General features: G+C 48.6%; 2 protein-coding genes across 2 annotated transcripts; one reads left to right on the top strand and one right to left on the bottom strand.

Moving 5' to 3' along the window:
* Nucleotides 1-15,248: 15,248 nt before the first annotated feature.
* Rtc1 (RNA terminal phosphate cyclase 1) lies at nucleotides 15,249-33,011 on the bottom strand. The gene is made up of 7 exons (XM_077682110.1): nucleotides 32,664-33,011; nucleotides 28,387-28,458; nucleotides 27,146-27,324; nucleotides 26,100-26,431; nucleotides 23,486-23,645; nucleotides 18,357-18,460; nucleotides 15,249-16,716 (listed from the first exon to the last, which is right to left on the bottom strand). The coding sequence occupies exons 1-7, from the start codon at nucleotides 32,797-32,799 to the stop codon at nucleotides 16,575-16,577; spliced, it is 1,125 nt and encodes a 374-aa protein (XP_077538236.1). The 5' UTR covers nucleotides 32,800-33,011; the 3' UTR covers nucleotides 15,249-16,574.
* Nucleotides 33,012-47,831: 14,820 nt separating this feature from the next.
* On the top strand, nucleotides 47,832-71,144 carry LOC144150199 (2-acylglycerol O-acyltransferase 2-like). Its single transcript, XM_077682048.1, has 5 exons — nucleotides 47,832-48,171; nucleotides 61,067-61,374; nucleotides 61,985-62,165; nucleotides 63,892-64,091; nucleotides 70,598-71,144. Exons 1-5 carry the CDS (start codon nucleotides 47,990-47,992, stop codon nucleotides 70,747-70,749), a joined length of 1,023 nt encoding a protein of 340 aa, XP_077538174.1. The 5' UTR covers nucleotides 47,832-47,989; the 3' UTR covers nucleotides 70,750-71,144.
* The last annotated feature ends 416 nt before the right edge of the window (nucleotides 71,145-71,560 follow it).

Below are 71,560 nucleotides of genomic sequence, written 5' to 3'. Positions count from 1 at the left end.
TTTCTAAGTTGCTCCATAACGGTTTCTTTCAGTCAAAGCAAAGTGGTGAGCCATGGCAGAAGCTTCTGTTTTCGTGAAATACACCTTGCGGTATTTTCGGTAAAGAAGACCCTTACGGGCCGCTTCGTCGGCTTTTTGGTTACCTTTGATGCCGCTGTGTCCAGGTATCCACTGCATTTTAATGTTGTGTCCAGCCGACCAGGCAAGATGGTGAAGGTATGATATATCACACGCTGCGATTTGGTGGGGCGAGTGAGTGAGTGAAAAAGACTTCATTAAATGCCGGCAACAGACGTAGTGTTGCCACTACTCCTACGCAGAATTTGCAGAGCTGCCTTAAAGTCCGTGAACATACTCCATTGGTGCGGCTCATGGCGCAGGATGTAAAGGATTGCTTCCTTCAAAGCGTATACAGAGCTCAGCTGCTGTCGAAGATGTTTGTCGCTCCAGACGAAATGAAAGCTTTTCACCAGTTTGTGCACTATGTACCTGAGGAAACCTCTTGCTGGCATTTCGTTGTCGATAGCGCGGCACTGTGTGGTTGTTGTTCGTGCACGCTTCGATCGGCAACGCCGTTCGCAAGCCGCTGGTCTCAGCGTGTAGAAACGATAAAGCACAAAAAAGAAAAGCATCCCGCGTAACTACTTATCAGGACGCGAGGAACACTTGCGCCAAATCCGGCGCAATCGTCATATTAGGTTGCAAATGTTCCTTTGGGATGAACGGAATGCTACAAAGGCTTCGCTCTGCGGTGCTTCAGTTACCATCGCCGCACCGCTGCAGGAAGCGAGGAAATCAGCGTGTCTGCGAGTAAAAAAGGACGCGCATGCGCGCCGCGCCGGTCTCGACAACAGGCGCCAGGCCTCCAGAGTGCGCGTCAGTGGCTTTTGCCACGCGCTCGCGTGGTCTGCAAAATTAAGTCCCGGACTGTACGTGCGGCACATTCGTATATTATGGCGGTGAAGCAAGCAAATGTGCGTCTTCGTCCTTAAGTAACCGCCGTTTTGTTAATAGTAAACTTACCCTTAGCGGAACACCTTATTGCACTGCTGTTGAATGTTGAGCTTGATGCACGTTTCTTAAATTTCATTCTATTTCTATCCGTTAAATCGAGCAGACATGGCTTGAGTGAAATTCCGGTTAGGCAAATACACAATGCTTATTCTAACTAAGAAGGAGGTCAAGAAAACAATAGAATAGTGCCAAAAAGACAAAGCTCCGCAATAAAGAGAATAGTACAGTTTTGTTGATGTGGAGGAAATACAAGATTGGCAGAGCAATGCTTCATACAGCAGAAATTATGGAACTGCAGTAGTCAATGAAATGCGATGTCGGTAAAAAAATAAACATACCAAGGATTGATAGTTCACTGAACAAAATACAGTGACATGTTCTGTCGCGTGATTATACTTTGTACCAGTAACCAGTGTAAAGACAAGGAATGACACGCTAAAGTCCAGACCACATGTATGCCTATGAGGCTTTTCCTGCTGTTCCGCCATTTCCCGGACGTGCTGTTCCGCCAGCAAGCAGCGGGACTGCCTCGATCGGCTCGCGGCAGGTTCCCGGCGCTGCTCGGTGTATCCGGCGCGAAATGCAGCCGGGCTGTGTATGTTGACATGTACAGCATCTGGAGCGGGCACAGGGATCAGACGTTGACGTAGCCCTTGTTCTCAGCTTTATATGAGCAAGAATGTCCTTAAAACTGCAGGTTCCGCGCCTGCAGGCGACTTAAAGTGGTTCTTCAGGCTACTTGAACCGCACCCCAGCCTGGCACGAAACATTTCGGAGGGGGGGAAGGGCACGCGGGCCCAGTGTGCTCCCCTCCTGGCTACGCGCCTGGCGGTTTGCACGACCTGGTGACGGCGAACGCGGCCGAAGCCTGGCAGTTGATCTCGTCGCAAGATAATCTTCGATTTTTGGGGGTCGTTCACCAAAGCGGGGGCGAGGAGCAGATGGCGAAAAACCGGGAAGTCCAATTTCTCGGTACGGGCAGCGACGGTAGACGTGATCTGCTTCACAGCACTGATAACACGGCGGCCGGTTGTCAACAGTACGCCACACGTCCGTCTTGCGTACCTGAGGATGGGTTGTGGGCTTGGGCCGAGGCTTTGGTCCAGCAACTGGCTGTCGACGAGGTGCCGTTGACCTGTGGAACTGTGGGTGAGCCCAGACATTCGCGTAGTTCACTTGTGGCTTTTCCGGGTGATGTTCGGGTAGTGCAAGTGCCTGGCGAATTTCCTCACGTACATACGACCTCTGCAACAGAAACTCGAACTGGCTGGTTGGGACGGACATTATGTTTGTGGAGTATCCGCGTACAATCCAGCGGACGACGCCACGCAGGGAGCTCTCGTTGACTGCAGACAGAACAGCAGTATTTACCAACGATGCGTTGCTTCAGCGATCGTACTGGCGGCATCGTTCCTGGAGTGCTCGTTCGATGGCCGTAGCCTCCTTTACAAATTCGCGTACAGTCCGCGGAGGGTTCCGTACAAGCCCGGCGAATAGCTGCTCCTTAACGCTATGTATTAGGTAGCGCAACTTCTTGGGTTCAGACATGTCGGGGTCCGCCTTCCGAAACAGGCGCGTCATGTGCTCGGAGAACATGATTACACTCTCATTCGGTTTCTGAATGCGCGATTCAAGAAGCCCTTGTGCGTGCTCTCGCCGGTCCGTGCTAGAGAATGCTTCCCGTAGCTCCTGGCAAAATTCTTCCTATGTTCGCAAAGACACTCCTCGATTTTCAAGCCATGTTCTCGCATCGTGATCCAAAGAAAAGTACACCTGTTGCAGTTATTGAACCTCGTTCCACTAATTGAACGAAGGCACGCGCTCAAACTGATTGAGCCAGTCCTCCACGTCTTCGAACAAGTCACCATGAAAGATTTCAGGCTCTCGAGGATGTTTGAAAGTCACTTGTGGTTGGAAAGCCACCTGTGGAGCTTGTGCTTGTTCCGTTGGTGGTTCTTGACGAACGTGACGAGCCGACGCGTTCTTCTCGGGAAGAGGGGAGAACTCAGGCTTTGCAGTCGACGGCTGCTGCGATGAACCGGGGTGTGTGTCGGCATCTTGGGGGTTGATGCACGGGAAGCCGGAGGAGTCGCAAGCATAGGGTTGATGATATCTCGCACCTCTACCAGTGTAGCGAGGCACAAACTCAAGAAGATGATGCTGGCGGTAAAAGGACAAACAGATTTATTAGAAGGCGAACTTGTGCCTCACTAACACGAACGCCCTAGTCCGCTGCCACCGAGCTCTCTCTCGCGCCGCCGCGTGTCCCCCTTCTCCTTCAGCACGTGGCGTAGTTGGTTGGGCGCTGCTGGTTGGCTGGTTGCTCCACAAAGCATCCTTTCATTATTTTGTTCTTTGTGGCCGGGCGCGTCCTACAGGCCATGCCGTGACATTAGCCCCCCCGCCCTTCTAAGGCGCACCGTCCCGATGCGTAAAAGGGAGTATTTGTGTCAGGTATACCTTGGGAGTACCTATGGGAGGCGGGAGTAACTATGACTCTCTTGTTGGCTCTTGCTGGCGGCAGGTTTTCTGCCGTGGTCGGGCAAGAGTGGTCGAACAAGAGGCTCTGGTGGTCGTGCCTGCAGTGGTCGCTTCGGCGACCGCCGTTTTCTGTTCCGCCCCGGTGGACGGATTAAAGGCTGGCCAGAGCTGTCGTTACTCGTGGCATGGCTCTCCTGTCCTTCGGGACCGGCTGGGGTTGCCCAGATAACGCAAAACGTCCTGAGGACGTCGTCAAATGGTCCAAACGTCCTGGATCCGATTCTGGGCTTCCGGGGGACATCCACAGAATTAGATATTGCAAATGATCCCTAAATGATCCGTTGTATTACTTCTTTTGGATCACAATCCATATGGACGTGTGACGCTGCTGTTACCGTGGAGAAGGCTATTACAGTAATAAATTATGCTAATTTATTGCCAGTGAGGTACAAACCCCCCCCCGCTTGTAGAAAATGTTCAGTCCACCCGTGTGAACAGGTACAAAATGTCTCCAAAGTTGGAGGTCTCTTCATCTTTTGTCTTAGTTGGCGGTCTTTTCTTACACCCTTTTTCTTTACGCCGTTTTCCTTAGTTTCAAACACCCGAATTCGTAGCTTTATATCCTTCCGGGAAAAAAAGGTGTTGAAATATATAATGAACACCCTTTTTGAAAGGTGTTGAGGTGGCCGTGAATATTTGTTGGATGTTAATAAAAATTAATAATAAAATTTAATAAAACAAAATAACACAAAAACTACCTCATGATCAAGACGTTTTTGCAAATCCGCGTGTTAATTTGTATATTCTCTTAGTAAAATCCATAGTTCCAAAATTAGCACTAAAATGTCTGTATTTCGCGACAAGCCAACCGACTCGATCGGGGGGTTTCCTCTGCTGGATATAAAAGCAAGAAGAGCACATGTACGTATTACTAAGTAAGCACTCCCTGTTCAGCTTGCATCCCCGTGTTTTTCTTGCTCAATTCATTTGTGTTCCAAGTGTAACTTGTGCGTACTGACTGTTTGTGTTCACATTGCCACGCGTAGCTGCTGCCCTGTCGACACCCTTATTTTAGGGTGTTAAAGGAGCCATGAAGAGAAAACACAAGTTTGGTTCATTCAAAAGATTGTCTCGTTAGAATCATACTGACACCACTTTTAACGTAAACTTCGCTCAAATAAGCTACATAATTAGGAAAAACGGGAATGGTCATGCGACCCACCAGCTCATTTCCCGCAACAGAACCTATGATGTCACATGAGCAAGCTCTGCGATTGGCGGAGGCTGGCAGAAGCAGACGAAAATTAGGTAGAGCTTACAAACTAGACGAACGAGCGATTTGCGCTTAAATTTAGGGCACATTCTTTACAAAGCAATAAGAATGATGGGACAAACAGTGGAAGTTACGAAAGCACATGTAAACATAGAAGTACTGATGCGTTCTGCTGTTCGTACTGCGCACAGCATGCTTGGTTTAGCTGCACAGCACTACGGGGCTTGGGGTTGTCTCAGACGACACTGGCCGATTGACGCAAGCAACGGTGTCTTACGTGACCCCATTTGTCGAGCGAGCGGTGTTTCAGGGAACGAATATTTTCTCCCAGAACAAAAACAAGCCAGGTTTAAATGCGGGCAAAAACAAACCAAACGCTTGCCACAGTATGGTGGCGCCATCTAGGTTACGGAACGTAAAGAAACGCGGGAACAAACCAACGTACACCGCTGTACAGGGTGGAGACAACCTTTGAACGGTCCCGTGCCGCCGCAATTGGGCCAACGGGCTCAACGCGTTATTCTTTTCGTTTCCCACGAGACCTAGGAACGCGAAAGAGACAATATGATTCAAACTTCTTCAGTAAACCGCGTTGCATGCGGCGATAATTTTAGCGCGGTTTTGACACAGTGACTTGCTTCGGCGGCGAGCGAGCAACCGAAAATGGCGGCGCCAGCGTATACGTGTCTCTACCCTGTACGGCGGATGCGTGAATGAAGGTACTCTAGGCTGCAGAGCGGTCGGTTCCTGTGATGTCATTTGGGACCACGAAAACGCACGATTGAGCGGGAAAATCAAAATTTTAACCTAAATTGTTTAATTTCTCAGTGAATAAAGCACCGTTTGTATCCGGACAAGCGCTGGGGGCACTATAAAACACGAAATCTTTCGAATAAAACCAACTTGCATTTTCTCTTCATGGCTCCTTAAGCAACCTTACACCTTTTTTGGGGTGTTTACACTAACACCCTTCTTTCGTCCATACCCCTTTTTTCGCCAAAACACGTTTTAAAGGTGTTCGCCGTAGGACAAGATTCTTACACCCTTTTCGGCCAAAAAGAGTGTAAGAAAGTTTAGTGTGTAGTGAGGCCTGTTGCCTTAGCTTGTAGGTAACTTCACACTAAGAAAAAAGAACATTAGTGTATGAAAATTGTCCAGCGGCATCATTTTGATGACGTTCTAAGGATGTACGCTGGACGGACAAACGGACCCCGATTGGACTGGCTGAGGATAAGATCTAGACAACCTGAGGATGCTGAAATATCCAGAGTCGGACATTCTGAGGTATTACGCAGGTTTGTTTTGCGTTATTTAGGTGGTTACGCACCCCGGTAATCAAGGTAATAGGAAGCCGGAGAGCCAGACCACTCGGGCACTACCTCCTCGTGGTACCGCCGGGAAACGTTGGGTGCCTTGTGCGTCCCCGTAGGCTAAGAGTGTCCGTACTTCAGCGGGTTACCTCCTTTGGCCCATTGTCGTATTGGAGGCCGCCGGAGCCCTTCTCCCGGTTCAAGAACATAGGGTCCAGGCTGCCGGTGCTGTGTCCGTCGCCGGTGCTGTGTCCCATGATGGCCGCCGGTGCTGTGTCCCATGCCCGGTGCAAGACTCTCGGGGACAACCGAGAGGGTGAAACCTGCCCACCACCTGAAAAGGTGCCCTCAATTGCAACGGTGGCGGTAAAAGGTCTTGGGGGTTGCCATCCCCCTGATCTCAATCGTTTAGCCCGACAATGAATGGAACCAGAAAGCAATTACAGAATGTTACCTTGTGTAGTAAGGCTTCATGCGAACTACATGAACCGCTTCTGGTCGAGGCTGGCGACGTGCCGGGAAAACATGGTTGGATGGTACGACCTCGTAAGTAACGTCGCTTAGTCGTCTCAACCCTTTGTAAGGTCCGCAGTATCTTCTCAACAACTTTTCGGAGAGCCCGCGGCGTCTGAGGGGTGTCCATACCCAAACTTCACCTTGCTGGAATTCCGTGTGCCTGCAACGCAGATTCTAGTGGCTTGCGTCGCGGTGCTGTTGGTTCCTGATGCCGACACGGGCTAGCTGTCTTGCCTCTTCATCGCACTGCGTGATCTCTTGGGCACAACAGTCATCATCATTTTCAACGTGGGGCAGCATCGCGTCTAGCATTGTGGCTACGTCACGACCGTAGAGAACACAAAATGGAGTCATTCGCGTCGTTTCCTGTGGTGCCGTAGCGTATGCGAACGTTACATACTGCAAGATGGCGTCCCACGTCTTGTGCTCGACGTCTACATACATGAACAGCATGTCGGCGATTGTTTTGTTCATCCACTCGGTCAGTCCATTCGTTTGCGGATGGTAAGCATGTAGTTCTCCTGTGAGAAGTACAGTAAAGCTAGCTTATATCGAACAGCGTGAGGATTGCAAAATAGTTCGATATGGCAAAAATTCGATATAGAAAGTGAAGCAAAAAAAATCTTACATGAGAGCAATCCTGCCGACGGAGTCGCGAGCTAACGCTGAGCTCTTACCACCCTGCAGTTCACTATTGATACGACACTTTCTCGGAAAGAAAACAATCATTTATTGGGTGGAAGAAATGCGTAAGTGTAGCCTGCATCTTGGAGCGCAACGTGTTGCTGGTGACCGCTTGCTCCACGGTATCTAAACAGTCTACAAGCACAAGCACAGTGCCCTTAATGGCACTGCAGTATCGCCGTAGCAGGGCCACGGCAGCGACGGCTTTGCTCGTGCTCTGAAGCTGTACGGAGACCTCGGCGTCTTCGAAAGAGCGGGGACAACTATGGATACAAGCAATACGGGCGAATAACGGCGAACCCAGCGAACCGGGCAAGTTCGGGCAGCGAGTGGCGCGGACTTGAAGATCGGTGACACCTCAGCCCGCAGCGCCCAATGTGGCGCTTTCGGCGCCAACGGCATGCATGCGTGGAGCTGGTCCGCTCTTCCACGCATAGAGGTAATCTTCCACGGCCGCTTTGGACGCGCTCCAGCTCGCGCGCCACCGCGGCGCGCCGATGTATAACGGGAACGCCTGCCGCATGCCTAAGGAGAGCGAAAATCCAGTGCGCGAGAGTTCGATTTTTCCATTGTGAGCGAAATCACTCGGAATTGTACAAGGTTTCGATATAAGCAATAATTCGATATATCCGTGTTCGATATAAGCGGGCTTTGCTGTACCGCTGAGCGTCATAACTGTTCAGACAAGTTGGGCCATGAATGCCGTTCCGTATCCGTGATGACGATGAATGGAGCACCATGACGAAGGACTACATTCTCCAGGAAGAAGTGTCTCCCTTCTCCGTCAGTACGTGGCGTAGTTGGTTGCTCCACGAGGCACTCTTTTATTCTTTGTGGCCAGGCGCGGGCAACAGGCCATGCCATGACAATATGAATGCCACATTTCTTTTAACATTAGGCTGGAGGCCCAGAGTAACAGAACATACCATTGTGCATAACGTGGTTGTTGTACATCACTGAACTTTAAACCTGTTTCCTTAACCACATTTCTTCCCTCGCCCAATCGTCCGTTTTAGTATCTAACCACATGCGTGTTGAGAAACTGTGGAAACCAACTGTGCGGACTCTACATGACTTCTACGGTCATAACGTGGGCTATGGTTCCCGTGAAAGCATGTTAACGATAGTTCATTTCACAAGCTGCATGAGCACAGTTGACGCCACGCGGCTCTCAACAAAGTCGGCCAAATAATGCTTCTAACTCACCGTACATTCAATCGTGGCCAGCTAAAGATAAGTAACTGTAGGTCTCAAGGCCTTGGAAGAACATTTCTGTACCCCTGCTGGCTAGGTGATATCTACTTTGGCCAAAACTGCCTCACCTGTACTTTTATATATTTTTAATGTGACAGAAGTCTTTCGCTGCGTGTTACAGATATTTTTCGTCTGCGCAGAAAATACAGGAGAATAAAGTAGAGGTGTAGAAATTTTTGAAATGTTGAATACTTTGCCAATACTGTTTGCTATTCTTTTGCAGCACATTTTTATCGTATTCAAAGTGTTCAATGTCTTTTATTGTTAAAAATTTGGGAATAATAGAGCAGTAAAAGTTGGCTCTGCCGCATGACATTCAAACTTTCTAGCTTCACAGCATGGCATGCCCTCTTTGGTTGACTTTTTGCAGCAGAAGCTGTACAAAAAAGCTCAACACGTTGTCATACTATCGCACATAAAAAGAAATGAACAAGTGTATAACAGCTGTAGTAGAGGTTTCAGAAGTGCCAAAGGCAGTGGGGCTCAAGACAATATAATGGCATCGACGTTTTCCAGGCTTTAGCATGCAATTTGCTCAATTCTCATTGTTCTTCCACTGAGGTTTTATTAGTGCCAACTGTCAGCCTTTCGTCCACGTGCTTGAGGCTCTAGCTTCAAAACATCTCACCACCAATGGCAAAGCGGGCACGCCCCATCCGTTTCACTATTATTCACTAGAAACCTGTGCACGCATAAACCAGCAGCCGGTCATATGCGCATGCTTGGTAGTGACAGACGCCGTCGAAAATATTCCCTGAAAGCCCTCTCAAGAAGTCATATTGGCTCACGCCGGCGTCCCAGCGGGCAAATTGCTGTTCATCTGGCAGGGATTTCCGCTACTCTACGAGCTGAACTTGAGGCGGTAATGGCGGTGCCAGCAGCTTTCCGTTGTATTTGCACCCATTCGCGCTTGTGTTTGGACCAACACTTCGATTCTTGCTGTTCTTCTTCCAAACGAACGGCATGCATCCGTCCCATAACGATTTAAAATCTGGAAGCATTTGAGCTCTATTCTCGCGTACAAGCATGTGGCTGTCCATTTTCATTCACCCTCGTATGCATCTTACTGTGTGTGTAAGGTGTAACACATCAACCCACATCCGAACCACTCGATCAAGGAGGACAGCCGACTAACCGCATTGAGCCATGTATTTTCGACATCTAAATAACAGCACAACCGGCGTTTCATCGGTAGTGCCATGAAGTCTATAGTTCATATCACAAGCTAGGTGCAGCACTGTGGAGGCTACATTGTTGTCCCCCTCAGGGCGCCTCTCACCGCAAAGGAAGCGACAAAAGGCGCCGGGGCCTTGCGGTGCCACTTGCCGAGAGGGGAGAAGGGAATGTCCTTTCAGGACCCCCTTCACGGCGGATTAGGCGCCCTCAGTGGGCGCACTATTGATAACAATGTAGCGTCCACAGTGCTGCAGCTAGCTTGTGATATGAACTATAGCTGTGCTTGCCCACCCCCCTTTTTCTATCCGCAAACCGTGCACCCATAAACCGGCAACCTGTGATGGCGCATACTTAGGCATGAAATACACCGGCGAAAAGATCCCTCAAAAGGCGTTCCAAGCTGAAAAAGAAATATGCGCTCAAGCCGGCATTGCAACTGGGGAAGTTTCTCTTCCGCCGGGAGGGATTCGCAGCTACTTGGCGAAGTGAATTTGAGTGGAAACGGCGGCGGCGGGTTTCTGTCGTTTTAGGGGACAGCCCTTTCGCAGCCGTTACGTGGGCATTGCGGGAGTGGAGTGTGTTTGTCCGCGTAACCGAGAGAGCGAATGCAGCAGCAGCGAAAGAAACAAAACGGAGAGGAGCGTCTTGAAAAAGGTGAGGTGGACTACGACACGTGCGGCTACGGCGTCATCTCTCTCACTGCCTTTCCGTAACACGTTTCATGTGTCGCCAACAAGGAGCGCCCTTCCCTTGACACTTTCCCCATACGCTGTTCCATTCTCCGCTAATTCAAACCACGTGACGTTTGTGCGGGAGGTTCAAACCAACCTCCTTGGTTCAAACACATATGCAACATCATGCTCGCTGCTCCCTTGTGCGGGGCTAATCCGAACCACGCGACATTTGCGCGGGAGCTTCAAACACGATTTGCAACATGCTGGCCGCCGGCAGCGGCACACAGCGAGGTAGCAGCAGAGTTGCGCACGCCGCCGTACGTTCGCTGATGACGCGAACACTCCTTGAGAGGCAGCAGAAATGCGCCATGACCGAGAAGACTGCAGCTCACACTGCACACAAATTTCATATTAGGGAGTGTAGTAATGATCAGTGCATTTTTTACGCCCATCCATGCTTCTGTTTATTTGTCGCAATCGTCTGATAACCGCACTACCGCCGTTTGCTGCTGACGGCGCAACTTGCCAAAGGGGCATCGGTGGAGGCGAGGGGGAAAATAGTTGCGATAGAGGTGTCAGCGGGGTGAGGAGGAGCCCCGGAGCGGCGCCAAGTAAATCAATGATACTGGAATGAAAACAGGGGGGGTGTAGACATACCGCTTTGCAGTAAAAGGAAGAGCAGCAAGGGTATTTTTCCACCCAGTTATGGGAAAAACAACTTTACGAGAAGCACATGCCAGTATTACCCTGCAGCGGACATTAACTGCCCTGCGGTTGCTGCCTTTCGCTGTTTTCGCTTCCTTCATGATGGCAGTGCACAGTGTTGCTGGGTGCCGAATGGCTTAGTGCTCGGGCTATTCTGTGGGCGGCGCCATTGCCGCTAGCGACGTTCCTCACCTGCATGGCTTAGCTCGCCATATGGCTTCTTTGTTGTCTCGAAGCCAAAATCAACAAAAAAGGGTAACATTCTTTTTTTGTTCATCGTGCAAGAAGCTTGTACATACAGTGGAATCTCGGTCATACGAATCTCAAGGGGCGGCAAAAATATTCGTATCACCCGAAAATTCGTATCATCAGAAAACGAGAAAAAATGGAATAGTGCCGCGCATGTGACATGCGGCGGCAACATGGCGTCGGCTGTTGCCCTGAAGAGGTGCAAGTAGTTCAGCGACCGCTTGTAACCTTCTGTTAAAACACAGCTCAAGGTGTAACCTCAATTGCTCATGCGGGGAAGAGCCCATAAAGTGGGAGAAAACTGCGCTATAAAATATCATCCGCGCCAAATATGCGCCGCGGAGGTGGCCCAGCAAGCGGCTGCGAGCGCTTCGAAATTGCCGCCATGAGGCACACGTCTCCCCATTGGCGCAAGTCATGACTCATGAGGCTCCTCTCACTGCCGTTGGCGGCAACCAAGGCTGAGCACGGCGGGGGGTAGGGCGGCGACGCACCGCTGTGTCGATAACAACGTGCGCACGCGGCCGCTCTAGCCATCGCCACCTTTAACTAGTTAAAGGAGGCGATGCTCTAGCCCGGCCGTGGGCAGAGGTACCACCCCAGCAGAGGCTGGCGCCGCGGTGCCGGCCCGAATCGTCAACGCGAGAGTCAAAAGAACGCGTGCTCACCTTCGACGCGACGTGCGCACGCGAACCGCATGCGATTCGTGCACGTCGGCGTTGCGCGCGCATTATTTTCGCCCCCGCGACAAATGCTACCTCGCTCGGAAAATGACGCCCGACGCGCGCGGCAGTGGGAGGAGCCTGCCGACTTGCGCCAATGGCGAGGTGCGCTCTTCATGGCGGCAGTTTGAAAACGCTCCGGACAGCCCGGTGGCCCCGCCGGAGATGTTTAGGCCTAACACCCCAGCAGATATTGAATGGGCGCTTTCACTACCGGCGCGGATGATGTTTTATAGTACCGTTTTCACCTACATTATAAGCTCCTTTACCGCTCAAGCAATTTCGTTCGTGCCTTGAGCGATATTTTAGAGAGCGCTTAGAAGCGGTCGCTCGAGCTCCCGACACCACTTCGCGGCCGAAGCTGCCGCCATGTTGCCGCCGCCGGCCGCGGCGCGTGCAGGTGCTTACGCGGCAGGGTCAGCGCGCCTGTGGCGTGCGCGGCGCGTTTTCGCGAGCAGAAAACGCTCCATGCGGTTCACGCTCCATGCTTTTGTGCCCGCGCGCAACCAAGGGCGCACGGCCACACCAACACTCCCGCCTCCCGTCCACGCCGCAGTCGTCTGCTCGCGGCTCCCGTGTTCGTATCACCCGCACCGGGTGATAAATGCGTACGGATCAACCGAATTTTTTTACATTGCATACAATGCATTTTCGCCGGGGAATTTTAAAAATTCGTATCACAACGAAATTCGTATCAACCGAATTCGTATCACCGAGATTCCACTGTAATCACAGACAAGTTAATCGTTTTGGAGGTTCAATTTTATAACAACAAAACAAATTTGATGAACTTTCTACAGTAGTACTGTTGCGTTTTTGCAGCCAGAGCCACCTTCTCAGCCTGTTCATGAGCCATGCCAAGGACAAGTGGAATGTGGCTACCCGGTACATGACGGAACTATGGTGGCTAGAACCACTATAACGGAATGCTCGCTGTAGCGTAGCTCCCCTAGACAGTGGCGCCAGATTTCCCTCTAGCGAGCGGCCAAACCATCAGCTTAACACCGCCACCTTGTGGCACGCTGCGGAGTGAGCCGCATTACATGTTTTTTGCTGGGGGACGGCCGGAGTAACGGTGCGCTGCCGGCAGCCTATTGCGGAGGCCATGGTGCAGCAATGCCATATTCTGCTGATTGGTTGCACAGCGACCTGGCACCAGCACCTCCACGCGACGTGGTGACCGGCGGCAGCCGCATCACTAGCTGCTGAACACCGCAAAACCCGCCGACATTGCCCCGAGAATGGGCCTCTTAAGCAGATAGTCAACTTGCCGTCAAAGACAACAATGGCACCAAAAAAACATGACTCCAGCAACAATCAAGAAAAAAGCCTTCCAACGTGAAAAGTAGCTCAGCCAGAGGTTGGGTATCTTTTAGATGCGACTGCATCTCATTCACTCGCCTTGTCCCTCCATACGGCGTTGTTGTCCGTCCACACCCCTCCCCCTACACTATATAAAAAAAAAATAATAGTTAGCGGCGCCCGGTTTCGATCCCACGACCCTGTGGGCAGAACGCGAGGTACATGGTGCTCTTCCCACTGCACCACAAAACCGAGACAGAATGAAATGCTACGAACGCGCCTTATATCCTTGACTTATTCTAACTACGTCAAGATGCTACTGATACAACGCATGAAGGGGCAATGATTAACACTTGCAATAAAAGAAAAGAAGCTCCCACTTACAGCAACAATGATGGAGTAAAGGTCATTGCGACAGCAAAGCCCCAAGCATACCACTTAGAGAGATTGACCAAGATTCGCCACTAAAACATAATTACAATCATACGCGTTCCCGACACGTTTCACGTGATTTCAGAATCAATCCAACGGAAGCACCAAGTGAACCCCACGATGCATCGCATCTACACAGGGTTCCCCTCGCGGGGAGGTGGGCGCAATTTTTTACTGTGAAGCAGTATACTTCTACCAGCCAAGAAAATTTTTGTGGCATCATCAGCAGAAAACAGCAGGCTAAATAAAAAATTACTGGCACCGCCAGGAAGCGAACCTGGACCAGAATACAGAAACGGAGCAAAAGCCTGTCGTCTTACCAACTAAGCTACACCTGCATGAAGAGATGGGGAGACAGATGGTGTACTCAAAGAGCACAGTGGCAAATCCATCACCTGCACTCGTTCAAAGCCTTCGTGTGAAGTGCAAACCACATAATGTATGATAACAATGTCTGCAAATAATGCGAAGCACATTCCTTCTCCCCGCGTGTGTTTCCCAGTAACGATTACGGTTGCGTGAGCTACTCCGAGTGCAAAAGTACCCACCAGCATAGTGACGTCACCACACTTTCATACATAAACGCGGAGACCGGTACAGCAACTCGTTCAGTTCGTTCCAGGCTACCATGGGTAGACCACAGGAAGTAAAGACGCCTGAAGAAGCAAACGTGAATGTTGTCGGTAAGTAATAAAGAGTGTGGTTAAGTACATTTCCCTTGCATCTGGTTTCACTCTTTGTAGAGCCACAAGTGTGAATTCAAGTGACGTCACATGGGTAATCCTTGTTGGTGTCGCGTACAACTTTGCAGTGCACCCACCTTCAGAGCGCGGATTGGAACCACATTTTTAATGTGGTTCGAGGTACTCTGCTGTCATTACACAATATTTTGTGCAATAAAGTGGTGAGGTTCACTGAAGTTTCGCATCTATTACTTCCATGCATGCATCGTTGCCACTTAGCGAGAAAGGTAAAAATTGCCTCAAGCAGAGTGATGGTTTCAGTTAATCAGGTGCAATCTGCCGCTGGCCATGCAACCTTCAAGTGATCTAGCTTTCAGTTTCACAAACGTATTTCATCAGATTATTTTGCATCAGCTCCTTTAGCACAACATGATCATTAAAATGTTGCAGTAGCAGTCTCGGGGAATGTTAGGCAGCAATTTAAATGGTTTGACGAAAGAGTTTCAAGTAAACCAACCCCAGCATGAAGTGCTTGAAATGTCATTGGCTAATTTTGCTGTAAATGACCAATTTTCACACCTGGTTGCTAGTGGCTCCTAGTTGCATTTTTGCTTTCCTTGCTCTCAGCTTAGCATGCACCTCGAGGTGCTCGACCCAGCGCACTAGGCCTATTCCAAGCATTGCTGCCAGGCTTCGAAAACCGCAGTAGGTGGCTTTTTTTTTTGGCATGTGAATGATGTGCATAGACGCTACAGGCACGCCGAAGGAATTAATTTCGCGTAGCATTTATATGAAATACTGGCCGTAGTTCCCACTTGATGCTCATATATCCCAGCCCCGTCCCTGTTTCAGTGCTTTACACTTCAGATAGAGCAGCGATATTTTAAGTGCAGAGCACTCTAGGGGCTCGCCTTGTTGGCGTAGCTCGCTCGTTGGACCCAAGTAGTGCCACACGGTGTTCCGTTGTAGCAGTCGTCGCGGCATAACCCAGAGGCTTCGAAAGCTAAGTAGTTTATACAGTCATATAAACGTTCAAAATTCGTGAACCGCTGGCGCTTGTCCTTACATCTCCCCGTTGCTTAGTGCAAAGAAAACTGTAGGTACATTTGAGGCACAATATACATGATTAACCGGCTGTGCCCGCATTCATGTAGTTAGGAAGACTCGCTGGGTCCGTTTTTACGATAGCAAGCTAAAAAACGTGGCAGCGCAACGCCGCCACGTGCGGGAGGAAAAGCACAAAAAGAACAGAACCCTTGGTGGCGCAGTTTCAGGCAGGGAGCACGCGAGCACTGCGAAGGCAGGAAATTTGAATAGCATTGGGTGGTAGGCACTGAGTGGATAACGGCGCAACCCATTATGGCGAATCACTGCTCTGCCTTCCGACAGCTTTCACATTGAGTGGAACAGCTTTAATTTTTTTCCAGGTTCAAAGGGTCTTGCGTAACAGGCACAGACTGTAGGTTCTTTGCTTATTAAAGCAGGTTCCCCCAAAAATGTGGAATCATTGTGAGCATTCACTCACCCGTCTTTTTACCCTTTCAGCAGTGAGCCATTCGTATGCCATGAATGCCAGATTTGCAAACAACAGTTACCGAACGCTTTTGCATTAAAACTGAGTTGAGTTTGCTTATTCTTACTAACGTCAACACGATCGCTGTTGCATACTCAAACAAAGTAGTCGCACTACAATTGTCACTACTGATGATCGTCAGTTACCCTATCTGCTGTCAGCAAGCAGGAATACTTGGAGCCATTGCAAGACAGAAAGCATTCTTTTCAGCCATCACATTTGGGAGAGAGGCACAAATTATTCGCAGTCGCCCTTTTCAATGCAAGTTAAATGCTGCAAGTCTCCACATGGACAGGTGGACAAAGTTGGTGGTTTGTCACAAACATCTACGCACCACAGAATGGACACGAAACGAAGGCAGGAATGATGACACATGTGCTGTCAACCCTTCCTTTGTTTCCCATTCATTTTGTGCGGTGTGTAAGTTCTCAACGAAATAGAAACACAGCTGCAGCAGCTCGGGTGGAAATCAGAATCGTTTTGTGCGATGTATACTATGAACACAGTCTAGTAGCCCAAGTGGAGATCAGGAGGTGGTCTTGGCGAGGTTGCTGAAGCCCACCCCTACACACGTGAGCTGCACCTTGGGTGCGCCCACCCCGGGCTGGTTGCCGTCCACCTTGAAGGTCACCCCAAAGAAGTGCCGCAGGTGCCGCAGCATCTGGATCCTGCACAGGAAAGGTGTGCAAAAATAATAAAATACCTGGTAACATCGAACTCGCAAGAAAACACCTATCAGTTTGATACAGGGGATAATTCGATATAAGCAAGCTAAGGAATTAGACATCATAAAAGCACATCACCTCCATAAAAAAAAATCCCGGGCCATCTCCACTAACGTGAAACCTGGGAAGGAGCGAAGCATGCAGTGTATAAGTGTGTTCTTGGCGCCTTGGTGTTTTTACCCACGGCGATGAAACTGTTGGGGGGGTAGACGTATACAGCTTTGCGGTAAAAGTCTCTTGTCTTTGAAGCATGAAGCTCTTTAGAGTGAACCGTAAACAATTGTCTCGGTGTTTTTTAGTACACGTTATGAAGCGCTCCAGCAGAGCCGTAAACAAGCGTCACGGTGTGTTTTTAGCACGCGTTACACTCCAGCGCAAGGCGTAAACGAGTTTCCCGGTGTTTTAGTACCGTGGCTACATGAGACGAACGACAGGAGACAGGAGATTCCCAAGAACACTTTCTCTAAAGAAGGTTCTGGGCAGATGTTACTAAAGAAACCACCCGAAATTACTTCAAATCTTCCGGCTTGTGCATGCCCGTGAAGACTGAAGATAATGGGGGGTGCAACGAAGCCACCACCGGTGTTGCCGAAGTGTGCAGTATGCTGTCAGGAATTTCTGGACACTGTTACCAGATCAACAGTTGGCGAGTTTGTATGTGTGGATGATGGTGTCGCGACCATGGGAGCACCACGCACTCCACACGCGCACTGATGCCACCACGAAACCCCCCGCATGCTGCATGGGGCGCAGCCGGCGAGGGCAACACAGCGGCAGCTTTGGTCGCGAAGCGGTGCGGGGCGCTCGGACGACCGCTTCTAACCGCTCTTGAAAATGCCGCTCAAGGTGCACACGAAGTTGCTTGTGCGGTAAATGAGCTAATAATGTGGGCGAAAACGGTGCTATAAAACATCATCCGCGCCGCTCGTGAAAGCGCCCCTGAAATATCTGCCGGGGTGCTAAGCCTAAACATTTTCGGCGGGGCCAGCCGGCTGTCTCGAGTGCTTCAAAACTGCCGCCATGAGGAGCACGCCTCCCATTGGTGCAAGTAGTCAGGCTCCTCCCACTGCTGCGTGTGTTGCGCGTCATTTTCTGACTGAGGCACAGGCGGCCTGGGGAGTGAAATCTCCCCGCGGGCGTGAAAAAATCGCACTCGCAACGTCGACGCGCACAAATCGCGTGGAACAACAGGCCGCGAGGTTCACACCTTGACTGTTTCAGTGTATAGTGAGCTTGGGCACTGCAAGCGAGGAGACGAAAGTCAGACTGCTCGGAGACATGGAGGTTAAAAAAAAGCAGAAAAACGTCACGTATTTCGCCACGCAAAAGTAAGAAAAGAAATAAAAGAAAACTTTTTTTAGTGTTTAATCTTTTGGACTGTGTTGGTTCATACGAATTCCGGATGATACGAATATTTTGCGCGGTCCCGCAAGATTCGTGTCATCGAGATTCTACTGTAAATGTTCGCCAGCAGCTGCAAGTAATTCTGCCACCTTTCCCAAGACTAGAAATTTCATGCAGGGATGACATCACCAGTTACCACCGCCACCCACGAGTACAAACACAGAGAGAGCACCACGCACGTGTAGGGGGTCAGGGGTCCCACGAGGCACTTAGAGACGTCGGGGGGACCCAGGCACATGCAAAGCGCTGCCAGTCCCTGGTTGATGGAGTCCACGCAGCCACCCTGGGAATAGGAGGGGACAGGAAAGGGCCCGCCGTGAATGACACCACAAGCAATGTCGCCTGCTTGTCACCTATCAGGCTCCAAGAGACTTGTCTCCTGGCCCCTAGGATCGACAGTGTGCCTCTGAGTTAAGGCGGCAATGTGGGCTCGATGGTGTAAGATCACGACATTCCAAAACAGCAATACTAAACAGGGCAAGGAAGGACACCACACGGTGCGGCTATAGTATGTAGTACATCCTTCAGTATACTGCAGTTGCTATACTTGCTATATTTGAAATATACTACAGTGTACACCATTTATCACATAACCGCTTATAGTGCTGGAGCGGATATAATGCGGGTTTTCTTAGCCGCCAGTAGGCCTCCCATAGAGCTCAATGCGCAAGTGAACAGCTTATAATACGGCTGCCCGAAGCACATTACCGTTTATGGCGCGGTTTATAGGCGGGTCCGCTGATTGACCAGTGCAGCTGGGGCATTGTTTTAGAGTCGCAAAGATGAACGAAGAGAGATGGATTACGCCACCCGAAGCATCACGAGCTCACTTTGTTCTCTAAGTTAGACATAGAAAATAATGATAAAAAAAGGCCCCATTAGTTCCCGTGTTCCATATGCGCTCGCGTGATAACCACAGCTGCCTCCCTGGCACACCTCTGAAAATAGCAAGCTGCTACTCCGCCTCCCACCCCCAACCCACTGGGCGCAGTAAGCTGTCATTGGAACCATGTGCAGATAAGCAATCTCTCTCCTCCTTTTCGAACATCTGGAGATAGCGAGCCAAGCCACGATGCTGGAGGTTTCCCCTACCTGTACACTGTGCCGATAAGCAACCGCCTTCGGCATCGTGAACACAAGGCAAATGGAAGGGAAAAAAAAAAAAAAAAAAAAATTCCGGCTTGCATTCTTATTTCGTTGTCTCATGTGCATAAGCAGGGTTACTTCCTTCTCTGCGGCATCTCTTCTTCTAGACGCGAAGAAATGCAGATCCCTCAAAACAAACACGAAGTTAAAGCCGCACTCGCGGTTTGCAAGACCGTGCAGCAGCGCCTGATGCGGGAAAAAAAAAAGACGAAATAAAGACCGTATCTCTGTTTTTAGGTGTTGTTCGTTTGAGCGATCATAAAAAGAACGACTGAAAGGTAGGGTGCGATATGGTTGGATTCCAGCGCATGTTTTGTTTATAGTGTAGTACAGTTAATCCCCGCGGTAACAAAATCCCACAAGCACAAAATTCCCGTGGCAATGAAATATTTTTGGATCCCGGGCAAACGTCCATAGATGCCCACGTATTTCATACGTCGCAAGTCCAGTCGGCAATTTATGTAACAATTTCAGGGGAACAATGTCCAAGAAGTGCTCAAATGCATTTTTTTTTTCGGACTCGGTGCGGAAACTTCTGCCACAGTGCACTTCCATGGCTGCCGCCATATTTGTTTACGGAAACGACTGCAGCAGGCGGCCGTGGAGGCAGCCTCGCAGCGACACCACCAGGGGGCAACACAGGGTGACTCGGGGTATGGCTTTGGCTTGGGGTGTGCTAGCTGCTAACGCTGAACAGCGTGCATGCAAGCGTTCGTTGTGTGTGTGGCGATCGGCCTGTTTGCACTCAGTACGGTGCTTTTGCCAGCCCAAAAGCAGAAAATTTTATCGTGCCAAGATAAGGCAGCCAGCATTGTCCAAGTCAGTGGCCCGAGTGGCGAAAGGCAAGATAGTGGTGAAGAGTTTGGAGCCGTCTGCAGCTTGATCTACCATTTCGAAATGCAACGCCGCCACTCCTTCATGGTGCACGTGCGCAAAACAAAAGTGGCGACTGTGGCCTTTATGGGCGTCAACAAAGCGGTGCTCACTTGGTTTTGTGAACGGCATTGAAACAACCAGTTGCCACTCTCTGGCAAAGTTCATGAACAGAAGGTGCCGGACCTCAGTTGCATGCTCCAACATACCGTATTTTTGCACGTATAACCCGCACCAAAAATGCGAAAATTTCATTGGCAAAGTAGGGGTGCGGATAATACACAGGGTTTTCCCTTTAGTGCAGCTTCCCGGCAATGCGCGTTATGCCGTGAGGCTCCTACGCAGTAACACTGACTAAGCCTTGCATGGCAGCGATTGTGCAAAACATACAAGGACAAGGAAGGAAAAACAACATGGACGGAACCGAAGATGACCTTGTGTACAACAGTGAAGACTGCGGCTCAAGTGACAGCTCTAGCGAGAGCAGTGACACTGAGTGAATTGAGACTTTCACCTTGTAGTCAGTGCATTCTACTTGCTAAATATACGCTTCGTCTGTCTACATAGTGTGTGATGTGTTGCTTGAGCAGTAGCTTTGGTGCAGCATTTCCTGTATCAAATGTGCGGGCAATATGCGAGGATCTTTTTTTTTCTTTTCCCGCAGGCTGATAATGGGGGTGCGGATTATATGCAGGGGTGGGTTTTTGTGCGCCAAAATACGGTACTCGGTGCCGAGGACCAAAGAGAAAAACGCGCAGCAAAGGCAAACCTGCAAGATGTTTTAGATGCGTTTGACACGATTCAATAGTTCTTAAGTGCGCACGACGACTAGCAGTGAACCACTTCTTGTAGCGTGAGAGCTGATCTTTGAAGCTGCTGCGAGGTAAGGCTCACAAAGTAATATAACTGGCGTTCACAAATAAATTTTCGGTTTGCGGGTGATTTTTATGTCATGTATGTTTCATTCTCGCGTCAACAAAATTCCCGCAAAAGTTAATTTTTTTGGCTTTCCTTGGCAGTTACATTATTGCGGGCTTCGGGAGTACCGCTTATGGTGTGGCTTTTCGCAGCTGCCACAACATCTGTTATAAGTGGTCTACACTGTATATGTAGTAATTTCTTAGCACATTTAGAGCAACTTGCGCAACAAACCTTCAATTGTTAGTGAGCACCGTGTGCTGTCGTTTCTTGCCCTGTTTAGTAGCAATGTGAACGCTGCCTCCCCAATTACACACATACCCCCCCAGCCAGGACACAGTAGCTAGATCAGCAGGGCCATCCTTGGGGTATTGTTGTTGTTAGATAACGGGCGGACCCAGTCTTGCAGCCGAATTGCTCCGGGCAATCGCCACCTTCACCTAGATTTTTTTTCTTCTGACATTGGGGGTGAAAATTGCAGTTGTGGTCCATACACAGAGAAAAAGACACAGCTTTTGTGTTCTTTTTTTCTCGTAAATCTACCTTTACTGAACTGCATTACTCGCTTTCATACGCAGCATCTCCACAGAAACTGCATAGCCGTTGCTCCGCATCTCTGCTACTAGTATTATCTCTGGGGACACACTGACCTTGCCTTGGAAAGTGCACCTCTGTGCATACGTTTTCCTAAGTTCACCTTCTTGGGAGCCCCATCGTCGCACACATCTTTCGTCAACCTGAAACTTCTGAAAAACCATTCGTTTTCTGTTCTGTTTTGCAATGTCAACCACTCTAAATTGGAAAGTGGTGGTATAGCTCACGTTTTTGCCCATTCAGAAGTGGCAACCTCGGCAAACTTGCGGAGGCAAATTGGGGAACAATGAAAGAAGGGCGACACACACCGCATACGAGAAGGACTGCACATGGCTGACGACAAAGAGCATGAGAAAAAAACGAGAAGTGCAAACAGGCTGGTGAAGGCACTGGCTCTGGCTATTCTTGGCTACTCCTTGACCGGAGAAGTCTGTGCTTTTGAGGCCGTGGCCACTGTCACCAGTGTTGATCTCAAAGGCCTCGCTTTTGCTACCAGAAATTTTCGGCACGGCTGCCCTGTTTTGCCCCTCCCTCTCAAAAAATTTTAAGGAAAGACTACTTCTGAATTTTCAGATACCTAGGCCAACTTTCTAAAAGAATCAGCGGTGTGGCCAGTACACGGGTAATTTTTAAATATACTTTTGTGGGTGATTTTTTTTTTACAATGGGAAAAATTTCGGCCCTTACGAGCAGACCTGCGCGGCCCGGCAGATGATACGAATGAGCCCGTGAGGCGCCAGACTGCCGAGCGAGCAAGCGACAGCGACGTACGGGCTCTCTCTCCCCTCTTTGACGCTCTTTCTCCAGGAACAGCAGAGTTGTTGTTTTCTCCTCGCGAAAATGCACCACGCACTCCACAGGCGCGCTGACACCGCCGCGAAACCAACCACATGCTGCGCGGGGCGCGGCAACATGGCAGCAGCTTCGGTCATGAAGTGGTGCGGGGTGCTTGAGCGACCGCTTCTAACCGCTCTTTAAAATTCCGCTAAGTTTTTTGTGCAGTAAATCAACTACTAACCGTTCTTTAAAATTCCGCTAAGTTTTTTGTGCAGTAAATCAACTAATAATGTGGGCGAAAACGGTGCTATAAAACATCATCCACGCCGCTAGTGAAAGTGCTCATTATCAAATATCTGCCGGGCTGGTAAGCCTAAACATCTTCAGCACAGCCAGCCGTCTGTCTCAAGCACTTCAAAACTGCCGCCATGAGGCGCACTTCTTCCAATTAGTGCAAGTTGTCAGGCTCCTCCCACTGCCACGCGCATCGCACGTCATTTTCTGACCGGGGCACAGGCAACCACGGGTGCGGAATCACCAACGAGGGCGTGAAAAATATCGCGCGCAACACCAACGCGCACGAATCGCATGCAAAAACACTCCTGTAGTGAGCTTGGGCCCCACGAGTGAGGAGACAGAAGTCCAGAAAGGACCACTCGGCAACATGGAGGGTAAAAAATAAAGCAGAAAAAAATCACGGATGTCTTCACGCGAAAATAAGAAAAGAAATAAACGAGAACTTTTTTTAGTGGCGCTCAATTTTTTGGTTCGTGGTAGTTCATACGAATTTCGGATGGTACGAATATTTTCCGCGGTCCCGCGAGATTCGTATCATCGAGATTTTACTGTAGAGTGTTGTCAGAACAACTTCCCTGAGAACCGCAGGAAACGGGCAACACTGGAATCGAGACCTGCAGGCTGAGACACACATCTCGAAGGTGATCGACTCTAATGCAGCAAATTAAGCATGCATCTTTGGGGCTTAGCGATCTGCCCTCACCCTGTAGATCTCGCGGAGGAGCGCACGTGCGGCCCGCTCCCCGACCTCCTCGGGCACGCTGGGGCCCCCCTCGGCCCCGGGCGGCTCTGACATGGCCTCTGCGCACAGGAAGGCTCCCTCCGTTGTCTCGGCCACCAGACACAGGCCGAAGCCGGGGGACCTGCAGATAGGGAACACCACACCGACTTACTCCTCCAACAATCACCAGGCTCAGCCCCTCTTGCGCTCCTCAAAATAAAGTCGGCCAACAAGGGTTCTCCGCTCAACGCAACCTGGCTCCTGCATGAGGTGTACACATACGAGAGGGATAACTACGGCATGCCAGCAGCACTTTGTCCTCCTCTGGGGTCACCCTTGACAAGACACAACGCGCAACGTGCACCTGTTCAATACACTGTTCAATGCAGGATCTGTTCAATTCATCTGCACAGGTGAACCAGTTCTGGACATGCAGACACTCCGCCATTATTTTATTGATTGTAGGGGTTAACGCGCCGACACAACACAGCCAATGAGACGAGCCATAATGGAGGGCTCCGGATTAATTTTGACCTCCTGGGAATCTTTAGCGATCGCCGAGCGTTTTTGCTTTTCGCCCCCATCCCGCCAATAATTTCAGTAGTGCAGATCGTGGCAACTAAACTGCACCGTTCAAGTCACAGGCAGTGCAGACGAGCAAAAGGCGGGTTCGTGGCTTTGCCTCCACTCCTTGCCGATAGGGCGAAGAAAAACAGCTGGGCTGGTTCAACTGTTCCCACAGGTTGGCAGAACTGGCATCGGACTATACAATGAAGTGTTTCAAGAGGTGCAGGCGGAATCGCACAGACCCGACAAATTCTTGTCAGCTGCCCCAGGTGCCGCTAGGATTTTGGGCCTAACACTTGGGTACTCTCCGCAAAAGCTTGGCAGATTCTATGCCTTTTGAGTGCCTAGGCAGGGCACGAATTCCTGCCACAAATACGAACCAGAAAGCCTCACATGCCAATGCGTCGTACGATCACACAATGTACTTCAGCAAAAGGGTCACTAGTGGACCCTGTATGGTTCAGAGTGAGAGCACCGGGCAGGGGTAAACCTTTTTTGACTTATCCCACGCAATCTTTGGGCAATGGTCTGATTTTTGTAAACCTTAGGTGTATGTCACGCAACAGCCACAAGTACCAGAAAGCTGTGGAGATGCCACAAGCATTAAAAATTTTTACGTAACATGCAAATGCTGAAACCGACCCTCTGTGACGAAAAGGATCTTTCAGCAGTAACAGATGCATTTAAAAATTTTTGCGTACAATGTGTTTGCGCGTTTTGATAACTGATTTAGAATACTACCTGATGGCACACCATTGCTAGAGGGTTTGTGTACTCTAAAGCACACCCACAATCTAGGTTCCACTGCTCGCGGGGAAGTAGGAGGAACCATAGCAGTTGACGTACAGCTAACTCCGCCTCTGGCACCAATTGCGCTTCCACCGCAATACTTCACGCGGCGCCCGCCGTGGCGCCCCGTGGAGTGCGGCCATGCGCTCTGTGTTACCTCTAACACTGGCCACGCCTGTACATTCGGCACAACAATAAGTTTTTTGAGGCAAAGACATAGATGTCTATGTTGCATGAAATATATGAGGTACAGAAAATTGACGTCTGGTGCACAGGATCACGCAGAAAAATGGAGCACGCACCACAAAATGGAAACGGCAGTCCCAGAGGAGGGTTCTGAGAAAGTGCAAAGAACAGAAGGATGTTCTGGACCTGCCCAGTATACACTGCTGTGCAGGCTGAGAGTTTCATTCCCCATCTCTGTTGGTGACGACGCACCAGGTCCTAGTCATAGGCGAGGGAAGACCGAAAAAAGTATGCCACAACAAAGGAGGGGAGAGCAGATTAAAATTCTGCTCGCCCTAGCCGCTGTTGGGATGAAGTGGCTATGGATGAAGCTATGGCAGTGTCCCATCGAATGCAGCATGAAATTTACAGAACGTTAAACAGCAGACCAACACAAGGTCCAACTACATTTTTAACTTCACGTCCTTAGAAAATTTTAAGCATCCTTAAGTGACACCTGCCATTTGGCCTAGTTGGCTGAACCATATTTGGTTCGCACAGTCCTTAAGTCAGTGCTTACAGAAGTCTTTACTGCGCACTGCTTACGCCAAGTGCCCGTGTTCCTTCTTGTCTGCCTTTGTTTTATACCATGCCTTTGTTTAAAGTGCAACCTGCACACAATCTAGGCAACCCTTGTACTTTTTCTCAGTGGCTTTTGTTAAAGCTCATCATCATCATCATCATCATCAGTCTGTCTACACCCACTGCAGGGCAAAGGCCTCTCCCATAGACCTCCAATTATACCGGTCCTGTGCTAACTGCGACCAATTTATCCCTGCAAACTTCCTGATCTCATCTGCCCACCTAACTTTCTGCTGCCCCCTGCCACGCTTGCCTTCCCTAGGGATCCACTTTGTTCAAGTTAGCACATGAAAAATGAAATCCTTACAAAACCCATCAGAACCGCCCTTGCAACCGCTCATCATCGTCAGCCTTTCCTTCAAGTCAGCCCATGAAGAAAACGCCTCACAAAGCTTACTACAAAAACCAGCCTCAAAACCGTGCTCGTCCCGACCTGGTGGCCGCTGGTCCGCCCGTGTGGTCGGTGTAGAGGTACACGTCGGGCAGGAAGTCGAGCAGGACGCCCTTGGCCGCGGCCACAACACGGCTGGCGACTGTGGGCGACACCCGCACCGCGTAGGCCCAGCCGCGCACTCGCTTCACCTTGCCCGGCCGCAGGAGGCGCACGGGACGCAGCACCCGGCACACGGGCGCCCGCAGACGCACCCGGCCACCGCCCAGCGGCCGCACGCCCCGCCGCTCCACCGACAGCTCCAGGGAGGAGGAGAAGGCGGGGCCCACGAAGCGGCCCAGCACCGGCAGGCTCGACTGCTTCAGGGCATCCACCTGGGGGGTACCACGTGCCCAGAAAAGAAATGGTGGCGGATTACCCCAAGAAACCGTGTCGGGGCCCCAGGGGGTCGGGGCCCCCTTCCCCACCATAATGCGAGCTGTTTACTTGTGGGTAAAAGAGATAACCATTGGTACGTTTGTTATCCGAATAAACACCACGTAATTTTGCGTCACTCCTTTTTCTAAACGTTGTATTATGCAGTAATTTGTTACGGATAATGTACCGGGGTATTTTTCTTGCCCTTTGGTGGATGAAAGTTTTGCTTGAACAAAATTTTTTCGCGGGTTCCGTCAGTTTCATTGTAGCGAGGTTCAACTGTACTTGCGCAATATCTTGTTCTTGTTCAACAATGTTGACAAGTATGAACATTGACACCGGACTTAGACGTTTAGATTTGGCTGTAAGTATATGAGAATACATATTACGCAGTTTGTGCTTCATTTTGGCCGGGTAGCTGAATCGAGTCACAGGCAAACAGACAGATCAAAATTTCTGCGTTTAAATAGCCCAAGAAAGACTATCGTATTTAAAAACAGCTATTACACTGAGGGGGTTCTACGGTCGACCGGTGTGCTGTCTGCCCAAGGCTTTCATCCCAAAACGAACCCTTCGTACAGCAGACTATGCAAAATTCTAGGGGGTGCAATTCGCTCCACAAAGGAATGGAATCTCGCCAGAGCAGAAGACGCGTGCAGGGTCCTCCTTACCGACGGGTCCAGTGGGTGGTGCGTGACGCCTGTGAGGACGACGTCCAGAGGCTTCTTGCAGAAGGGGGCCAGGCAGAGGAGGGCCTCCAGGTAGTAGCCCACACCACGCTCGGTGTTGCACTCGTGCTCCACCGGCCCACCGCCCCAGAGGAGGCCCGGCCGGTACCGCAGCCGGGTGCCTGCATAGTGGTGGTAGTGAACTCACACCATCAAAAGCAGCGGGCCCAGGGCTGCTCCCTGCGGTACTACCACTGGGTATGTGGGCCCTAAACGACTGGCTTTGCAAGCAAAGGAACAACTTCAGGTGGGATCGGGTCTCCTCTATGCAAGCATAAGTGTAGACATAGGCATGAGAGTTTTTTTTATTTCTTGTTAGCAGGAACACAAGGAGGTGCAAGAAAAAGCTGCATTTAGCAGCTCGACACATTTCCTACACCCAATTACAAGGTCATATGACTAAAGCTGTAGTGCATTAAAGATAGACTGAACATAAAGCAAGCCCCCCAGTTAGACAACTGCCAAGACCAAGGAAGTGGCACGTAACTTAAAAAAAGGATATAACGTGTTGTGGTTTCATTTAAATTAGCGCACACAAACAAAAAAACTCCTATGTTACTTATGGCTTACATTGTTTGCCAGTATACAAGGCTCTATGAGCCAATGAAAGCATGGCTAAAAATAAACGGTTACATTTGTCTCGCTTCATGTTCCATTGGCTATCTTCTTTTTTTTACAATGTTCATTCAACCCTCGCTAAACCATGCTGACAGTACCCTTCACATCCTGCACCTAAAGCAGATATCAACAGGATTCCACAAATACAAGGCACATTGCCCTTGAAGTCCACCCAATGACTGATTCGCTCAACCTGCACCAACCTGGTCAACTCTACAGTCATGGCCGAAGGAGCCACAAGACACATGAATCGTGTTTGCAGGTTGCAGAAGCAACAAAACAACCTAAACTCTGTCTTACTGCATTTTTCATGCTAACCATACAACAAGACCTCCTAATCTCAACTTACCTGAAAATTTCCCGCTCTTCCTTTTTTTTTTTTTTAGGGTCAAAGTTTTGACACTGGCTTTCACTACATGTTCCAATTGGCAGAGAGTAAAACGTCTTTCTGATTTGTGAAAAAAGCAACCTGACAAGAAACTCCCAAAGTTGTAACGAGGTTAAGAATGCTGATAACCACAAGCCATTTGAAGTCCGGTCTCAATAACTTTCTGCTGGCAGCACACCTGTCTCGCTGATCTCCACGACGCTCCCGTTGGTGACCTTCTCCAGTAGCTTCAGCAGGTCCACCTCGTACCCTGCACAGCAGAGAAAAAAAAAACCATCATCCACCCCACCACAGAGAGGTCAAAGGGGAACCACCTTTAAAAAAACCACGAAAGACTGCGTTTTCTCGTTAACAACAATACTAGTTTTATGGCATACTTTAAGCAAACAATCTAGATATGAAAGAATACCGATGAGGTAGTGATGACACCCCAGCCCGTTTTCATGGAAGAAGTCATCGAATCTTGTTGGTGCCAGCAGTGGCTGCCAACCAAAGCAACCACCAAGAAACATAACTAGCGAATGTAGTTGAGCCTCTAGTTTCGTTTGATTGTATCGCATCAACGCTGACGTGCAGTTAACACACTGATAACTGTTTTCGGTGCTGACCGCTCATGTGTCACTTCTGCTGAAACTACATCACTGTACTGCAAAACTCAAAAAGTTTTTCAATTATACTTGTTTTTTGTCAAATGGACATCTTTCATGGCTGTACTAGGGCAGAGAGAGTTATTAGAAGATAGTTCTTTGAAACTGAACCACGCTGTACTTTTTAATTAAGCCCCATGTATAGCATTAAAAAATAGCGGGCTCAGGGCTGCTCCCTGCGGTACTTCCACCACTTAAATGCATGTGTGGGCCCCAAATAACTGGCTTTGCACGCACGTGAACAACTTCAGGAGGGATCGGGTATCAGTGTACACATCGGCATATGAGTTTTCATTCCACGACCAGCTTCAGGTCAAGATAGTTGCCTCCATGCTGGGCAAAAAAGGTACTGATTCATTCAGATCCCCCGCCTTAATGCACCCATTTTTTTTTTCTCAGTACCTTCAAAGAAAGCTTACATCTGCCCAAACAGCCATGGAAGGAACAATGCTATGAATCAACCTGATTCATAAAATACTGCGCTACAGATAAGGCAACAATCTAAGGTAGCGGCATTTCAGATGAAGCAGATTTAAAAGACATGGCAATCAGCACAATTAAACACAACACAAGAAAGAGGGGACGCATACAGGCATCATTTCCAAATCTTAAATTTCTTCGACAAAGCATGACGGCATGTGTGAGATGTTTAAGAGTACATGTCTCGATATAAACGTACGACACAAGTGTTTCGAATCAACAGTTAAACGTAGCTCCCTTCCACATGCCCTTCCCTGTGTTGCATTACTCGAACTAATAACCATGACCTTCCCAACTATGGTTGGGAAGGTCATTTAGTGCAGAAGGGCAACTAATGCAGCATTGGTTCAACAAAATGGCCGCCAAGGGACCACAAATGAAACAGAAAAAAACAGAGGGACTTAATACGAAAATTTTGAGGCAAAGAATGCACTCAAAAAGCTTGCAAAAGGAGTGGCTGGAAGCCTCCGGTGGGAAGACCCCATCTGATTGGCTTGTAACCTTTGGCACAAAAGCGAAAGCCAGTGAGAGCAGGCACTTGGGAAGATGGCAACCAACTTGCTCTGAGCACTCTGTGACGTGCTCCTAAACGTGACAAAAAAATGAAAGGAAGATGGCAGAGAGACATGCCAGCCCTAATTGTTAATTTTGTTGATATACAAGCTGTCTTTGGCTGCCACACAAACCGAGACCGGTACGACAAGCGTGGTAGTATACGCGTGTTGGAGGCAAAGGAGTAGGCGAGGTAGAGAGGGGGCTACTTTGTTGCGTCCTCAGCAGCGGCAATCCTTCTAAACAGAATAATTATGACAGCACAGGCCCCCCGGTTCCATGCATCTGTTGCATTCTGCTAGGTTCATCGCCTTCCCCTTTTTCCAGGCCGTCTCAACAACATACCTGTAAGAATGTCTCAGATGACAACTATTTAGCCTCAGAGTTAAAACCAAATACTTATTCTAGAAACTGCTATTCTGAATATTGGCTCACTGGAGGCCATTGTTGTTTCTGGCCACTGCTTGTGTTTTTTATTGCTCCACTTTTCAAGCTGTCATGGTAGGAAAAGACTTGAAGGCCAACTGCACTCAAATTTCCCCTCGGGCAATTTTACTGTTAAAGCAAAGTGCGTACTATCAGTAGCCCCGTGAAATGCGTTGTTAATAAGTCATAAGCGTTCAAAATAGCTCCGTCGCAGGCAACGTTGCACATGCCGGGTGCGTTTCCCTTTGGCATGCCACGACAACCGGTCGAGCTTCGATGGGTGCTTTTCTTCTAGGGATGCTGCGAGTGGGAAATTTGCACACAGGTACCCTCCGGCAGGCCAGCCGCTTGCAGCCGCTCGGTCGCCGGCTGGGCCAGCTGCGTCACTTATAATGGCCGCGCTCTTTTCAGTTTCTTTTTCATATTCGCCGATTTTTGACGGCCACTTGCGCCACACATACACCCATTTCAGCTGTCATATTTTGTGTCCTGGAGTCTTTTTAGGCAGATGGTACGAAAATAAGGTTTTCAAAAGGTAAGAATTTTGAGGGCAGTTGGCCTTTGAAGGGACACTGAAGATAAAATGCATGTTACTTTAGATTCTAGGTCGATAGATGAGATCACCGAGAACACGAATATGCCACTCTTAAGCCTAGCTTTTCTAGAATAAAGTAGAAAATAGTGAAAACGTGAAGACAGGTGTCGCTGCCACTGGCCATACTGGCCTTAGTGTACGAAGTGGTTGAAGTTGCGTGACAAATATTCTACCAATACGCCTTCAGAAGTTTAAAAAAACTAACTGCAAATTTCTGTAGTGTCATGTTTAAGAACAAAAGGAAATCTAGAAACAATACCATGGAAACCCAGCCAATAGATCACACGGCGACCCCAAAAGCCAATAACTCCGTTTCGGTTTCAGTGCAATACCTGGTGCAATACTTGGCCAGATGATTATGCGACCCTTGGTGCAGTACTGTTGTTGTAATACGTATGTATTAGTCCTAATTACACTCCGTGCCTTGACCTTTGTCATCGCCGGAGGGGGAGATGGGGGAAGGGAGTTGGAGGAAGGGGGGGGGGGAGGGTGTACTGTGAACAAAACCGCATTGATCATGACTCTCTGCATGCTTTTGCGACGCTAAAAAAAGAACACGGCAACACTCATTTGGACTAAAGTCAGTATTTTTAAATATACGCAACGTCTAGTGTACGCAACATCTTCCTTGGCTGGCACTGGATGCTACTCGGCCATGCTGGCAGCCGCGCCGACACCGACATTCACGCGGCTTCAAAAAGAAAACATGTTTTCCTTCAACAAAGTTCTAATGTTGATCACGGGCCTCGTGAAGAAACCTTTTACTTGTGGTCCAGAGCAGCAAAGGATGCTCTGGACCACTGATTTGAATGATTTGGCCAAAACCGATGAAACCGCGCAGTAAATAGTAGCGTTGTATTAGGTCGCCTCTATACCGCTGCACATCACCGCTGTCTCATTTGCTTCCAGTATACGGCGACGCAAACAGCGGCTGCAGCAGTGACTTTTTGCGTCACAAAATTGCTGCAAGAGAAATGAAGAAGGGAAACGCGTTACTTTATTAGTGATTTCTCAGCAATTAAGGCGTCTCTTGGCACTGAATCAACGATAAAATGGCTATGGGAAGGTCAGCCATTCGTTTGAAACCAACTTGCTGGTTGCCTTCAGTGTCTTTTTATGTATGGGGGCTCTGGGTATACAATACTGTCACTCACAGCCATCAAGATTACACGAAGTGCCCTGCATGAACCGAGCTTGATATCCCAGACTTCTGCTTGACTCTCTATTTAGCACTGCAGGGTTATTACTGTCTCCTCCAGAGTGGCTCAGTGTTACAATTAAACTACAGCACAAACGAAAAGACGAGGCGAAAACACACAAGCCAAGCACTCGTGTTGTCGCACAACCTTTTCGTTGCTTCTTAGCCGTAGCCCACAAGGGCCCCATAATCTGCATACCCGGAATACTATTACTTTAATTTCGAACTAGTTTAGTTTCGTCCGCTAATTAGCCAGTCAGGCCTCCCAAGTGCAGTTAAGGAACCAACGAGAAGTCGCGCCTGCTTACAGCCTTTGGTTCAAGTGTAGCTGCGCTATGCGGCACGCAAAACCCGCATCCCAAGTGATGTCCGACGGGTTGACGAGTTCCTCCAACTCAAGAGGTAGCGAAAATTTACACTTTCCCTCTGCTTCAAGCGCCAACTTTTGGGAAACGCAGCGTGCAGCGTTCGCACGACGCCGGGCTGACGCTGAGCGGTGTTCCGCGAAACTTGGCTGGACAGCGTACGGGCGAGGATACACAATTTATCTGGCTTACCTTTCAATCCCGGTTCGTCATCTCTGTGACGGATCTCCGTGATCTCGATCGGCTTGCCGCTGAGCGTCGATAGAACAAGACGCTGACGGATGTGATTGCAGCCTTTGAAAGTGAGTGAATGCGATGGCTTCGACATCGCGGTCACGCTGTGACACAAAACGATAAAAAAATATTCGCGCCTTACTACAGCAAACTGTAACAACCACTGACGAATTCCCGAAAAGAGGAACAACTGTTACTGAAATCCTGAATTGTCACCAGCCAAAAACCACGCTCTTCGAACCTCGTGTCGCCAGCCGCGACTACTTGAGCCTCCTTAATGTCTGCCTTATGCCTGCCTTAACACTAGATGATCGCTATTTGCAAACGCCCGCGAGGGGCGCTGGCATAGAAGCATGAGCAAATATTCGTTCCAGCAGCGTCCCAGGATGAGACATGTGTGAGATCATGGCAGGGATAAAGAAACAATCGACCACGTCGTAATAGAGTGCCAAAAGATTCAGCCGGCTAGAATTGGTTGGAAAGTCCTACTTCCTGAGGCATTGGGCTTCGCAGTTGATAGAAGCATTAACTGGTCAGCAGTACGCAGCAGCTAGAGTATTGGTGGGAAAAAAAGCAGGGAAGTCGATAAAGTGTCCTCACAGCCAGGGGTAGCGGCAGGGCACAATTAAAACGAAATACGAGCTGAGGGTCAACTAAATTTAATTTAGGATGGCGCATGCCGTTACCCCAGTTCAAAGGGAAGGCCTTTAATCGTCAACATCATCTTTAGCGTCACCCTAATTGTCAATAAAAAGTCTGTAGAAAAGTCGGTAAAAAGTCATTGAAAAGTCTTCACAGAAATATTAGTTATATTATATTCTTATTTTGTCGATGCTACATTCTCTGATTCTATTTACGAACGAAAGCGCAACAAGAGACTTCTGAAAGGCGGAACTCACAGGCATATAATGAAATGTATTGAAAATTTGGACGCTTGGCGGCGCCACTAAACTTTTGGGAAGGGGCGCGGCAGTGCGCAAGCAGCTAGAAAAGGGGGTGAAAGAACTTTGGGCGCTGTGCCCACATGTGCAGGTCGTCGTGAGCACAGTACCAGATATATTTGAGAGAGGGGTGCATGTGGAAAGGGAAGTTGTAGCGGTAAACCGAGACATACGTGAGCTGGGCAAGGAGCTGAGTTTCGCTGTCGTAGACATCAACAGGGATGTCCAATGGATGGGCCGGAAAAGGGCGTTCCAGCGTGACGGAGTGCATTTCAACGGGCAGGTGGGAGCAGCCATCGGAAGACGACACGCGGCGCGAACTGTGGCTTTAAGGGGCCCACAGGCCTTTTCGAAGATGGCGTAGACAAATGCAAGGAGCAAAAGGAGATAGCGGGGTCGGTGCAGATCGGTGCAGGCAAACGAAAGGGGCGATGACGGCGTGTAAAGAAGAGAGGGGGGAAACTGAAGATCGCGTACACAAACATGCAGGGTGGCAGGAAAAGAGAGAAGTGGATGGAGATTACTAAGCAGCTAGAAGAGGAAGATATCCAGGTATACGCTGTGACCGAGATGCACCTACGGGACTTGGAGGAACCTCCGGTAATCGGAGAGTATGTATGGGAAGGTTGTAACAGGACGGCTGGATTGAGAAAAGGCGGAGGAGTAGGTATGCTGGTACGGCAGGGGACTAATTGGAACAGAGTGAAAGAAGACTGTAAAGAACATGTGTGGATGAAAGGGATAGTGGAGGGTACACCTATAAGGGTTTGAAACAAGGATGTCCTCTCTCTCCGCTGCTGTTCATGATCTACATGGCGGGGTTAGAGAGGAAGCTAGAAGTCAGCACGCTGGGGTTCGACTTATCCTACATGAAAAACGGGCAGGTGGTGGAACAACGGGTTCGGCACTAATGTATGCAGACGACATATTGTTGATGGCGGAGAACCGGATAAGAATGCAGGGCTTGGTGGATATATGCGGTGAAGAAGCGACGCACCTAGGGCTATCCTTTAGCAGAGAAAAATCGGGGATCATGGTCTTTAATGACGGCGAGGAGCACAAAACAGTATCAGTGCAGCAAGTAGAAATACCATTGGTGAAAGAGTATAAATATTCAGGAGTATGGCTGAACAACAGCGAAGATTACACGCAGGCGCATGAGGCTCACCTTGAGACGAAAGGAAGACGGAACGCGGCTATAATGAAGCATAGAGCCCTCTGGGGATACAGCAAATACGAGGTGGTAAGGGGAGTCTGGAAAGAAGTCATGGTACCAGGATTAACTTTCGCTAATTCGGTTCTGTGCATGAAGCCAGAGACCCAAGCGGGCCTGGAAGTAAATCAGAGGGCGGTAGGTAGATTGGCCCTAGGGGCCCACAGTAAAACTACAAACGAAGCGGTACAAGGGGATATGGGCTGGTCATCTTTCGAGGTGAGGGAGGCGCAGAGCAAGATAAAGTTTGAGGAGCGACTTCGTGACATGGAGGACGAAAAATGGGCCACGAGGGTGTTTAAGTACCTGTATTTGAGGAGCGTGGACACGCGGTGGAGACGGAGGACCAGACAGCTGACCAAGCGGTACGGAAAGTCAGTAGGGGAAAGCGGGGTGTACACAACAGTTAAAAAGTAGGTAAAGGCAGCAGAGACGACGAAGTGGGCACTGAGAATGGAAGCGAAAAAAAACCCTGGAGACTTATAGGGCAGAGAAACGGGAAATTAAGAAGGAGGGATTCTATGGCAATACGAGAGGCAGTGCGTTGCTCTTCGAGGCACGGGCAGGGTGCCTGAGAACCCGGGCATACACGGGTAGCTACAGGCAGCAGGATGAAACGTGTGCATGCTGCGGCAGTGATCGGGAAACTATAGACCATATTGTCAGGAGCTGCACAGAGATACGGCCACCGCGGGGTGAGGGGGAAACGACGCTGGCGGAGGCTTTGGGATTTGGGGCGAGGGGGAACCTCAACTTCAAGGCCATAGAGGTGACGAAGAGGCGACTGGAGTGGTGGTGGAGGAAAAGTAGGGAAGGGATGGGTACGCAGGCTAAGTAATCATGCGGATGAGAATTTAGAACAGCGAGGGGAGAAAAAAAGGGGGGGGGGTGGGGGCGATGAGTTTAAAACAGAAAAGAGGGAGAGGTGGGAGGGAGGAAGCAAATCTATAGGTTAGCTGGGAGTAGGGCAAGTAAACGTTATAAAACAGACAAGTCGGTTGCTGACAACCGACGCCCCGATTCAAAGGGAAAGCCACTAATCATCATCATCATCAATATAAGTTTGTCACAGCAAAACTATATATGCAATACTATTGCAATAACCACAGTTTCATGCAATTACGCAACTTTTTTGTTGACGTACGTCACTTCCCTGGGGCGCAGCAGCCAGTTCGGGGGGAATCGGCTCGGAAGCCCCGGGTTGCAGCAGACGCAGTCTTATCGTAAAGAATACTCTGTTCAAGCCAACATTTGTTGGCTCAAGCGGTTCAAGCTGCATGTTCAAGCCGAAAACTGCAAAAATTCAACTACAGTCAAACCCGGTTTAGCAAAGTGCAATATATGCGCCACGATTAGTTCTACATATCCGATAGTTTGATGTAGCCGAACCTGCCTATAACGATTTTATTGTTACGAGCTCGCAATACGCGGGAATCCCCACGCCATTCCCGCATGCAGAAACGAACAAAATAAAGCATGTCATTACCATACACAAAACAATCGATACACAAAAAGCGATGATTTTTGTTTTCCCTTTCGTTTTGGAAGTGTCAGCTAGTACGTACAGCATTCTTTACACGAGACATTGTTTACACCAGTTCGAGTCCGTGTCCTTCAATATCGAAGAAATATTGGCAGTGGACATCGACTGCCGAAAGCACTTCATTAAGCGTCGGACGGCTTTCACTTGCGACATCCTCTGTCTCCTCGGTGCTGTTCAGCAGCATTATGTCGGTGCTGCTGACGGTGTCCGCGTCCGAGGGACTTACAGTGACGGCAACGTCGTCGTCGACACTCAGGAAATCTTCGAAGGACACTCCTTTCGGCACAGCATCGGGAAGGTTGGCGAGCTGCCGTCTTGGTCCGGGGCGGGTTCCATCGTGAGTTCCGCGTGTCGGAAACAGTTACGGAAAGTGTCGGGCGTCATCCTCCATGGGCTTCATGACACTCCATACGAGGCGCAATGTCTCAGTCGCGGCCTTTGCTCAGTGGTCGCGGCCAATCAACATCTGAATCGCCGCTCCGAGACCACGCATTTTGGCGGCCATTCTAGGCACGCCGAGTTCAAAATATCAGATGTGAAGTTGGTTATAAGGAATATGTTTCGCGTGTATTTACGTAACTGATTTATTTTGTTCGATATATAACATAATTCGCTCTATCCGGGTTAGTTTTAGTCGGGTTTGACTGTAATATGTAACACAAATGATGTCGGGATGTGTCAGTTACACTTAGTTGCAAATATTCTGCCTTTTGCAAATATTTTATAAAGTCCCTGCATTGAAAGTTTGGGCGCATGGCGGCGCCACTAAGCTTTAGTGGATAAGTTAGAGTTAATACTACTGTGGAATTCGTGCGTCCCTGCGGACGATCACAGGCCTCCCACGGCACACTAGGATATGCGCCTTAGAGAAAGCTGCTCCTCTGCCTCCCCTGCCAGAAATTCTTGAAGAGACCCGGAAACACCATCAACTCCGGCGCACGCTCACTATCCAGGGTGCTGCTATTACTGCATGGGACTCTCAAACGCACCCAATCGGACCCATGCCCTCTCCTCCCCCACCCCCTTGAAATACCGTGGTTTCTTCGCAACGGTCGGCTATCCCTCGAGCTAGCGTCGTTCCACGTCTGCGCGCTCTCCGCCGATGCATGGCACAGAGGCTACCAAACGAGGTGGACATATTTACAGTCACCAGCCGACAAGACAACTCTAACGGTTTGGCTTGGCACTGCGAAGAACGCCCTGATCTTAGCAGCGCCACTACTATCGCTACCATCGCCCCGTCACCTCTCCAAGCCGAGCTCCATGGTCTCCTAGGAGCCCTGGATAAAATGACCTACATGGCTCGTGCACCGCCACCACCCAGGGTCCGCCTCCTCACTGATTCCCACGCCGCCATCAGAGAATTCAATAGGGCTTACTCTGATCACCCTACCGTTCACCCATCCAGGCCATGGTTAACCTACTGGCCCGAAACGGAACGCAAGTCCGCGTAGCCTGGATTCCGGGGTATGTGACCCAGGGGGACGGCAATCACGCTGCTCATAATGCAGCGCGGGATAGCCTTCAGCCTACACCTCCCTTGATTGCTCCCGATCTTGCACCTGATCCAGGTCTACATCCGCGCCTCCAACTGGATCATGCTAAATATTCTCGCAGAAAGCGGCTCGCTGAGAAGACTCCGCAGGGCTACCTGCATGGTGTCCCCACTCTACCCCGTTCCGCAGAAATCTTTGTTAATAAGACACTCGCTAATGCGGCCCTTACACCCTCCACACTGCGGAAATGGTTGCATTTGGACTCTTCAGCCTATCCGTACTGTCCCCATTACCAGCAGAATGTCTTTTCAGACCTCAAGCACCTCACTTGGCATTGTGTAGCTTTCGCATCTTCTTTGCTCAGTGCTCTGCCCCCAACTCGTCCCCTGATGATCCCCCGTACGAAGACCCAAATTTTCTGCATGCTCTAGGTGTGTTTTTCATTAAGAGTGGCCTGGCAGGGGTAGTGTGAGATGGGGTCTACACTCCCCCTCCCAAAGAAATCACTGATCATCTAATCTCCAACGAGTCATCTCTAACGATTGAGTGATCACCTCCCCCTCTCCTCCCTTCTTTTCCTTCCCCACCTACGGCCATGTGGCCTCCCCCATTTTAATAAATGTCATTCATTCATTCATAAGGCCCCTTAAATTACTAGGTAGCGCCAACTGCTAACTCCTTTTTTTCCGCTCTCCTTTTTTTTCTTTCCCCTCACCCACTGTGCCACGTGCCCTTGAACTCGGCGGCGGTGCCGCCATTTTTGTTGGCCGCTTCAAAGCAGACGCCCTCGCAACGCTACTGGCCGCTCGATGGAGTTTTTCTTGCAGTTTGCTCTGGTTTTGGCGCCTAGTCGCGGTTTGGTGGCTTTTATAGAATTTCTAGGGTACATGTTTTAACAAAACGCACTAAGGGAGGCTGTTTTGTTTTATATTTTTGTCTACAATGACATATTGGGGGGGGGGGGGGAACTGGGGGGGGGGATGGGACGTGGTGCTTCTTCTCGTTACTTTCGCGTACAATACCGCTACGCAAACCACCACCGCTCCCTTTTTCCTTCTTTATGGACGCGAGTACTATGGGCACCATCCTCCCATACAGGTGATGCTCTTAGAGCAAGCCCTTCCATAAGATAGCGCGACAAGCTAAAGAATGTAGTCAGCTCTTTCCTTCATGTCCAGTGAACAAAGTCGCCAAAAGCCCATCTCCGGCCTCTTTCCCCACTGGCTCTCTTGTTTGGTTATGGATACCAATTAGAACACCTGCCCTGTCTTCGAAGTTCCTTGCCAAATATCACGGCCCGATTCGCGTCATAGAGCGCACACCACCAGTGAATTACGTCGTCGAGCCGCTCACGCTGCCTGACTATCGCAGTCATCGTGGCCGCTAGACCGTCCATGTCAACCGTTCGAAGCCCTGCCACGAACCCATCGCTTTGCCTTCGCCATTGAGTCGCCAGCAGGGCTCCTTGTCACCAGGGAGTGATTTTAATGAAGAAGGGAGCTCCAGGTCAAGGGATATAAGCTCAGGCCGAAATCCAAGTTGCACCCGGACAATCCCCACGCATCAAGCGTGCAGCGTGCCAAGCGCGATCACAATCAGTTCTGGCTTCCCCGCTTCTTCGGCTGCTCGAGCAAGAACCGCCTTCCTTGCTTGATATTCTCCGTTCCCTGGCCTTTTAAATAAACCCCATTAGGATATATATTTATTTATATACGTATACAATAAACTCTCATTTGTACGAACATCGGTTTAGCGAATTTTGAGAATAACAAACTCCCAGAAAATCCCTGGTGGTTTTCTTGGGAATTCAATGCAAACTTGTTTCAGTTGAACGAATTTTGGAATAGCGAATATTATGGCAAATCGACTTTTCTAAACAATACAGCGCAACAGAAACAAAGACTTAAGCTGAGGCACAGAGGACGAGCGCTGACTCTTGACTGAATTTTTATTACAGGAATATGTCATATTAAGTGCGAATGCACTTCTTAAGCGAGCCTGAAGCGTCCGCCGCCGTCCGCATTCCGCCGCCGTCCGCATAGCAACAGCTGCGGGTGCGCGCGCTCCTCGTCTTCCTTGGCAACGGGGGGAGATGGGCGCGCGCTGCCTGGCCGCTGACATGGCACATACCCACGTGGGGGATTGGCCAGGAATCTCCTCGTCTTCCTTGGCAACGGGGGGAGATGGGTGCGCGCTGCCTGGCCGCTGACATGGCACATACCCACGTGGGGGATTAGCCAGGAATCGGGCGTGAGAAGGGCTAATGCACCCGCTTAAAGGAGTACTGACACGAAATTTCAAAGCTGAGATCCGCTCTAGCAATCAAGTACAACGACAACACAAATAGGTGTCTGTGCATGGCACATACCCACGTGGGGGATTGGCCAGGAATCGGGCGTGAGAAGGGCTAATGCACCCGCTTAAAGGAGTACTGACACGAAATTTCAAAGCTGAGATCCGCTCTAGCAATCAAGTACAACGACAACACAAATAGGTGTCTGTGAATAAATGCATCTTTCTTTCTTTGTAGTTGTGTGTGTGTGTGTGATCTCTCTTTCGCGAACATTACCGAACCGCGCAAATTCAACTCGTGCATTCACACTTTCACATTCTTCCCCTCGGGGAAATGCGGGGAATTTTTATAAACACGCATGCACACACCTACGATAAAACAGTAGACCCGATAAGTAATCTATACCAACCACCCGCCGCGGTGGCTCAGTGGCGCGTTGCGCTGCTGAGCACGAGGTCGCGGGTTCGATTCACAGCCGCGGCGGCCGCTTTTCTGATGGAGGCGAAAAGCAAAAACGCCAGTGTGTACGAGATTTCGGCGCACGTTAAAGATCCCCGGGTTGTCAAAATTAATCCGGAGCCCTCCACTACGGCGCGCCTCATCGACTGCGTTGCGTCGGCGCGTTACACCCTACAATCAATCAATCAATCAATCAATCAATCAATCAATCAATCAATCAATCAATCAATCAATCAATCAATCAATCAATCAATCAATCAATCAATCAATCAATCAATCAATCAATCTATACCAACTGTGTCGAAAACATGAGATGCAAAACAAACCCCGAAATGATTACCACCTCCCTCGCACTAAGCCCGTGTGTGTATACATTGAGATGGCTAGCTATGTTGCGTCGTTTGGCAGTCGTAGATAATCAAGTTCCTTTGTGGACAGGGATATGGAAAGAGCACTGACACAATCTTCGCCCAGCCTTGCGATTTCCACAGCCTCCTAACAATTCCCTTGCCGGAAAATGCACTCCGAAATTTGACGAATGCCAAATCATGCAGCGTCATTGTGACCACATGACAATGGAAATTGTGGAGGCTGCGGAAATCGCAAGGCTAGGCGGAGATTGCGTCAGCGCTCCTTCCATAGCCTTGTCCACAAATGAACTTGATTATCTACGAGTGCCAAACGACGCAACATAGCTAGCCATCTCAATGTACACACGCGTAGAGCGAGGGGAGGTGCTAATTATCTCACTCGAGAAGTACTGTTCTAATCACTAAAGTGTCAATGAGGCACCCACGAAAGTCATCAACTGCGGTATTTTCAGCGACGAACTAATTCCGTGCTCATTTATTCTGATTGATAAAGAAAACCTGCGAAATATGAAAAATACCACGTGACGGCACCTCCGTGAGCATCCTAAAGCAATGCCTCCCATACAGGCTGCCTCTGAGTTAGCCAGAATGAAATAAACAAAAGAAAGAAGAAATCGCGACCGAGTTTGTGCCTCATCTGCACACTCGCCCCGCGAATCTTGCTGCGCCTTCCATGCATGCCATTATCAAGATGATGCGCTGTCTCTTCGGGCGGGTGACAGGCGAAGCAGTTGCTTTTAATCAGTTTATTTGGGGACGCTGCTTTACAATGCGAGCGGAAGCGCCATCACGTGGTATTTTTCATATTTCGCGGGTTTTCTTTAGCAGTCAGAATAAATGAGTACGCAATTAGTTCGTCTCTGAAAATACCGCAGTTAGATGCCCCTCGCGGGTGCCTACAAGTGCCTCATTGACACTTCAGTGATTGGGACAGTAATTCTCGAGTTAGATAATTAATTTCTATCAATTAGTTAGGTCTCATTAACAAAAAAACTTACAGCCCGCTTCTCCACAGCACTGCAAACATTATGCACTAGGTTTTCTTCGAGTAACGCCATTGCTCTTTTTTAAAATCTTGGTGCATGATAGCTTTGCGCTAAATAACGGGGAGATGTATGACAAGTGCCAGCGGTTCACGAGGTTTGAGCGGTTATGACTATTTAAACCGCGTGGTTATAAGCCTCAGTGTGACTCCCTGACGCTGGTAGAAGGCTCTACTTGGGTCTGTTATCTCACCGCGCCGCCTGAATCCGGCAGTCGCATCGACCGTTAGCGAGCTAAGACGACAAGGCCAGCCCATAAAGTGCCCTTCACTTAATATACACGAAATAATTAACCACTGTCGGTGGACAGTGCGTGTTGTATGCTAGCACATGCCTATGAGCGTATGCGGAGGCAGTTTGCTGAGCCTGAGGGAATGAACCAATTTATCCTCAAGTACAGCACGGTAGTACTTACAAGAGCTTTGGTGGTACGGCTCTGCAACATTGCCAACAAAGTGTTGACAAAAAAAAAACGGGTTAGCCTGCATGACACCAGCATCGAAATGCAACTCTTGCTGAGTTCGAACAAATGACTCTACTAAGTTGCGAATATATATTCTTGACATTCTTTTTTCACTAATGCTATAATGTTGAATCAGCATTCATTAAACACCTACGTATTGTTCCTGTCGATGCGGTTTCTTGTGTAAGACATTTATGTTCGTGCATGTGAGTGACTTTTTATTTGCCCATCTGCAGCGCAGTATCCTGACTGCACCTTTGTAGACAAAATTGGGAAGCGCCATATGTGTTGCACTTATAATAGACGAGCACCACAGTTGCAGTTAAAAATGTCTGGAATATGTCCGGTGCTCCCTGAAAAAAATTCCTGTAGTAGATTTCCGTTGAATTCTTTTTATCTCCGGATAATCTGCTGCCGGCGGTGTACGTATTCGAATAATATACGTAGTGTGATATGAGTGTTATTGTGCTCACTTCATTTCGCCTCTGGATTATCTGACACCACATGATGATAAAAAAAATCAAATGTAATGTTAATGTAACGACACGTTACAATGTTCGAAGTGTAGCTGGAACGCGTTACTTTCCCAATATAGGAACTTGTAACGGGAACTCGTTTCAAAAAATGAGAACTAACCAGGAACGAGCTTTCGTTCCTATTTTAGAGGAACGTGTACAACACTGAATAGGGCCTGCTTGCTAGTGGAGATTGGTACTTATAAGGGAACTTAGGTAGCCTTCCGATGAGCGCCTCTAGCTTATGTTTTTTCTCCTTGGGATGGGTTTAAGTACGTAAGGTGATATCTAAACCTGGAAATTATCAAGACACCACTTAGCCTCGGGGCTTTCTTCCTCTTCGATCCGGGATTATGGCTGGTGATTATTTTCATCAGGTGAATGATCTGACTGTTTTGCTTCAAAAGTTGCTGAGTTGTATAAGACATCCCTTCTTGCTGGATGCGAAGCACCAAGACATTAATTTTTGTTCTTTGCGGAATGTGAATTTACCCTAAGGTCAGATAACTTTTACTATGGGGTTTCGTTTGTTGTGCTTAGTTACGAGTAGAAATTCTGATTTGGCAGGGGAGCAATGGAGCCCTTTTCTTTTAGCCTCCTCTTCGATTGTATTAAGTGCTGCTTGTAGAGTGCTTTCAATATACCACAAAGAACCCATAGTTATCCACGCTGTTATGCCATCTGCGTCTGAGATGTACTTTATGTCTGGAAATTTATCCAATTTTCAGGCGACCCACACATCGCTGGGTTAAAAAGCATGGGTGGCAGTACCGATCCCTGTGGCCTATACCTCTGCTTAGGTGCTTTTTATTTTCGGATGTGTGCGGTCCAAGGACAATGCATACAGAGCAGCCTTTCAAAAAATGTGTTATGTAGTTGTAGAAATGGTCGCCGCTGTCAGGTTTTTCTAGCTCCTCAAGGATACCGTCATGTGGGACATTATTGAATGCTATGGCTAAATCGGCAGGTCAGAAGGGGTTATTTCGAGCTGCGCTTAGATTGTTGATCACGTCTCCTTTGATCAGAAGGAGGGCGTCTTGGGTTGAAGTATGTTTCCTAGAGCCAATCACCTGGAACGATGACTCCTTGTTCTTGTTTAAATATCGTACTAACCGTTTTAAGATGATGCGTTCTAATACCTTGCCTTGACGTGATGTTAGAGAGATTGGTCTGAGGTTTCCAATCTCTATCGGTTTTCCAGGCTTAGGGATGAAGGTAACTATAGCGTCCTTTTACTCCTGGGGTAACGTTCCACTTCCCCAAGCCTTATTCATCACCTGCAGAAGATACGCATAATCTGATTCGTCTAGATTGCGAAGAATTCCGTTTCCAATTTGATCTGGTCCCGGAGCTGAGTGCGTTAGCTTCAGCAATGGCTTTCTTTAGGCTTTCTTTCTTCAGCAATGGCTTTAGTAAGCTCTGCCCGGGTAATTGGCGTGTTAAAGTGGCGCGTGTTGCTTGTCTTGCCGTTGTAGTCTTCATAGACCGAAAAGTCTCTTTTGGGAAGATAGAAATTTGCTAGTTCGGCTAGCAGGTCCTCTACCTTGTGTTAGTTAGCGGCCAGTATATCTACATGCTTGTTTAGCTCTGTTTTGGAGTTCCCCGGTTGTATCAAATACTGAATTAAATATCAGACTTTTTTCAGGTGAATATCGCCATTGATTGGTTGCACATACTGTTTCAATCGTTCCTTGTGAGTTGAGAGGCGTATGTTTGTATATCTACATTTTTGTTTGCTATTCGTTTTTTAAGCTTCCTTTTGAGTTTTGAGTTCTTTCGTTCCCACCTACTGGTTAATGCTCACCCAGCTTCCAACAGGTGCAAAAGATGGAAGTTATTTCCGGGTAATTATCTGAAGTTTATACACTTTGGAGCACGACTCGGCAAGAGGGAAAAGGGGATTACAAGAACTGCGGCAGCACAGCATTGCTTGTGCTTACAGCGCCACAGTGGCACAGCGTCCGTGCGGGAGCGGGTAACCAGGGGTACCGCGGATTCCGCGTTTTGGTTGGCGTTTGGTGTGCAAGAGGGAGTGCACAAAGCATACTTTCTGGGAAGCACCATGGCGTATACGCTATAGCAGCACCAGTACAACTTAAAACCATAGATATTATTTTCGAAATGAGATGTACTGCAATGCCGTGTTCTGCACTTCTTATAATATTGATGTACTTATTGAATTGCACTTCACACGTTTAGGAATGTCTGCTGTGTGCCCTATGCTATTGCATATTTTAAAGGGAATATTCAGTTTAGCGAACTTTCCGTTAATTTACATACTTCCTCGAGGTTAATCCAACGGAGAGTTCAATATATGTATGTATGTATGTATGCATGTATGTATGTATGTATGTATGTATGTATGTATGTATGTATGTATGTATGTATGTATGTATGTATGTATGTATGTATGTATGTATGTATGTATGTATGTATGTATGTCTATTTTTATGAGTTTGGAAATATTCCAGAAAGAACCTTGAGGTGAAAATATAAAATTTCCGCTTCACTTAGTTATTACTAATTAGTTCAACAGTTTCGCCCGTAACAACTGTCTCCTAGGTTTCTCTTACAATTAGTGCTCATTACAAGGTAACCCCTGAAGAAGGCAGTAAGTGCTGTCGATACTCATTGTAAGAGAATCCCTGAAGAAGACAGGACCTACTGCCGATACTGCTGGACTGATTAGTAATAAATAAGTTAACCGCAGTGTTGTTCACATTTATCACCTACATGTAGATATATTGAAAGGCAGGGATTCAGAACAGCCCCTTGTTAGGTGAACGGGCCGCAGAGGAACAAACCACGCATGATGATGGTGATTGTGCACAAGAGAAGCAGAAACAGCTTGACGCCAGGGGGGATGGATGGGGGCATTTACAGGCGTTGTGTACGAACGCTGTTTCGGGCGGAAATCACTCGTCGTCGCACTTATTCCCGAGCCCGAGTGTGGGGACAGCCGCCTGACACACAAATCACCCCTAACTTATATATATATATATATATATATATATATATATATATATATATATATATATATATATATATATATATATATATATATATAGAAAGATAGGTCGACAGTCTAGAACGCCACAGGAGGCATAGGGGTGTTGTTAGGCTCATTTTTTTTACTACGGTTAGGGAAGTTAACATTTTTTAAATATACGTAAGAAACGAAGAAAAACACGCCCCCAGAGTGGGGACCGAACCCACGCCTTGAAGTTAAAAAATGTTAACTTCACTAACCGTAGTAAAAAAAAGCCTAGCAACACCCCTATGCCTCCTTTGGCGTTGTAGACTGCCGACCTATCTTTCTGTATGTCCTTTACGAGCCCCTCATTTCCTAACTATATATATATATATATATATATATATATATATATATATATATATATATATATATATATACAGTCGAACACGGATATATCGAACTCCAAGGGGATCGCGAAATAGTTCGATATATGAAAAATTCGATATAAAAAATATGGGCTCTGAGACCTTACCTATGGCGGACGATCACTTACGGATCGTCGCATTCAAGAATGACAACTAATTTCGCACTCAAGACGCAAACAGGACGCTTTATTTCCGTGAAAAAAAAATCGCTGATCTTGGCCTGCTTCTTCGTCCTGGAAATAAAATAAACACGCTGGTCTCGATCTTCTCGAGGCTGCACAACTAGAAAATTGCGCCTTCGCACACCACGCACAACACGCACGCAAAAGAAGAACAGCGCGCACGTACCACAAGAACTTTGAACGTAACAATTCCAAGGCTCTCTGAACGGACTCCATCCAACAAAGCGCTCGCGATGGTCATCTCCGAGAGAAACAGTGATCTCCGAAAGGTGCGAGACAACTCGCCAAACAGCAGCAACAGTAGCAAAATGCAAAAGAAGGAGGCCGCCAGCGCCTTCGCTCCCTCTTCCCTTTCCCGAGACGATATCGGGGGAAGACAGACCCAGAGAGAGGGAAGAAAAAAACCTTTTTCGGCAAGCCGGGGAACGTACCCAGCCGCAAAACAAAAAAGGACGTGTGCAGTCGGGGCATCCCTACCTCGCATTGTCATATTTTCCGAGCCTTCGGGCTTGTGTGCCTAGAGAGATTTAGCATACCAGGCTCCGTCCGCTAACGCTACGGCGGGCGGTAGCGGGGCCCGACTGGGTAAGCGCAAATTCGTTCCGGTAGGGGGGATTAGTTCCGCGAGCCAGTCTTCGCCATGCCCGCGCATTCCTCGTCATCCTACTCAACCTCAATCGGGGGTGCAGCGACCGCCGAAGAGCACGTTCCAGCTCGCGCGGCGTTCGATATACGCAATGTCGGGAAAAATACGGTTCGATATAAACGTACGAATTCCTATACGTTTACACAGAATTTTCAAGGGGATAATTTATGAGTTCGATATAGACAATAATTCGATATAGCCGTGTTCGACTGTATATATATATATATATATATATATATATATATATATATATATATATATATATATATATATATATATATATATATATATATATATATATATATATATATATATATATATAAATGCCGTTGAGCTGCACACAGCGCACATCGTGCCTTAATCACAGCACGACGCAAACTAGGGTTCTAGAACTTCTCATTTTTCAATCGCTGCAGTGTTTGTTGCTTTTCTAATTTGTTTTTTCTTTTCCTTGCTGCTTTAGCGTAGATACATCCGCACTCAGATGTTTCCCGACGTCCGCTCCAAGCGCAGGCCGACGCCGCAGTGCGATAAGAGCGTTCATCCAACGCCGTCCAGGGAAAAATATTCCGCTTATCGGCCCGCGGCTTCTTCAAGCGGAAGGAAGGAAAGAAGGAATATTATCGAAACCTCAGTCCCGGGGACCAATTTTAGGTTACACTCGCGTCGCAGTGGCTGTTTTGCTCGCCGTGTGCTCGTAGCGGAAGGGCCCTGTTCGCCATGCGGGTGCTAGGAGTGCCGCTGATGTCCGTGAGTCGGCTGTTGGAGCGACCGCTGCAGACGCTGGCCGTGTTCTTCGTCACGACGTCGTTCCTCTTCGGCGGTTTGCTGGGCAGCGTCGCGTTCGCCTACCTGTTCTTCTGCACCCGATACGACTGGCTGGCCCTGCTGTACGCGGCATGGTATGTTGTCGGGCATTCTTCTGTTTCAAGAAAATTTAGTGCCCTGGCACTCTGCGAGAAAGGACGACCGGCGAAGCTGGGCACGCGGTCCAAGGAGTGCACGAAACAATGCACGTTTGTCTGTAATGTGCGGTTCCGAACACTTTCTAGCTAATTATAGTTAGCTCGACGAAACTTGGACCGTGCAGTTTTATGTTGGGGGACAAACATAGGGCTGCCCGTTTTCCTCCCGTAAAGGCCAATGTGACGGAGAGCAGATGGCAATGGCAGAATACAGTCTTGACGACTTCACTGTGAACTAGTTTATTACGAAAAGTAGGTTGAACTCGGTGTAGTGTTGGTCACCTTAGCGGCCAGTTGTCATATGATTTATTTTGGGATAGTCAGGATAAAGCAAGAGTTACGCCATTTTTTGGAACCCTACTCCCTCCGTAAGCACTCATGTACTGAAAGCAGCCGAGAATTCAGCCCTTACAACTTTACTGTAAGCTATGACATGAAAATGAACTTAGCGTAATGATAGTCATCCTAGCGGCAATATTTGCGTATTCTTTGGATGGTGCTCTGTTGAGTATTTCGCGAGAAAAATTGAATCCTTAAAAGCGCTCCTACTGCCAACAAAGCGACCGGGCTGCTTATTTTAACTTCGCGCGTCTTCCTTTCCTCGCACGAGTCGATTCGCTGTTGGTAAGCACGCGGGCTGTCCGGTGCCGCTTGGGCTGCGTATGTAAAGTGCAGCATCACAAGTCTTTAATAAAACAGCGGGAGCGATCACCGATCCGCATGTCAGCGCGTTATCACGGTGTTCACCGGCGAAATGGGCGAGAGTACGCGCCCGCCCATAGAACTATCTGCTGGGCGGAACGTCGTCTGCTCCGCTGTTCTCCCCAGGGCAACACACCCCTGTTTTTCTTATCTTGCAAGGACATTTCCGTACGCCAGAGGCAGCGTTAGGGACAAGCTGTTATTTTTTTTTCAGATTTTTTATTTATCGCATTACATCACGCAGCGTCACACGGCCATTCGACCAAAAAGCCCGCCCTGTTCTGCTTGTATTTATCTTTTCCGTGACATCCCTCACGCTGTGCGGAGCAAGTGATCCGAAAGAAAAATCAAACGCTTATTTGATATGCGCATGCGCTTCAAATAACCACGGTTTCTCGTGAACAAAGTCGTTCAATTTCAGTGGCAGGGGGTGTACCGCTCTCAAGGCAACAGCGTAGCAGACGACACTCGTACAGCAGATAGCCCTATGCGCATGCGCGTACTCTCGCCTATTTCGCTGCTGCACACCGTGATAAGCGCTGGCAAGCAGATCGGTCGTCGCTCTCGCTATATTATTAAAAATTTGGGAGGCATTACGTGCGCTTATTTTCAAGCGGGGAGCTGAAACTTTTTTCGTGTCATTCAGTCTTTGATAGCGAGATTTCTCTTATCGCAAGTCGGAGTATCACGACCGCAAGCTGAGCAATACCTCTCCTGTGAATTTTAAGCCCTATTTAATTAACAAGCTTGCGTAACAGCGCGCTCGGGTGAACAGGCCCAAATATACAGCCTTGCGGAGACAAAACTTTTCAGCTATTCGGAGATTTCCAAGGCCCTCTCCAGGCATTTTCAAGGGTGAAGAATAGCACATGAAGCAAATATTTACTCGGAAGAGTTGAAACTAGAGCTGGTTGGTACATATCTTTGTAAGAAAGGGCCAGCGCAGCAGACTGGACGGAACGGGCAGGCGACACACTTGCAGAAGTGCTTGTTTCGTGCTCGGTTGTGCCAGTTGGGCCTGCAATTTTACGCCGTGTTTGGATTTTGAAAGCATCTCGGAACCCAGGATGTGCTAGTTAAGCTAAAAGAAACCCTCGCCCCCGCCACTCTACACTCCCCGATATCAATACTAGCGCTCTACCTCAAGGGGCTTTTTATACCGTGCCGCATGAGGCAATTCTAGGAAACCTTAACAATACCGGATGCGGGAAGAGAACATACAACATTGTAGACTTTCTTTCAGACCGCACAGCCACACTCAAAATCGGGGATATCAGCTGAGCTCTCATCACCCTCGGAAGCAGAGGTACAGTCGGGGACTTAATTTTGCAGACCACGCGAGCGCGTGGCAAAAGCCACCGATGCGCGCTCTGGAGGCCCGGCGCCTGTTGTCGAGACCGGCGCGGCGCGCATGCGCGTCCTGTTCTACTCGCAGGCACGCCGATTTTCTCGCTTCCTGCAGCGGTGCTGCAATGGTCACTCAAGCCCCTCATAGCGACGCCTTTGTAGCATTCCTTCCTTCCCTATGGCACATTTGGGGCCTAACGTGACGATTGCGAAGGCTTTGGCGCAAATGCTCCTCGCATCCTGATAAACACTTGCGCGTAATGTTTTATTTGTTTGTTTTGTGCTTTACCGTTTATAGACAATGAGACTAGCGGCTGGCGAACGGCGTCCCCGAATGAAGCGCGTACGAAGCAAGGTCTCACGGTACCGCGCTACCGACGACGAAATGCCAGCTATATGAATAGCGAACTTTTATTCACCTTGTTTGTTTTGTAATTTGGCAACTGAACATATATTCTAGCTCGCTCTCCGCTGCCCATAAAGTAGGCGATTTGCAATTTATATAAAAGAAATTATTTCGGCGTTTTTGCTGCCTACTTCATTACTTAAAAATGATAGAAATACGTACTCACATAAATTGTCCGCTCTGCCCGTCGCATTCGTAAAAATGCCACCTCGGGCTCCCATTGAATGCCGTAAAATTATTCGCTACTTTTGAGAAGCTGTTTTTCAAAGGCACATTTGCCGGCTTACTAATAGGCCAAGAGATGCTGTTAGCCGAGGAATTCATGCCTACGGGGATGAATTGCTCCAAGGCCGGAGCAATTCAAGGTCGGCTTGCATTGATTGATTATGAGGTTTTAACACGGCGATGCTACACAGCCGATAAGGCGCGCCGTAGTTGAAAGCTCCGGAATAATTTTGATTACTTGGGAATGCGTAACATGCGCCGAAATATCGAACACACTTGAGAATTTTCGCTTTTCGCCTCCACCAAAAAATGGCTACCTTGCAGATGCCCAGCGGAGCGGAAGGACAAGGTCAACAACGAAACAGGCGGACAAGCTGATGGTTTTTCAGTGGTAAACACCTGTTCATTAGTGACAAAAACATTCGGAAGGCCGTACGGAGCGATTAATATTACGGCGAAAAGTAGCGAATGGTATGGCGTTCTTCGATGGGAACCCGAGGTGCCGTTTTGAAAATGCCGACGCGCAGAACGAACAGACAATTCATATGGGTATGTCTTTCAATCATTTTTTAATTAAGGAAGTAGACATTACAAATAAAACAGAGGATTTCTTTTATAAAAATTGCAAATCGCCTACTTTATGGGCAGCGGAGAGAGAGCTGGAATATATGTTCAGTGGCAAAATTACAAAACAAACAAGGTGAATAAAGGTTTGCTATTCATATAGCTGGCATTTCGTCGTCGGTAGCGCGGTACCGTGAGACTCTGCTTCGTACGCGCTTCATTCGGGGACGCCGTTGGTAAGCCGCTAGTCTCATCGTCTATAAACTATAAAGCACAAAAGAAACAAATAAAACATTGCGCGCAAGTGTTTATCAGGACGCGAGGAGCACTTGGGCCAAAGCCCTCGCAATCGGCGTGCTTGCGAGCAAAACATGACGCGCATGCTCGCCGCGCCGGTCTCGACAACTGGCGCCGGGCGCATCGGTGGCTCTTGCCACGTGCTCGCGTGGTCTGCAAAATGAATCCCCGACTGTACATCCCAAGGCTCGGTACTCTTCCCGCCCCTATTTAACATCGCGCTCCTGGGTCTACCGGCAAGGCTGGGGAGCATTCCAGATTTAAACCACGCGCTCTACGCCGAAGATACAGCAATTTGGACTGTCGCTGACTCACTCGGTAGACTTCAAGACTGCCTGCAGCAAGCAGCCGACGCTGTAAAGCAGTACGCAAAGGAAAGGGGACAGGAGGGTTCCTCACCGAAGTCAGAACTCTTGGTGGTCCGGCGTCGTCGCACTAAAATGGCAAGGACAGCATCGAAATCAATTTAAAGGGACACACAATTAAGCCCTGCAGCTCACTCAGGGTACTTTGGCTTTTTGTGCAAACTGATGCAAAGTGGGACATAATGCTCCAGCGCCTCACCAGAATGACCCAACAAGTTGTGTATGATTCGTAGAGTCACAAATAGGCACCGGGGGATGAAAGATGATACCATCCGTCTTATCCAGGTCTTTGTTCTATCGAGGCTGACATACGCTGTGCCCTACATGACTCTAACCAAGACAGATACGAAAAAACTTAACACCCTTATCCGTAGAGCCACGAAGGAAGCCCTTGGGATCCCCGCGAGCGCGTCAGCCAATAGGCTCCTTCGCATGGATCTGCACAACATGGTAGACGAGCTCGTAGAGGGCCACCTCTCCAGCCAGAGAGCATGGCTTAAAATGACGAAAACCGGCCAAAAACTGTTGAACCGAACCGAATGGAGCTCCCCAGACGTGAAGCCGAACAAGCAGCTTCCTGAGCGGTGGCGGCATAACATCTTATCCAACCCACTGCCAGAGAACATGCACCAGGTTCACCATGCCGGTCAACGAGAAGCTAGAGCGAAAGCCTTAGACAATAAATACGGCACCCTCCCGGAAACTGACTACACGGATGCAGCCGCAATCCGTGGTAGAAGAGCAAAGACAGTGGTAGTCACCACAAAGGCAGAGCTCCTTGTCAGCGCCACCGTAATAACCGCATCGACCAAAGAAGCGGAAGAGCTAGCTGTGGCGCTGGCTTTCACGCAGACGGAAGCCACGGTGGTCGTAACAGACTCACAGGAAGCATGCAGGCGCTTCAGGTCGGGCTGGGTGGCACCAGCAACGCACCGCATGTTTTCAATCAAATTCCCCGACAGAAAAGTAAGGATTGTGTGGACGCCTGCATATGCTTCCAAGGAGGGCAACGAATTTTCACACCAAAAGGCCCAAGAACTTGCCGACCAGGCCTCTGAGGGAGAAACCTATACTTGTAACATACCACAAAATAACATAACATTACAAGCTTACTCAATGGACTTTCCCGCTACCTCACCCAAACCTCACGAAATCCCAAGAAACAACACTTAGGCTCCTACAAACCAACACCTTCCCGCATCCAATTAGAATACACCGGATATCCCCAACCCAATATCCAGCAGAATCAAATACTGCCAAGAACCTGGTACACTGACATATTATCCTAGAGTGTAGAAAAAACAAGCCCCCACCACCCCTTCCCCGCATACCAAATCCTCAAGAGCAGTGGGAGACACTGCTGTCCAGCCCCTGCCTCTCGGACCAGCTCCTGCTCACCGAGAGGGCAGTCGGTGCTAAGACAGCTCATGGATTACTGTGAAGAGGAAACCACTCCTACAAGGACACCATAAATGCTCTGACAATAAACGTTTCTCTCTCTCTCTCTCTCTCTCTCTCTCTCTCTCTCTCTCTCTCTCTCTCTCTCTCTCTCTCTCTCTCTCTCTCTCTCTCTCTCTCGTGCTCGTTTCGTCCCGTCTGCTGCGCTGTCCGTTTCAAAACAATTTACTGCTGCACTGAATACTCCCCAGAAAAAAAAAAATTGCGGAATGTCCTCGGGTGCAAGCATCTTTTCAACAAAGCGGACGTATTTTCCGCCACACAATACTGAGTGAGGGAGGTTTTCCCGAAATTTTTTCATTTTTTGAGTGCCGGTGATTGCTTGGAATACAGCCCTTGGTTGGAAGGAACGTCAGTTATCCTCTCCCAGTCCCCCCTCTGCTGCCGAAATTGAGGGGTTAATGAGGTGCGAGGGAGAGGTGGACGAAGAAAATGACTTTTCGTCGTCAAAACGCTTTATTTGTGTTCCGTAACTTTGGGCGTTTATTTTCTGTGTTCTCAGTTATTTATTTTGCCATTCGGCGTAGTGCTGCCGAGCCCAAGGACGCCGGTTAGACCGTGGCCACTGCATTGACCTCTTGACTGATGGAGGCGTAAAGCGGAAACGTTCGTGTGTCGAGATTTCGGCACACGCGTTAAAGGTGGTCAAAATTAATCCGCAGCCGGTCCTCTACTGCGCCTGGGCCTCAGTCCAGGTGTAGCGTGGGCGCGTTAAATCGTACAAATTTGTTTTTGAATTAATTTCACCGTTTTCATTTATTTCGCCATTTATTCCTCCCTTTTCCTCAACCGCCACAGCAAGGCTGCAATCACGAGGGAGCGGAACGGGCTTCATTATCACGTGCAAAGCTCTCATCTGGGCACCTCTAGTTCTCGATTTTATTCATCACCGGGTTCATGTTTTATTTCATCCCCGTTCTATTTAGAAACACGGTGAAGCATACGCCGCAGTGCTGAACATGCCGAATTTCTCGTCCGGGTGACTAGGATTGCGCCTGAAAGAGAACTGAAGTGCGGGGACGTTCCCTCGCAAAGCCTATTCGAGACACGCCTGGGGGGGAGAAAGTGGACAGGCAGCGCTTGCACGCGTTGTCCCTGATGAGCTGTGAAAGTGATAAGCCCGGAAACTGTGTTAAAATGCAACGAAGGCAAACCGAAGGGTGACAGAAAGAGAAGCAAAATGAGCGATAGGACGCGGCGCCGAGGAAAGCAGCGTCAAATGCGGGAAGTCAACGAATGACTGTTTCTACCTCGTGCGCTGCGGCGAGTGTATCGTAGTAGCGAAATGTAAGGTTTGTCGAAATCTCGTCTGGTCGGGTAAAAGATTCATAGTTGAAGAAACTGGCGATGGCCCACCAAAGGTTTTGGCTAAAAAGGCTAAAAAGACGTTTCGGCTTCCATACGGAATCCTTGTTCACTGCGCCTTCGGGAGGCCGTATAAAGCAGGTACTGAGCCGTTGTGGCAGAGGAGCTTCCGTATGGAAGCCGAAACATCTTTTTAGCCTTTTTAACTAAACCTTTCGTCGGCGATCACCAGTTTCTTCAAATAGGAGTCTATCCTAGCGTCAGCTACACTGGCCGAGGTTGATCAGTTTCGCTTGGACCTTGAAGAGCCGTGCTGCGCAAGCGCGCGGAGCATTAGATTGGATTAAATTGGAATTGGATCGGTTTGAATTGGCTTTGGATTGGATTAAATTGGATTGTGTTGTGTTAGATTGGATTGTAAATTTAATTTGGGCACGGGTGTGTACAGAATTGGGTCTGTGCATTCCAGAGGAGTGACGTCATAGCCGCGGCAGACGCACTAACGCCGGCGCGTGCCCAGCTGTGCGCCTCCGTTGCGCAGTAGCCAAGTCTGACGCTGCGCCGGAGCCGCTTGATAGCCGCTTCGCGTGGCTCCTGGAGAGCCGTGCTGCGCATGCGCGAGGAGCAGTGACTGGACTGGACTGGACTGGATTGGATTGCTGAACCTTAGCTCACGCTACGTATACCCTGGCATAGCCGAGCAAAGCCATGGCTAATTTTTATCCGCGCCCGCTTTGGTTTTAGAGAGAGAAAGGTAGAGAGAGCGCTGAAACTGGAGTGTGGCGGGAAACATCAGTGTTACATAACTAGCACCCATTCCATTGAAAATAGCTTCCGGGGAATTAAAAACTTGCCGAAGTTCCCTCCCTTTCAATTCGTCGGAATGTCTGAACTTAACCCATTCGCACACTTCAGTGGCCAAGCAGTTCAATTTAATTCATTCAATTTCCCGACGTTGAAACTGTCCCTCGAAATCAGTATAGAGTAACCTACGATTTGAACTGAGTGCTCGGAGTATAATGCGAATCGATAACTGCGAAAAATCTAAAATACTCGTCAGCACAGTCCAGGGGTAGTAGCAACTTAAAAGGACGTCTTGCAGATATATTTTCCTTTCTTAATTGATCGCGTACTATCAGATGGCTACCTTTTGCGCAGGCCCAGAAAGAGGTGTGTGGTTTAGTTGCTGCCTCCTTGCCATATCTTGTTGCAAAGGTTATAGCGCGGTATTTTGATGTCTGTTCAGGGTATCACCACACCAGCGCCGTTCGTCAGCTGCAGCTAGAAAACATATATCGTCGTACGTACCCTCATCACATCTACATGCCCTTGAAATCAATCATAATACAGTGAAGGCTCGTTAATTTGAACTTCAATAATTCCAATTTATGGATAATTCGACCTGTACGATTTGTTCCGGCCAAGCTCTCATATCAAAAGTGCGTTATGTATCAAAAGTACTATGTACCAAAAAGTCCGTTATTCGAACGCCATTGACCTCCGCCGCGAATTCGAACTGCATGCCCCCGCGCTGGCAAATTGGGGCCTGGCCCACGAACAGAGAAACGCACCTGCTACCCGCAATCGAGGCTGCACCGCCTCCGGAACAGAGAGAAAAACTGAGAATTTAAATCTGGTAAAAGCAATGTAAAACCATCAAGGCGGACGTTTGGAAGAAGTTCCTTTGTGGACTACGTCGATACAAGTTCAAGTGGTGGGGCCATCTTAAAGATGGCATGAGTTCTGAGGTTAGAAGCGTAGAACCTGCCTCTGCATTGACCCCGATGAGGGGTTGGACGAAGCACCATTGCCGCCATAGATCTGAAGTAATGACTGGATGCATGGAATGCCGCCTGTCTCTTCAAGTTTGAAGAAGAGACCTTTCGCTACATTCCCTTGTTGATCAATAGTGCTGTCTCTCGCCTTAAAGGATAAAAGGAAGGATTCAGTGGCGGACTTCTTTAAGGGTTCAATTAATGACGTGCTCTACTGCTACGCAATCTCATCGTGCAGCGTTTGTTTGTTATTTTCGTCAGTTAGAACTTTAATTAATACGAACTGAGGTGGCGTGCCCTTGCAGTTCAAATTAGTGACTTCGAACCAACCCAAAGAGTAACCCATCGCCGCTTGCCTTAGCAGCTTTGCTTTGCTTAGCCGGCAAAATAAACAAATAGGCTGAGACAATTTTTCTACGAGAACGAGGAACCTATGCGAACGAAAAGAAAATTTTTCCAGAATGAAGGGCTTTGTTATGACCTAGTTTTATTCACACGTGCGAACGCTGCGTGCACTGACACCAAGCAAATCTGATTTCACGAATAGGTTTGCCACAGCTGCAGAGGAGAGGGACGCACAGTCAGATGGAAGCGAAGCACAGCGTTGGACTGCTGAGAGCTGTAAAAGCCTCCTCATTGCTGTATTTGCGTGGAAGGGCGCCCACTGGGCTAGGAAATGGCGAAGCCGGAACTAAAAAAACGCAGTCTGCAACTTTTACACGGTCGTAATTTACCGACATATACAAGCTGGTTATTACAACAGCAGAGCATGGAGGTTCAAAAACTCACCATTACAGAAATGGAAGCTTGCTCATCGGCACTGTTTGGTGGGCGCCGTCATGCCGTCCACTCAGTTTTCTTTCTTTACTACCCGCGTTTTGAACTGCTGTGGGGCAGTCGATTGAGAGGGAAAGCGAACGGCACCGTTTTTATTCTTAGTATAGATATGTACTGAAGTTTAGCTGTCAATTCCTTCGCTTGGCAACACTGGGAACGACCACGGGCATGGCGGTAGCGCCACGGACATGGCGAGGCTTGTGCCACGGCGGCCGCACACCGGAGATGGAAAGAACACCGGCGTGCGTCGTCTGCTTCGTTTCAACCCGATTCTCTGCTGTGGTGTCGACAGATAGGTTATTAATAGCATTCACATTGGAGCGAGTTATTAGTTTGCGTTCGGTGGGGTAAAATTCGGAACATCCAACACACATCATGCATGCATGTGCTTAGCACGGACAAACCGCCATCCCGCCGAGCCCGATGTAACTAGTGATGTGCACTCACATGGTTGTCTGCATGCGTGCCCCGCCAGTGAATACAACCTATATTGTGCGCCGTTGCTGGATTCTTGAGGCCCGCACCGTTGTTGCCATTAGAATGTTAACGGTCGGCGCTGGGCTCCAGATAGCGCTGCAACTCTGTATGGTGTACCAGGGGAGCTTGCATAAATTAGCGGCAAGGGCGCGCATTGAGCTCTTGGTTACATTTTTAGAGAACGCCAAAAAGACTCGACACTTCGGTCGGGGAGAGTTTTAAGTTCTTGTGATTGAACATTCGCAGTGTAAGCTTCCGGGGAGAATCATGGCGGCTTCCGCTCGTGGTGTGGGTTCCTGAACCACAGGCCCGCTTTAATCCTCAGGACTGCTACTACAGCATATGGCCCTTGCAATGAGCACGACAGTAGTGTGTGCAACAACTGGTTTTGCGCGCTTTCGGGAGCTATAAATAAGTTACCCGCCTGCAACTTCTAATTTCTCGTCGCTTCGCTCGAAATAAATGACAAGTATCAGCCAATTGAATGCGTAGGCCTGCATGAACCTGAGAGCAGCGATAAACTACAATTGCTGTGATGTTCCAAGAACCAGAATGACTACGCAGTACAGTCGCCCAGGTCCCTCCCGAAGAACGACACAGCTGGTCTAGAAAATACCATCACGGGCAATGGGCGCTCATTGCTACTTCCGCTCTATTCCTTCAATACCCGAAGCCGTTTTATTCCGGGGGTCCTGGCAGGGGAAAATAACTCTGGAGTCATTCCAACACCGGAGTGGTAATTCTGCAACTCTTAACAGCGCTAGCCGACCGTCAAAAGCAGGCCGCCCATAGAAATTCTAATGCATTGCCCCCAAGAATATTATCACAGGTTGTCAAATGAAGGAGACAGAATTCTAGAATTGTAAAAACGTTATTTTAAATTTCATAGGTTTTCAGGAGTATGGAAAGCCTGCGCGTACCAGTGTGGCGTCCGTTAGTTGTCCAAATTAAGGCTGTACAAAAGCGGTCACATGGCCAAGTACCCCCAAGAAAAAATAAAGGCCGATTATTGAAATGTCATCTCTAACCGCATTCGATCACCCTGAAGTAGGTCTAAAAGACATTTGCTGGCACGTAGACTTTGAGAGCAAGAACACACGATTTATTTTTGAAGTTCATGTGAAAGAACTAGAGCTGGACCCTTTTAGGTATTTCAATGTTAAATCTGAGTTCTGTATCTAACTGCATGTACATTTGATTGGTTCTCCCAAAACCACTTCTTTCAATTATCCCCGGAAACTGCAGGGGGACGACACAGGTGCCTAAACTTTGCTGTACCGCTCAGCGGCCTATTTAATGCGTTCGCATTAAAATGAGTCTTTGGACATTGATATGAACGCTCAGCAAGTGCTGGAATTCCAGTGTACTGCGCTGTGTATATTAGTTTTATTTTTTTCCGCCCCTCACGCAATGCCCTTCGGAGCCTGTGAGGTATTGTGAAATGAATAAATAAATAAATAAATGTTCTTTCTGTACAGCATAACAAAGGGATACTACGACAGGATCGTCCAGAAAGGGTAATGCAGTTTGGTAAGAGTTACGTACTTACCTCTCAAAATACCATCAGAGAAGAAGAAAGTGTTGCTAGATCAGTCCTGCAGGCCATTTCGCTCTAGGTGCGAATTCTCCAGCGTTTAGATTTAGCATGATCGTCGCTTAAGAACGCTGCTGCTTTGTTACGGTTTTGTAGAGATTGTACTAAAATTACCAGGACACTTGCGCACTGCCTATGCTTCGGATTCAGAAAGCAGTAATGCCGGGTTACCGAATGGGTCCTCTCAGCGTCCCATTTTTTGCGTCTTTTTTCTTGTTTGGCCCTGTATTACATAATGAATATACGCGGTTGCATCGCCAGGCAAATGGAACATAAAAGGGAACGCTCTTGATTGCTCCCTTAATCGCAACCACTGTGTCCGCCTGCTTAAAATACTCGCGTAGGCCTGGAAGCATGTCCCTGACGCGCATTTCTTGGCCTAAAGCCGCAAGGCATTAACTAGGCCGATTTTTAATTAGCTAGACCAGAGCCTGACTTATAAACCTTTTGCTAGACTTGCTGAACTGTGACGGTTTTGGGGATGTGAGCTTAGATCGTGGTGTGGAGGCCTCTGAATCGAAATTTACGTAGATCCAAGTTTACCGAAATACCTTTTTAACTCAATTGAACGTTGTCTACAAGTTTACTTAGCCGTGAGCTAAGTGGGGTGAGCTAATTGCATTTGTTCACTTTAGTCTAAGTTTGTTAGTTTGTCGCTTTAGTTAGTTGTTAATTGTTCGCTTTAGTCTAAGTATTTCTTGACTAGTTTTTATTCGGCGAGCCGTCCGCTAATGCGTGCCATTCGGCGGACAGTTTCTCTCCTGCCTCTGTCCCAGGGGTGCAAAATATTCAGCCTATGGAGGTACCTACTGCTTTCGCATTAATAATATACTTGAAATTGCATTCGCTCCGAAGGTACACTCGGGCTGTGATGCCCATAGATCCGGGTACCCCGCTCAATCTGGTGACCCGAGTGAGGACAGCCAGTCGTTGTCAAGGGATCCCGGACTATATGCCTTTCACCGGGCGAGGTTCATACATCAGCCTCCGCTCTCTCTCTCTCTCTCTCTCTCTCTCTCTCTCTCTCTCTCTCTCTCTCTCTCTCTCTCTCTCTCTCTCTCTCTCTCTCTCTCTCTCTCTCTCTTTCTCTTTCTCTTTCTCTTTCTCTTCTCTCTCTCTCTCTCTCTCTACGGCGAGGCGGACTTAGAGCCCCCGACTTCCTTCAATGTGCGCTTAGATCACGTATGCTCCAGGCCGTTTTGGAATTTAGTTGCCATCAAAGAGCGGCGAAGTTACGGCTGAGGAAGAGGAGTCTGCAGGACCAGCGGGCTTCTCCTGCGGTCTTTGCCTCGTCCTCTGCGGTAACTGCGCTGTTTTCTACCTGACCGATGAGCCAGCACGCCAAAAGTTTCTTGCCAAGTTTGGGCTTTATGGCAGGACGCCCATCGCGATATCTTGTCAACTAAGTGGTAATCTTTCGCAGCAAGCTGAAAATACGGTTGTGACATAGTGGAGTCCATGATTTGCTTTACGTGAACAGGTGCGTCTACGACTGGAACACACCCAAACTCGGAGGACGTCCTAGCCGCTGGGTCCGTGGTTGGTGGCTGTGGAAGTACGCGCGGGACTACTTCCCGGCCCGGTTGATCAAAACAGCTGACCTCGATCCTTTCAAGAACTACATCTTGGGATACCACCCTCACGGCATCATGTGCTTGGGTGCCTTCTCCAACTTCGTGCCCACAACCAACTACGGGAGCGTCCTGTCCCCAAGGATACGCCTCTGTGCCCTGTCGCTGAACCTGAACTTCAGGTTTCCCTTTCACAGGGACTTCCTGCTCTCGTACGGTAGGTGAAACAGTTCATTTATTTTAAATGTTGTGTTTGTAGGATGCGTCTTGTATAATTTGGGTGGATATGCAAACATCGGTATCTCTGTAGGAAAGCTTTTTCGTGCACGCTAGCCTTACACGCTCGTCAAAAATATATTGTAAGCATTGTATTCTTTGTTTTGTCACTGGTATACAGGTTAGAGTTAGGGGATTGTGTTGAATTCCACGGAAGGGCTTATTCTTTAAAGTCAACCCGTTACTCAGTACACCAGGTTTCTTCTAATGTAATTTGATCATACAACATACGTTGCAAGCAGCAGATACACATACGTGTACATATTCGATGCTAGTGACGCTGGTCAAGTTGCTGTGAAAGCATTAGAGCTAACGTTAGCAAATCGCTCTAAGAAAGGTTTGATCTTCAATTGAAATTTTCATCTGTGAGCTTGGCAACCTTGGCTTCCAGAGGACAAGTTAGACGAAAGCGTTACACGGGCAAACAGTTCATACGTCGGGCAAGTCATGGCAATTTTACAAAAACTTGGCTTTTACTAGGATCAAGTTTCCTTTACAGAGATTACCTCCTCACAGAGGTCTGTGATATGATGTCGGCGCTTGCGTTGCAGGCATGTGCTCGGCAGACAGAGAGAGCCTCCAGTACATCCTCACAAAGCAGGGGACGGGCCATGCCGTCCTTATAGCAGTTGGAGGAGCCCAGGAATCTCTGGACGCCCACAGAAACAGCCCCGTCATCACCCTCACCCTCATGAAGAGGAAAGGTTTCGTCCGGAATGCCATCATTTGCGGGTGAGGGAGCCACGCCGCCAGCACCAGTGGGCCATGACGGGCTACAACCTTTACTCTAACTGCAAGGTTGATTGCTTGAATGAACAAACCAGTGGAACAAATGGTGCACAGCGAGGACAAACAGATAACACAAGGAGAGTTACTGGAGGTTAGCAATCTTCTCCCAATAGGCTCTGACTTACACGTTTGTGCAGGACTGCTGTCGTGCTCTTACGGAGTGTTTGAGATTTCGAACGTCAAACCCGAACTTTGAGTAGTCAATCAGATGGGGAAAAATATAGAAACTCGCACATCTCAACTGTCAGTGTGAAACATTCCATTCAGGGGTTTATCCACGTATACGTATACGTATACCTTTGTACTGAAAAACCTTGTGTCTGATGCATTTAATTACAGGACAATAGTTGCCAATAAAAAGACCCATTGAACACTACAGATGAGGCGTGCGCTCCTATATGGAGCACATCATGTCTCGCCTTTCGGACGGGCGTACAGGTTTCTGGGGTCAGTCGCCTAAAAGTGCTAACGCTTAACTTAAGAAGGCGTATGTGCAGAAAAAGACCCATAACAAAATATTTATGTTTAGAACGCTTTGAACGGTTTCTAAGGCGGTTTTTATACCGAAGACCATTTTAAAAGGTTCAAAGAACAGAAATTTTCAAGCACGTAGCAGCTTTTTCCCAGCGGGCAATATGTAGGACGGAACCGCCGCTGTGGCTCAGGGGCTAAAGCGTTATACTACTTAGCCCAAGGATGCGGGTTCGATTCCCGTCCGCGAAGGCTGCTGTTCTGGTGTAGGCGGAAAGCAAAAGCGCCCGTGGATTCGAGATTTTGGCCCACGTTAATCCTTAAAATTAATCCTGAAAATTAATCCTGAGCCCTCCGCTAATGTGCGCCTCATCAACTGCAGTTTCGGCGCGCTAAACCCCACAATGATTACCAATACGCAGCACTTATGGTGGTATGAAGCCATGACTGATATTCAGATTTGGTTAAGGTATGTAGAAAATTAAATCTCACGAGGACACTACTAAAATGTTCTGCCGTATTCATTTTTATTTCGGTCGACTTTTTGGCGTTATGTCGAAATGGCAGATTGTACGAATGTAAAATATCATGTCTAATTGACTTCGGCTTTAAGTTTCGAGGCAGTGTGCAGTTCAGAGAAACAACTTTAATGAGGCGAGACTCGAAAGGGGCCGAGCTGTGCATCTTGGCCAGCTCCTCTACTCGGGGAATTGAGACGAGAAAACGAAATGAAATGTTATTGGGATGGGAAGGCGTATGAACAGAGCCCGCGAGTCCGAATAACGGAAGACTGGTTGTAAAGGTGTACGTCCCCATCCAGGACTGTTACACCAGGCTGTTGTTCAGAAAAAAAAAAAAAAACACACCAGAATCTTTCGCCATAAAAATAACCGGTTAGTTTTGCGAATGCATAGTTTTGTTTTTTTTGCGCCGGCGCTGTACCTTTGTTATGAGGGGGACCGGTCTCTGACTCGCGCAGACATTTCGGCGCATCGGTGTATGCATCTGGTAATGAGCCGACAATTATCTGTTCAGTAAGAAGGTGATGGTTTAGTGACAAATAAACCTGCTATGCGGCTAATTTAAGGGACCATTATGTAACGACGCACACATGTTACTGCGCATCATTTTAGGGCCTTGACACAACATTCGCGGTTGCCCTAAATGGACTATTTATTTCACTGTTTGTCTCTTCTAGAGCTGACTTGGTTCCCGTCTTCTCGTTCGGAGAAACCGACATCTTCCACCAGCTCAAGAACCCGCCAGGATCATGGCTGCGTTGGCTGCAAGAAAAGCTAAAGAGCTTAGCTGGCTTCGCTCCTCCGGTCTTTTATGGCCGAGGTGTTTTTCCATACATCTGGGGATATATACCGCTCAGGCAGAAAATCGTCACGGTTGGTACGTATCAGCAGTGCTCTATACAACACTTTGCTCGTATGAAGCAAACATTCTAAAACACGACTGTGGGTTTTGCAGCAACAAATGATGCATGCTTGCAGAGTAGATGTGGTTGCAAGTGTAATGCAGATATAAGCCTAAGTACTTAAAACATGCGTACTCTTTGTGTAAACAAGCATTTCCACGTCTATTATTTAGGCCGTACTATATTCAGCATCAGCAATTAAACTTTCTGCCGGTACTTCCGGTACGCGCCTCATAAATATTCACGATCTGGAAGGCATACAAGCCCAGGCTCTACGAACTTGCCTTGGCCTACCACGGTGCACGTCAGCAGGTGCAGCCATTGCTGCGGAATGTGATCACCTTTTGTCCACTTACGGGACAACTGATACACTCAGGGCCCGTATTGGATACTTAACAAGACTGCCTGATCATCACCTTGCGAATATCCATCTAAACGCCTCGATGCATCTTTCACAAAGGTTGTAGCTGCCCACATCACTAGCATGCTATCCAACTATACGCCTGCGATGAGGCCTCTGCTACCACTTCGGTGAACAACGGAGCCTCGGGCGTGCATTAATATTCCAGGCTATGCGGAGGAGCGAGATTTTCCAGCGCTAGCACTACAGCAGCGAGCTCTCATTTATCCACACGAGAGATAGTGTCCGCGCCCATAATTACACCCATGGCTCTATAACATCTAGTTCTGCCGGTGCAGTGGTTATGCTACAAATTTCGACGTCCACAGTATTTAGGATAGCCCATACCAGCACTTCCATGGCTGAACTAACGGCCATCCGTTGTGCCCTTCGCACCATTAAGCAAACCTCATGCCGAAGATGGGAGATCTGCGACTCAAAGCCTGCGCCTCAGTCGCTCTAGTCAACTGTGTCCTGTGCCGTGCCACGGCCGCTCGACGGAAACAAGGTCCTTGTTTCCATCGAGCGACCGTGGCCGTGCACCGCAAGAACACCTGCTGGCCGAGATGAATATTATACGACCGTGCTGCCCAACCTGGTCATGACATTGCCTTCCAGTGGCTTCCAAGTCACTGCGGCACTGTCGGCAACGAAAGTTTCGGATGCTGCCGCCCGCGTGGTACTCCAAAAACGGAAACCATATCCATTCCGTTATCACGGGCGGACGCAGTTAGCACTCTCCGCAAACTACTCCAGTTGGATATCGTGATCCCAGGGGATCACGATATCCAACTGTAGTACCCAAGAGTTCACGAGTGCTTGCATAAATGCCATGGAACCGCATTTTCAGTGTCATTTTTCATTAGGCCTCCCACGGTCTGATGTAATCGTTCATTGTCGTATATAACTGGGAGTCACCTTTACAAATGATTACTTCAATAAGAACGGAATGGTGGACAGTCAGGCGTGTGAAGTCGGTGACACACCGGATACCATACGTCATGTTCTATGCGACTGTCCGCGTTCCTCATCGGAAAGAAGGCAGCTGTCCTCAACTTTACGGAAGCTAGACTGTCGGCGGCCGTTCTCTGAGGAGAAAATCCTGGGCCACTGGCCTTCTCTGTTATATACGCACAAGGCGATAAAAGCTGTCGTGTGCTTACTAAAAACAGTGACCTTCTACAGAAGACTAGCGTAACACTATGCTCTATGAACTCACTGGACGTCATCGTCTATAGTACCGTAACTATAGCGTAGCAATGCTAGATGCACCTCCTTTCGCTCTGTCCTCACCTTCCCAATTCCTTTTTCTGTTTTTATTTTTTCAATTGTTCCGCTTTCCCACGTGTAGAATAGCAAACTAGGCCATAGCCTGGTTGTCCTTCCTGCCTTCACTTTACCTTTGTCCCTTCCTTCCTAAAGTTCCGCCATTCCTATTGTTCTTCTAGGACGCTCGCAAAGCAGCATCAGAAATTAACCATTAAAATATGAACTAACGTACCAAAATCCATCAAGTATTCTCAATGTTTTGCGTTCTTAAAAAATGGCATCCATTGTGCTTACACGACTAAAATGAAACTAAATGTTGCGATTGTGCCAGTAAAGCGTGCTCACTCGCAAACCACACGCAAGCAGAAAAACTGCAAGAGAAAAAAGTTTCACTTAGAGTCCAGAGTTTAGCCTTGACAATATTGTATAAACGTGTATAAACGCGCCAGTTACGAGCCACCCAGTTACAAGGCGTGCGGTTACAAGCCACCCAGAGTAGAGTTGAAAACTCGAAACAAAATTACCAGCCCTTCCTAAAAAACCTCGAAATATATCTCCTAACGTGAAAGTTGGGAAGGGGCGAAGCATGCAGCGTACAAATGTAGCTTGGCGCCTTGGCGTTTTTGCCCACGGAGATGAAACCGTTGGGGCAGAGGTATGCAGCCTTGCTGTAAAGGCTCGTGTCTTCGAGACACGAAGCGTTCTAGAGCGAGGCGTTGGAAAACGAGTGTCCCGGTGTGTTCTTTTAGTGCGCGTTACGTTCTAGCGCGAGGCGTTGGAAAACAAGTGACCCGGTGTTTTAGTACTATGGCTGCATGAAACGACGACGACAGGAGACACCGACATCCCGAGCCCTTAAAGGGACACTGAAGTGAATTTGTCAAGCTCCCGTTTCTGCTTGCACTGTGTAGACTGGCTCAAATTAGCACACTTTTCATCGTTTATCCGGTTGACAAATCGGTAATTATTTTACAAAGCGCGAAAGAAAAACTACCATGCGCGGTTTGCGGCGGCCGCACAAACTAAGCTGTGACGTTGTGAGGAGGGGGCGCCGTGATTGGACGATGCCCAAGGTTAGCAATCAAACAAGTTTCGGTTTCGGTTTCGGTCTGTAAAACATGTTTGACATTCGATGGCGTTGTTGGATGGGCATTCTCAATATCCCAGTTATCGTAGTACCGCGCTTCTGCCATGTTGTCGGCTGTAAAATGCATAAGATAAGCCTCCCAGGACGGCTTCGAATCGTAGCATTCACTGAGGCCTACGCAGTGCATGAACGCCCTCCTCGTCCCCGCAGACGCTCAAATGCATGCGCTTTTCCCCCATATTTGGAGCTTGCCTCGCCCATGCCTGTATCGTAAAAAGCGTGTTCGCACCAGGCCAAGCGTCTGTTGATTCTGGCCTGTGCCCACTGCCCGCAAGCAGTCGGTGCTTATGGCAACAGCACGCCAACGAGAACTCGCTAGCGCGCCAGTGCCAGCCTGCGCGAGTTCTGTGGACTAGTTCGTGGAGCAATGAACGTTGCGGCCCAAAAAAAGGTGAACTCAGTATAGAAAACATCGGCGGAAAACGAAAAAGTTAACTCATAAAAAAAAAAAGCATGTACCCGCGGCGATTCGAACTTGTGACTGGCAAAACACTTGCAGTGACATACCTAGCGCACCAGACGAGTAGGCTACAGGGGGCCGATGGCGGCAATGGAAAATATCAGGTATATAATGTATAACCAGTTTACACTTTTATTTAGTTTTAGTATTTCAAGCAGCTTAGGTGACTATTTGTTGTATTGCGCTCGTGCAGTAAGCGTCCCCCGAGTTCCACAATAGCTCACGTCTAGCAATTGCATTTCGTAGACGGGAAAGCGTTCGTAGATGCGTAGTCGTGCTCCTGACCGCTGTGCTTGTTCGCCCAGCGCAAAAAAGTGCTTCCCGCACCCTAGGTTTACGCTGTACGGTAAAAATATCAGTTGATTTTATTTCCTTAGTACCTATATTGACTTCGCTCACTCTTCTCCTCCCTTCAAGAGGCCTTATATTTTCCTACTGGCGTACCAATCAGCGAAGCGTCGCATGCGCGCTTGTGCAGCGCTTGTGTGAAGCGACCTCGACTTGGAGCTAGATACAGTGTACAAACTAACAAAGTAAGGAAAGGCGCATTCTTCCATTCCCAAACGTGTTGTGGCTTCGTTTCAACTGATCGAACGAATTGCGACGACCCGTCGGCGGCCGGCGGACTAAACGGTGGGCCGACTGACTCGGTCGCGGAAGGTCGGCGAGCCGTGCAGTAGCGCAGCCAATTGTCGGCTCCTCTCCTGCTGACGTCACACGAAAACGCCACAGAAAATGGGCGAGCGTAAAGAGAGGACAGCATTTTCGAATTGATTTTTCTACTAAATAAATTCGCGTAAACGCGCAGAGTGGTCGAAACAGGGCCCAGGGACTCCGGACTACAGTTTGCGCTCGTAATCCCGCATTGTTTACAAATGACTTCAGTGTCCCTTTAAGGGGCCTGGCCCCTAGAAGATACAATTATCCTTAATTTATTGCCGACACGCCCTAAGCGCTGAATATATTATATTCTTAATCTTCAAACACCTGGAACGTACGTAGCCTAGTTATGTCATCATGCCTAAACAGCTAGAGTGGCGTCCGAGCTTCCCGCATTACTATCGGATGCCTTCCTTGACTAACTTTTGTTGTTGGCAAGCTCCTCAGTTGTACATGCCCTTTGATAGTTGCTCGTGGACACATAGCATAAGTCGGCAGGCCAACGCACGAGTGCACTCCCACAACCCCCCTCTCCACTCACGAGTGATTGGCGAGTGAGCCTCGCCATCGTTTTGGACTGGCGAGTGCGAGCGCCACTGGCAGTGAGCCCCGCTCACCACTCGCGAGTGCGAGCGCACTGAACCCTTGCGAGTGGTTAGCCCCACTCACTACTCACGAGTGGCGAATGCACTCGCGTTACTCGCGCGATCTGCGGGGCTTACCGCGATGAACGCCACTACTCGCTGTTGGCTTTCCGTCGCACGAGCCACTCGCTGTGATGTTTGTTCATGGCGCGATTGCGCTTAGCTTCAGGAGTATGCCGTCGCTGCACTTCTGGTACGAGGCACCGTGAAGTTAACCCCCTGTGGTGGCGTGTTGATTTAGGAATACCAAGACTTCTGACGCCGTAATTCAGTGATACTTTTCCATGTCACGACTCATTGAGGGACTGCTGCGCACACTCGCGTGCGAGTGGTGACGATGAGTGGTGAGTGCGATTGAGCACGAGTGGTGAGGTCAAGTGGCGAATGTGAGCAGCGCGAGTCAGTGAGTGGTGAGCGAGATTGAGTTCGAGGGGCGACGGCGAGAGGTGAGCGTTAGCGCGAGTGAGTGCGAGCGCTGAGGGCGACATGTGAGTGCGAGTGCGTGAAGAAAAATATTTTTTGGGTGAGTGGCGTTTAGTTTTGCCGAGGTATGACACAGTATATTAGTTTTAAATACAAAAACTGGACAGGGCAGATTTCCCAGTTTTCATGCATAGAAACGAAATACCAGCGCAATTTGTAAGTCTAAGGATTGGGGTTTGTCCCGCTATTATCATAAATGACCCCTCCCGCATGTTAAAGAAGCTATTGTTTTGCGTGAGGCTAATAGGACATTCTTGTTTTGGTTTTGTGTTCACTGCCACATTGTGCGTTGTTACTAATTGTTCTGAATCCTCTTTTGTTAACATCAGCCCGAGTGGGTACTTGGACGGCTTTAAATTTGTATGTGCAGTGTTTTTTTCTCGGAAAGTATTCTTTCTATCCACATTCATGAAGCCGTGTTGCTACAATGTGGCAGCTGTAGAAAAACTGGGCTTTCCAAATTTCCTTACTTCGGCCCAACATTATTGCGAAGTGTAGTTCCTGTTACTTTTGCTACGTAATAAGCATATCTGTTACAGCTATGTTCTCGAATATCTCATGTGTAGAACAAAATTGCGGTTCATGGTTTTGCAACAAATAAGAGACAAGTTTAAGATCTCCTCTCTCCGACTTTCTGAAGAGGTAGTTTATGCCACCCATCACTGCATCCATAACTTATTCCAGTTTACTTCCCCATTTTCATGCCAATTCAAATCCCGCTCTTACACATCTGTGGTTTTAGTGCTCCGTGCCCGAACTGCATTAGGTGTCAGCACTCGGACCCTTCAATTGCTATTTCCCCAATAGCTGTCGACGGCGATACTCCCAAGCATCTGGTTTCTTTAGTCACGAGAGTTTGGTTTCACAACTTGTTTCTGGCGTGTCGTTGCGGTCACATCGTTCTCGGTTTAGTGATTTGCCTCACTGACGTAATTTTTGCGTGTTGACCACGTTCTTAGCTGTTGTGTCGATATGTTTTTTAACACGAAAGTGTTTTATTCCGGGATACACCATGATTTCACTGACGTCATATCCGTCACGGAAATGACGCCAGTACAACGAAGCGGTGGGCCTGTCAAGGGTGCAACCCTGTAGACGGGGTCTTCTTGCGGGGAAGCAACGTTTAGTACTAAAGAGTACGTTATAATTAGGGTTAGTTTTAGGTTTTTATATTGTAACACGAAAGTTTTATGCCGGGATACAGCAAGGTTTCACTGACGTCATATCCGTCACTGAAATGACGCCCGTACACTTTTGGCGAAGCGACCCGCCAGCAGGACGTCGCTCGCCAAGCACACCCACAAGACAGCCGCCGACCCGCAAATCATGCTCAGCTGCAGATTTTGCTCCGTTTCACTTTAGTGTTTTACCGATTCCTATAACAGAGGAATCAACCAGTTTTTGTTTTCTACTTTCAGTGGGCAAACCTATCCCCGTTGAAAGGAACGAAAGCCCGACAGAAGAGGAAGTGGACAGACTGCACGCACAATACGTCGAGGCCTTGAAGGAGCTATTTGAAGACCACAAGTATCAATGCGGCTACGAGGAACGGACTCTCAGTATAGTGTGAACAACTTGAGGAATGCGGCGCGCTCGACAGCCATCTCGAACGCCAGAGACAAGGACATTGCGCAGTGCCGGTGCCCTACAGAACGCCCAAATAATATTTATCTGCTGTATCTACGTTTCTGTACGCCGTTCAGAAGAAAAAAAACTTGTAGCTCTATTTCAGTTACCTACGTACCCCTGCAAATATTCGTTTTGAAGGTTGTGTTCATCTGCGGATAATTACAGTAATTTCGCCCCCGTATTCAGATGGTGAGTGTTTTTTTTTTCAACTCTGAGGACGAGAGGGGCTTGCGCGACAAGGTAGAGAGCGACCGTGCGGTTGGAAAATTTCATGGTGGCTGCAAAGATGAAGTGGCGCTAAACCTTGCCGATCACAACACTTATGGTTAAAAGATTCTATATAGATAATATTGGAAGATGATGATGTATTTAGCACATACATTCTTTTCATAATTTCATAAGTTGACACGTTGACTGCTTGGAGCATAGTCTTCCCGCCATCACATCCTACAAATGTGAAGATAAAAACCTTCGAGGGCGTTTAAATACTTAATATCGGTTGTCAACGCGAAGTCTTTAATTCTCCAATGTAACGCCACTGGATGCTTTTGTAGGTTTCCCCCTGCGAGCATCCTTCGCTCGTTAGGCTGCGTTGTTCCTCTTCCTTACTTGTCTGCTGCGCGCACGTGCGGACTGGCCGAGAGCGCAGTGGCCTGTCGCCGCGCCAGAGGCTGAACTGTTTCCCAGGGGTTGCCAAACCAATTGAGGCCGTGCTGGAGTTTTAACAGGTTACGAGGCTCACTGAGTGAACC

This window comes from Haemaphysalis longicornis, unplaced genomic scaffold (genome assembly GCF_048455015.1).
Source record: "Haemaphysalis longicornis isolate Haplotype H1 unplaced genomic scaffold, Haemaphysalis longicornis Haplotype H1 scaffold_8, whole genome shotgun sequence".
Lineage (NCBI taxonomy): Eukaryota > Metazoa > Arthropoda > Arachnida > Ixodida > Ixodidae > Haemaphysalis > Haemaphysalis longicornis.
This window is presented reverse-complemented; position numbering and strand designations above follow the sequence as displayed.

Excerpts from the sequence above, each read along its gene's own strand:
- Rtc1 (XM_077682110.1), bottom strand. The coding sequence starts at position 32,799 with ATGTCGAAGCCATCGCATTCACTCACTTTCAAAGGCTGCAATCACATC. Across the intron at positions 28,459-32,663 it reads TGACGAACCGGGATTGAAAG|GGTACGAGGTGGACCTGCTG; the intron begins GTAAGCCAGATA and ends TCTGCTGTGCAG. Across the intron at positions 23,646-26,099 it reads GGCGGACCAGCGGCCACCAG|GTCCCCCGGCTTCGGCCTGT; the intron begins GTCGGGACGAGC and ends CCCTATCTGCAG.
- LOC144150199 (XM_077682048.1), top strand. The coding sequence starts at position 47,990 with ATGCGGGTGCTAGGAGTGCCGCTGATGTCCGTGAGTCGGCTGTTGGAG. Across the intron at positions 61,375-61,984 it reads GGACTTCCTGCTCTCGTACG|GCATGTGCTCGGCAGACAGA; the intron begins GTAGGTGAAACA and ends CTTGCGTTGCAG. Across the intron at positions 64,092-70,597 it reads GCAGAAAATCGTCACGGTTG|TGGGCAAACCTATCCCCGTT; the intron begins GTACGTATCAGC and ends TTCTACTTTCAG.